At 37.7% G+C, this 72,089-nt stretch overlaps 4 protein-coding genes and 1 non-coding gene across 5 annotated transcripts; all 5 read right to left on the reverse strand.

Moving 5' to 3' along the window:
- Positions 1-12,687: 12,687 nt before the first annotated feature.
- LOC103438618 (thioredoxin-like protein CITRX, chloroplastic) lies at positions 12,688-15,214 on the reverse strand. Its single transcript, XM_008377150.4, has 4 exons — positions 14,887-15,214; positions 14,400-14,522; positions 13,454-13,534; positions 12,688-13,147 (listed from the first exon to the last, which is right to left on the reverse strand). The coding sequence occupies exons 1-4, from the start codon at positions 15,121-15,123 to the stop codon at positions 13,031-13,033; spliced, it is 558 nt and encodes a 185-aa protein (XP_008375372.1). The 5' UTR covers positions 15,124-15,214; the 3' UTR covers positions 12,688-13,030.
- Positions 15,215-17,032: 1,818 nt separating this feature from the next.
- On the reverse strand, positions 17,033-19,279 carry LOC103438619 (trihelix transcription factor ENAP1-like). The gene is made up of 2 exons (XM_008377151.4): positions 18,116-19,279; positions 17,033-17,693 (listed from the first exon to the last, which is right to left on the reverse strand). The coding sequence occupies exons 1-2, from the start codon at positions 18,776-18,778 to the stop codon at positions 17,295-17,297; spliced, it is 1,062 nt and encodes a 353-aa protein (XP_008375373.1). The 5' UTR covers positions 18,779-19,279; the 3' UTR covers positions 17,033-17,294.
- Positions 19,280-25,531: 6,252 nt separating this feature from the next.
- On the reverse strand, positions 25,532-25,605 carry TRNAN-GUU (transfer RNA asparagine (anticodon GUU)). Its single transcript has one exon. It is a non-coding gene; the product is annotated as a tRNA-Asn (tRNA).
- A 20,276-nt stretch (positions 25,606-45,881) lies between these two features.
- LOC103409990 (U-box domain-containing protein 4-like) lies at positions 45,882-47,395 on the reverse strand. Its single transcript, XM_008348765.4, has one exon. The coding sequence runs from the start codon at positions 47,235-47,237 to the stop codon at positions 46,050-46,052; it is 1,188 nt and encodes a 395-aa protein (XP_008346987.3). The 5' UTR covers positions 47,238-47,395; the 3' UTR covers positions 45,882-46,049.
- A 12,352-nt stretch (positions 47,396-59,747) lies between these two features.
- Positions 59,748-62,504, reverse strand: LOC103438621 (aspartyl protease AED3-like). The gene is made up of 3 exons (XM_008377152.4): positions 61,910-62,504; positions 61,046-61,520; positions 59,748-60,497 (listed from the first exon to the last, which is right to left on the reverse strand). The coding sequence occupies exons 1-3, from the start codon at positions 62,378-62,380 to the stop codon at positions 60,139-60,141; spliced, it is 1,305 nt and encodes a 434-aa protein (XP_008375374.1). The 5' UTR covers positions 62,381-62,504; the 3' UTR covers positions 59,748-60,138.
- Between the last annotated feature and the right edge of the window lie 9,585 nt (positions 62,505-72,089).

Here is a 72,089-nt window from a genome sequence, read left to right on the forward strand (position 1 = left end):
ATTTTGGGCCTCATGTCACTTATGTCATCTTATTTCATAAGTTGGGTTCAATGGGTTTGAGCTTAATGGGCCTGAATAGTTTGAGATTTAAGGCCCATTACTGATTATTTATCATTAATTTGATTAATTAAGACTTTCTAATTAATCTTCCCTCTAATTAATTTTTCTCATTACTCCTTTATCTAATATCTCCATGGCCTAATGTATTGGTATATGATTCATTATGTTCCAATTTGTGAGACAGTGAGGTGATTAGTACTACTACAATCACTTAGCGAATTAAAACACTCTTTTAATTCTTCCAATCATCGACGACATGTGTTTAGTCATCGAGATGACATACAATTCATGAGTGACATCTAGCCATGGGTCATTACTACCCAAGACAATAGATAATAATTTGGAGATGATTCAACAATTGGATCGTTGGAGTTATCATATTATTAATCTAGGGTTTATCCTTTTAACTGTAACCTGTTCGGGTGCAATTGCATTGCAATTTGATCTTTCTCTAACTCAATACTCTTAATCACATTATTAGGGTATGGATGGTTTATGTCAAACCTAATGTGATTTCCGTTTATGGATATGATTCAATTGAGATGTATAAGAAATGGCTTTCTTAATCACGCTCGACACTTTCGTCAAAGACTTCCGAATCATATCGTAGGATTATTCTCCTTTTCTTACTGACGGTTAAAGTTCCTTTGTTGTACACTTTCGAGGCATTAGATTCTCATCAATGTTTACGTTACTCAAGCTGACATTCTCGCTTCTGCTTTGTCCACCGCCGCTGACGCGGGTGCTTCCCTCTAGGCGGAACGCTCCCCTACCGATTCATTTTTACATCCCACAGCTTCAGCTGATCGCTTAGCCCCTTTCATCTTCGGCACAAGAGCGCTCGATTAGTGAGCTATTATGCACTCTTTCAAGGGTGGCTACTTCTAAGCAAACCTCCTGGCTATCATTGCACCATATATTTTATGAATAAGTCAAGAACTCTAACGATACATAAAAACATACCCAAGATAAGGTACGACCATGTTGCATTAATAAATGATCAATGGCTTATCCACAAGAAAATCATGATGTCTCGTATCAAAGGATTACTTGTATTATTGCAACTCTTAGAGTTACTTGCTTGACATGTATGTAGAACTCCATGCAATTACTCTCTTTTTGATCGCCTTCAGTACACTCATTCAGTATTAAGCACTTATATACATTTGTCTTAATGTCACCACACAACTAGCTTGAGACTAGTCATCCTCCTAATTAAGCAGACATAGTGTGGTAAAGAGTAATGATAGGGAATGAGTAATTAGTCCTAAACTTTAATTTTTATTGTTCAAGTTAATAAGCTTACAAAGGATACAAAATAACTTTACCTTGATAAAGAAGGTTCTTTTGATTAATAGTATAGATACGTGCTAATCCAAATAGTTTCATATAATGGGCATTTATAATGGTGTAGGCAAACAAAATAGGCAAATTTGTACTACAACAGCTGACGTGGCAAGTTGTCTACTCAATTACCTCACGAAAAAAGTTTGTCACTCCAATAGAATAGACAACTTAAGTAGGCAAAATTTTATTTTATTATTTTATTTCATCTTTAATATCTACTTTTATCTTTTATTTTTATCTTCTTCCTCCACAAACACTTTATTATAAATAGAAACATGGGGCTCGATTTGCTTGTAATGTTGCCTATTATCCTGGTGTAAACAAAATTTGCCTACCCAATTGACTACACCACTGGAGCATGTTTTTGCCAAGCTCATCAAAATAGGTTCAAATTTTCGTTTGTCTACTTCATTGAAGATGCTTAAGCCTATACTAGTCAAAGATCGCCTCACAACCGAAATGTAGGTTCTCTCCCGAAATGCTTAGACTACCAAACCCGAGATCTTGATCTCAATCATTATTGGTTTGCAGCCACAGATACCTTTTTAAGCTTTACAGCGTCACAAACACTAAGGAAGAATCATACAAAGGAAAATTACACCAATAATACCATATGAGTAATAATTTTGTTGCAATTTTTTATGGAAAAAAAGAAGAAGATTTATTGAATCATTTCACCATTTCAATTAAGATGTTATTCTTGTAAGTCACCAACAACAAACACTTAAAAGATCCGCATCACGACGGGTGCGAATCACCCCCATCTTCTTTGAAACAAGAAAACAAATTCAGGTTAAAAGTGACTCATTACAACAAAACTACAAAATTTGGTACACTGAAACGAGGATTATAGTTCAAATGGGAAGAGATCCCCTCCGGATCTCTCCCACCAAATCCTAGGGATCTGGAGATCTAGATTCTTGAAATTTAATCCAACGGCTATAAACAGGGTTCCCTCTAAAAGTTATAATAATTGTAGCCGTTTGATCAAATTTCAAGGGTCTAGATCTCTGGATCCCTAGGACTTAGTGGGAGAGATTCAGAGGAGATCTCTTCCCAGTTCAAATACCATTAAATTTAATTTTCCAAACCAAATTAATACCATATGAGAAATGCTAAGGAGACTCTCTCAAAATAAGGACTCTTCAAAGACTCTCTGTGGAGCCAAAAATAATCACAAGGCGACACGTGGATTTTTGGGTAAAAGAGGACAAAAATACCCTTGAGGCATATCGGGATTCCTACGCGCGAGCAGCGTACAATCATTCGTCAATCAAGTCAAAAGTGTCCAAAATAGGTAACCAATTCAAAGATATTCTCATCCATCCTCATCTTAGGTAATTATTTTATAACCTACATAACATTCCATTTAAGTGGATGTTAATTGGCTAATTAATGGATTAATTAGGAAATTAATTCATTAATCACCAATTAAGCACCCTCAAAATATACCCAAAAATCCCAAAGGGCCGGCCACCCTTGTTGATCTCATCATATTTACCTATTTTATCACATTAATTAGCTAGTTAATTTGGCAATAATTTTATTTGCTAAATTAATTAGTCAATTATTCCCATAACTCCTAAATTCAACCTAAATCAAGAACCTAGCCCACAAAAGGAGATAAGTGGCCGGTCCTCTCTCACCCAAGAGGCCAGCCATTCTCCTATAAAAAGCCTCACATTTTCTCCAAAAGGGAGGTCCACATTCTTGTAAAACTAAAAAAACTCTCCAAACATTTTTTCTCTCTAAATTATAACTTTGGTATCAGAGGTTCTTCGGCCAAAGCCGTCGTGGGCGCGTGAAGCTCTTGGCCTTGACCCTAAGGTGTTAATTGTTTTGTAAGTGCAATTTTGTCCAAAAATAAGAAGGAGGAAATTTGCATCCACACTCTCTGTCACCTCATTTTTTTTACACAATATTTATATATTATGACAGAAATTGTGTCATAAACATGAGATGACGGAAAATCCTACTTCTGAGATAATCTCATTTCCACATCACATACCAAAAACCAAAAAGCTGTGAGAAAGATAGGTAGGATGGAAGAATATTAATTAGATTCAATGATGATTGAGTGCAGGAAAAGGAAGGGTAAGCGCGTGGGAAAGGGTTGTTCAGATACACTGTATAACACCAAAAGTAAGTGGGAATATGTACCAACTTGAACATATTCTTTCATGCATGCACAACATCCCTATCATATCCAATCGTCTGCTTCTGACGCGCCTGTTTGATTCAAAACGTAAATGCTCTCCTAATTTGATAATACCAACTAGAAGATCACATACACTGCATAGTCTATCTGCATGTTTCTGTGCGTATGCTGCACATTCATCATATCTATCTATCGTACCAATCATATTATTTTGAACGCAACGATTGTCTGTCATTTTGAAAGTAAAAAAAGACTTATAAAGGTGTTGATGCACAAAACCGGAGGTCTTGGAACAACGTAAATCCGACCGTGAATCTGCAAGAAATGTAAATAACACATGATGTATCGTGGTTCACCCTAAGGTTTGGGCTACGTCAACACTGATATTGTATTTCTGAGGGGGAGAAATGGAGCCTCTATAATGAATCTGAGAGGCTCTGAGAGTGAGAGCTTGAGGGGGTGAGGAGCCTTAGGAATTGGCCTCCCTAATTGTGAGGGTGAGGGGTCCTTTTATAGAATAAGGGCTCACTCCTCAATACATAAGTGATGGGCTATGAGTGATGCTCACGGCGAGGCGGTTGCTCAGCTGGCGGCGTTGCTCTCTAATAAGATGAGGGAGTCCCTTTTATAAAATAAGGGCTCGCTCTTCAGTACATGAATAATGGGTGCTCTCTAATAAAAGTGAGGGAATCCCTTTTATAGAATAAGGGCTCGCTCCTTAATACATAAATAATGGGCTAAGTCATCCAAGTATTTTTCATGAGGCCCAATATATGGTACATAATGTAGTCCCTCAAGTCTTCGGTCAATAGAGTCTGTTGGCTGGAGACTTCAAATTGAATCCATGTATGGGCCGAAGTGGCGATTGTTCGGAGGCGGTATTTGTATACCCTGCACTGAAGCTTTGTAGGTGAAGCTTTGCAAGTGGAGCTTTGAAGCTAGAGTTCTGTAAATGAAGCTTTCGAAGCTGGAGCTTTTGTAAATGACACTTTTGAATCTAGAGCTCTATAAATGAAGCTTTTGAAGCTAGAGCTTTGTAAATGAAGCTTTTGAAGCTGATTGACATGAGTGATGCTTATGAATGTTTATGTTGATTAACATGAGTGATGTTCATGGATGTTGTCATGAGTGATGCTCATGAATGTTAACATAAGTGATGCTCGTGAATGTTGACATGAATGATGGTCATGAATGTTTATGTATGATTGTCATGAGTGATGCTCATGATTGTTTATGTATGAATGACATGAGTAATGCTCATGTATAATTTGGAGTACTAGGCGTACTTTTGATCAACTGGTTGGTGGCATGAAGGAGAGTACGGGTTGTACATTTCATCACCTGGTTGGTGGCATGAATGGCTAGTTGCCAAATGATATTAGAGTATGGGTTGTACATTTCATCACCTGGTTGGTGGTAATAACGGCAAGTTACCAAATAATTTTGGAGTACTGGGCGTACTTTTGATCACCTAGTTGGCGATAATAGCGGTGGGGTACCGAATAATTTTTTGTGGTACTGGACGTACTTTGGTTCACCTGGTTGGTGCTATTTTGGGCTTATGGGCCTTCACCCTCCACAACATGCCAGCCCATTTATTTTGGGCTTTGCCGTTTTTTTTAATTTATTTATTTATTACCCTCTGATGGGGTTTATACAGATGTCACCGAAAGATAAGAAAAATAATTTACACCATTCAGAAACAAGAAAAGTAAATCACATCATTCTGGTGGGGTGTTTATTCCTTGCTTTTGCTTTTTCTTTTCACTTTTGCTTTTCTTTCTATCTCTCCACTTGGCAAACAAAAGGAATCCCTGCTCTTTGCTTTTGCTTTATGTATTATTTTTCTCTTTTCCCTTTCTCAGATGACAGACAAGGATTGATAATAGAGTTAATAATGAGGAAAGAATCTTATCTTCTTCCTGTTTTCCACTAGTGCTCGTGGTATTCGCAAGAGATGGGATTTGGGTTGGCAACTACCCCAACACTTTGCCCAGATTAGACATTGTTCTCATGTGATTCAACTGCACATGCAAGATCCACAGAACTGACTTCAATGACGAGAAGTCGAAATTCATCCCTGTAAATGAAGGAATCTATATTGGAGCCACCAGAATAATCCATTTTCTGGACTGCTCGTGGAGTGAGCCTGCCTTCCAGTTGATAGAAAACTTGAGCTTCCGGTGATTTAGGATCCAAATGTAGAGATTCGGGACATCTAGAGATATTGGCAGGGGCCTTGCAAACAGGAGGTAGGCCCAAAGCAGACGTCACATCATTCTGCAGATAAGTTCAGGACCATTGCAATTTTTAATAATAACACAAGGGCCTTTCTTCGATCAGGCCAATTACTGGCATGCACGCCGCACAGAGCATCTCGCTGATCTTCAGCGAGCTCGTACTCGTAAAGCTGCAGGCGGAATAATCTATACGAAATAGAAGGTCAAGGATCTGCGATCTGGGTTACTCAGCCATCGGCGTTTGCACAGAGAGAGAGAAGAGAAAAAGTTTGATGCACTGGGAACATAAGCCGATTCCCTGGACCGACTCGAAAGATCCCATAAGGTGCGAGTCACCGCCATTGTCGACTCATTGAGCTCTGTCTTCGCGTCGTTTGATTGACCGGGGCGAGCGGCGCAGCTAGAACCCCAAGATTAAACTTTAGCCTTCGCGGAACTGCCTCGTGGATCATGGAGGATGAGCTTATCCAGGCCATTGACGCCCTTGCTGGATTTAGCGCCGGGATGAAGGCTTGCGTTAGCATTAGCCACAGCGTCAACGCCGCTGCTAGTATCAATTGATGCATTCATGGCCGATGCAGCAGAAGCAGCGGTTGGATTCGGAGCCTTGTCGCTGCTCATTCTTTGTGTAAATCGATCGATCTCGTGAATGGGTTATTTCTTGTTGTCGGTGTTGCTTGAAAATGGTGTCATTGTGGGTCAATTGGAGCAGCGAATCGTCTTCTCCTACGATTTCGATATGTGGGACGTCGGACTCCATCTCTTTCTCTCTCTGTCTCTGGATATCTAGGAAGATCGAATGATCGGAGGAAGTTGTTGCAGATGGAAGAAATGGTCGAATCAAATGGGTGTGCAAAGTAGAGTAATGGAGTATGCAAAGTTTGTGTTTCTGTGTGGGTTTTGCAGATTCACGTGTCGATTCCCACAGACGGCGCCAAATGTTGATGCACAAAACTGGAGGTCTTGGAACAACGTAAATCCGACCTTGAATTTGTAAGAAATGTAAATAACACAAGATGTATCGTGGTTCACCCCAAGGTTTGGGCTACATCCATACTGATTGTATTTCTCTAAGAGTATTTGAGACGGAGAAAGTGTGAGAGCTTTGATCTAGATGGAAGAGGCTTAAGGAATTGGCCTCTTCTAATTGTGAGGGTGAGGGGTCCTTTTATAGAATAAGGGCTCTTCACTTATTACATATTTGCCCCTTCATTTATCACATAATTACATTTAAGTTCCCTGAGTATTTATACGAGATCTAAATACGGAGGCTCTAAGTATGGTATAAACAAAAAGTATTTTATATCAATTGAGAAATAAAAATTTGCTTTGCACAATAAGAGGAAAATTCTCCAAGTTATTCATCACATGCAGAACTCAACAATTGCACATGTTGCTTATTACCTAATGTTCGTTGATGATAGATCGAATAAGAGACAAGGAAAAATATGACGTGTGAGATGAGATTGGATTTAGTGATAAGAGGAAAATGTAGAAGTATGAAATGATGAAAAGAAAATGGGGTTTTATATGGTTTACAAAATATAGGTGCCACCAAATATGCATACCTATAGATGATCATTTATATACTATATTGAACGCAATTTACATGATTAGAAACTTTTTTTTTATCTTTACAAACGGTAGGATCTACATTACGGGAATAAAGGAGATGAATTTGAGACACAATAAGTTGAAGATGCAAGAATATACACTAATACCGTCCACCAGTTACATTAACTTTTTTTCACATTATTATCATGCCATAATATTTGTTTATATTAACTTAACAGTAAACATTGGCTTAATTATTCGACCGGACTTATTTGTGCCAGACAATGTTCATGTTTGGAATGAAAAAAGCCGTAAGTTGACGCTGCATTGGTATTCATCCATTGAACTGAGACGCAACCCAACTCAGCTGTGCCAAAATGGGGACTTGTGATTTCACTTTCCAGGTCATCATCAATCTTCTCGTGCATGCATATGGGATATAGATTTTTATACCAAATACCAAATATATATATATATATATATATGCATGTCTTTCTGTCGTTATTTTTTTTAGGATACTGGTGCACAACAATATGTATATATAACGACGCACGAGCAATATCTTGTGGTCATCAGATATTCACTCTTGCGTTTCGTTAAATCTCGTATGCATCGTTAGTGATTTAAGCACGAGGGAATATGCATAGTGTGAAGCATTAGATAAATGTTTTCTCTTTTATATTACTTCACCAATACTTAAAAAACCAAATAAAGATATCAGTTATCACTCAATTGAAAGAAACTTATATTGCACGAGTGTAAGTTGCATTTCTCTCCATCAAAGAGATAGAGAGAGTACCACTCATGCAAGTGTTTTTTTTTTTTTAGAAATATTTTTGTTCACCAGTCTAAAATGATGGTAATGCTCACCATCTTATTTATCATCATTTAATGAGTTTGAGTTTTGAGATTTGTTTGATAGGTAGACACAAATCTCTAAACATAAACTTATTTAATGATAATAAATATGGTGGTAAGTACTACGACCACTTCAGGTATTGAACAAAAATGTACCCTATATTTTAATTACTAAAAAAGATCATCATATTTATAAATATTCGACATAAGATGCCTAAGGTTCAGATTGAAGTCATGAACATTTTTAGTTACGTTTTGACACGTATTCAAAGTCCAAAATTTTGACCAACTATTGTGTAGTCGAACTTTTTGGGTCCGAAAATTGTCTAAAAGAAAAGATTTTTCACATTTCAGTTGTGGCAATTTGTTATGAGTGAACACTTTCGCAACCATACGCTAAAATGTACTTGCGCCTTAACACGAATTGTGGTAGTCTCATTCATGTTATACATCTATAGGGTTTGGTAATTTTATTGAAAAAGCAAAATATATCTAAATATAAAATTTAGAAGTACTCAGAATGCATTTCGATATGTAACCTTTTTTTTTTATGCAAGCGATATTACAAGATGATGGATTCAAACTTGAAGCCTCAAGTATAAAGGAGAATAGTCTTAACCAACTTAGCTATAAGCGTTACATCCAACTTAATACAATATAAGGATAAAGCTAACCAAAATATAAATCATGTGTTAACGTTTAAGTTTTTACTTTGTTCGAAGAGGTATAAATTTAAGAGTATCAACTTTCACTCTCATTTTCGTGTAAAATGAAATAAATAAAAAAATTAAGAGTAAACGTAGTTACCCTAAATCAAAATAATAAAGTAGAATAATATATTTTTTTATACAACATTATATTTACATTAATGAGATTGATGAATAAATTAGTATTAGAACTTTCATCAACAAAATTCATACCTAAGATTTTTCACTTACAAACGCACCAAAATATTACAAAATCGTAGTACTTAGTGACAAGTAAAATAATGTACTTAAAAAGACAAATAAAACATGAGAATGAACACCTAAGACCTAACCCAACAATTAAGTAATAAAATTTGCTGTAGAAGTTGCTGAACGTATCAGCCGAATATCTTGGTATCTGACGCTCCGATTCTCCCCGATTCGGACCATCACCCCAAACAGGATTTTTCTTACAATCAACCAAACAACAATCCACTACCTGGTTCCTCACATTATTTTTTTAGTTCCCCAAATCAACGGCTCTCATTACATCAGCCTCATCATAACTCCTTTCAAGCTTATCCACCAGATAGCCACTCCTACACGTATACCATCCTATATATAGAAGCCGTCACCGCTGTCAAAGCCTTCATTCCTTCATTGCCTTTCCCTTGAAGTTGGAGTATTTGTGTTCTCGGTATCCATAAAAATTTCTGGTCTACTTGTCGTTTGCTGGAGGCTGCATTCAGGCATTTTCGTTGGTGAGGTGCGGATTGAGGAGAGATATGGTCGTCGGAAGTCTGACGACGTCGTTGATATTATGGTGCAGTGTATGAGCTTGGGGTCCGCTCTGGTGCTGGCGTGCCTGGCGTTGTTCTTGGTGGTTCTTCCGTTGATACTACCGCCGCTGCCTCCTCCTCCATTGATGCTCTTGTTCTTTCCGGTTGGCATAATGGCTGCTCTCTTGTTTCTCGCCTTTTCGCCTGCCGGTCCGGAGGCCGGACACTTCGTCATTTCTAATGCTGTGTAAATATTGTTAGCTAATATATTTAGATTATATCGACTGCATCGACTGCTAGCTATGAGATAGCTGTACGCTTCTTGCCTGTTTGGCACAATTATAATTTAGTGATACATTTTGTTTGGGTGGTGCACTGCTATCCATATAACGTTTCGCTTATCTTCTGCACATTCTTCTCAATTTTCAATATTTTCACTGAATAGAGATTTTATGTAAAATTATATATTATTGATACGCATCAAAAGGCTATAAAGAATCCTACCTCCACCCTCAAGTAGCTACTCTCTCTCCAGGTCAACTTTATCCGACCCACCTCCTCTCATCCCCTCGTCCCTCTTCTCCCATTGTATATTCAATCTTCGCCAGCACCACCTTTTATCACTATTACTTAACCACAATAGACTGGGAAATGCAGTAGTTTCTCTGCTATTTTGGTCGTTAAACTGCTATTTCAACCCCCACTCCCCTTCTTTTTCTCTCTCACTGAGGATATCAATCATTCTCTGCTACAAACGTTCTTGGTTGGTCCTCCCTCTTAAGAGATGATGCGCATCAGCAAAAAGTCTTGTGATAGCACCCTCATTCCTTTGCTCCTCATTTCTTCTGTCCCAACCATCGAGCTTTTTCAAAAGAATTTGTAAGGTCCACGAGAATCAGGAAGATGACCAGATTCGAATTGCTCCGACATCACCTTTTTTTTTTATAATTTTTTTATTTTATTCTTATTTTCTATTTAAAAAAATATTTTTTAAATGACAATAAAGTCTCTCAAAAATTCATAATAATCCTTGAAAATCCATTGGAATGTTGTAAGAATTCTACGATCCTATCAAATCTATCACTTTAAAAAAGTGTTTTAAAATCCTTATTTGACTACATCCTCTTGGAATTCCCAACCCTAGCAACCACCTTATAGCCGACAGATGAAAAGTCGGGATATCTATTCATCAGTTGGGATATATATTTCCAAAGAGGCATTATACAGTCTACACATTAAACATAAAAATGATTTTCACATGCTCATTTTCTCTTTCTGCGTTAGTTAACTGGAGAAATTGAGTGCAGCAACCTGTGACTTTTGGCGACAAGGGAAAAGCAAGACGGACTAGAAAGACAATGGATTTAGATGTCATATATCTTCTTCAAAGGGCGTCTCCAACCACCCCGTGATCGACCTTATTCTTATCATGCCAATCAGAACCTTCAAATATATTAATGACTTATTTTTAGCTATGCGCTCTGTTATTTCATTTTAATTTTATTTTGCTCTCTATAATTCAAAAGTCAAATTTTACTTCTTGAAACTCAAGGTTCGCTTACTTTGCCCCCCTGAAAACTCAATTTTGATTCAATTTTGCCTCTTGAAACTTGAAAGTCGTTTTTTATAAAACTCAAAATTTTCTCCACATTGCTTGATCTATTAATTTCTTATGAATTTTGTAACATCTCACATCGATCAACGAAGAGGGGGTGATATGCCTTATATGTACATGCCCACCTACATATAGCACGAAACCTTTTGGGGACTCATTGGCTTCGGATTCCATTAAAACTCCGAAGTTAAGCGAGTTCGGACAAGAACATTTCCAAGATGGGTGACCCACTGGGAAGTTCTTGTGTGAGTTTTCAGAAACAAAACCGTAAGGGCATGACTGGGGCCCAAAGCGGACAATATCGTCTTACGGCGAAGCCGGTCTAGGATGTGACAAATTTGATTTGGATGCACTAGACTAATCAATTTTTTATTTTTTATTTTTTTATCTCTTTAATTTCTTTTAAATTTAATATCCTTTGATTGTTTTAATATTAACGCGTATGTTTAGTATTCGACCTTTAAGTTTTAGGGAGAAGTGAGAGTCCACAAGTCAAAGTAGAACAAATTTTGAGTTTCAAGGAGCAAGGTGATGAATTTTGAGTTACAATTGGCAAAATGAAATTAAAATGAAGTTCCAAAAAGCGTAGCTAAAAAATTAAGCTTATATTAATTTCAAGATTCTTGTGAAATCTAATAATTTAATTTCAATTAATCTTTCATCTTGTGTAGTTTGAGAAATTTTTCAGTATGTTGGGAATATAACTCAGTATACACTGTGTCAAAATATAAGTGGTTGAAATTTTTTTTTCCAAGTATCTAGTCACTTGTATTATGACGCTTGATATACTAGACTGTGTTTTCGACACAATGAAAAAAAATCTCTTGTACAGTTAGGGCCATCTCCCACTTTCTTCCTTGACCCACATGATCTTTGGGCTTTTTAGCCAAAATGGTCTCTGAGATTTGCATAACTCATCACTTTGGTCCATGAGATTTGAAATTAGTAGAAGTGGTATCTAAGTTTGTCCACCATCAATCATTTTGATCATTTCTTGAAAAATCTCCATTAAATAAGGATAAAATGACAAAAAATACCCTCAATTTTTTTCTAATCATTTTGGCCCATTGTTTATTAAATTGAAGGTATTTTTTTCATTTGATCCTTATTTAATATAATTTCTCAAAGAATGACCAAAATGATTGATGGTGGACAAACTTAAGAACCACTTTTATTGATTTTAAATTTCAAGAACCAAAGTGATGAGTTATGTAAATTTCAGAGACTATTTTGACTAAAAAGCCTAACCTTTGCCTTCTGCCTCCACAAAATCTATTCATTTCTAACAAATTTGCTATATCCAGCAAGGCACTAATTAATCAAACCAAATCCATTTGACTTTAATATCACTTACAGACTGCTGGTTTGATGACTACCATGAACTTGCAGCTTAATAAAAAGAGGTAAAATCTCATTATCTTATAGGGTTTAGGGTTTAGGTACGATCACTAAACAATAGTAAGAATGGTAATTCTCGTACCATCACAAAACATCCCTGCACCTCTAACTGTGCGAGGATGTGTGACGGACGCGCATCCTTACATTTAAACATGCCTACAACGACCACATCTACTCGCTATCTTATGGCTACAAAATTGTTCACTCCAAGGCGATATATCAGTCAGTAAATTTATTATGACATAACAAAACTCAAACAGTGATGGTAATGCTTGTACCATCACAAAACAAGAGCATGCCTCCACATATTATGTAGCAACAAATCACGTACTCCTTCACATTTCGTTATCAATGATATCCCTCATCATCTGTAACGGGATGAGCCCTTCAGTCCGGATGGCATCTTTACTTGAATCTGGACTGATAAATAACAATGTTGGCAATCCTCGTACCTGATTCAAAACGAAGCATTCTTTTGTCAGTTACTTGCCACTAAATTCATTCATTGCTTTCAAACATAGATCTCATTCAAGCATAGATAATAAGAAAATTCCACCCAGTTTATCCACAATACTTATCACTGAGACTGACAGTCTAACATAAAATCTGGTATGATGTAGAAGTATCTTTCTACGAACAAATCTAGCTACAGATGCATAAATTTGTAAGGCTCATAAAGATTATTAGATGCCAAAAATTACCTAAAGAAATTTCAGTGCAACAAGGAGGCCTTCAAAGCACGGAAGAAAAACAATTACCTGCATGTCGCGTGCGAATTCGTACTCATCATCCGTATCAACCTTTATAATTCGTACATTGCTCTCATACTCTACAGCGAGCTGTTATGGAAATTAAAAGTTTTCAACGTTACTTCTGTGTTTGCAAATCTCGGAAATCATCACTTGTCAGGTGCTTATATTATATAGACTTGCTGTATGAAAATTTTACAACCCTCTATAAAACTGCAACTTAAGTGAATATAAGAAATTAGAGACAATTTACAAATTTAGATCCAAAGTGGAGTACTCTACATCAACCAAAAATATTCAAACCGCAAACCAAACCGTCTACAAAATAGAAGAGTCACTTCAGTTGTGAAAGCATTTTGGTTTCCAGTGGTCCGTTAATCAAAACAACAGACAGCAATTAGGTCCACGATAGTCAAATGGCATTGAAACTTTACCATGTTTGTATTCCGAAAGAAACTAAATGTGAGAATCATAGAAAACAGCGATATAACCAATCCCTATAACCATACTGAATAATCACAGAAAATGGCGAATAATCCTCCGGTTCATTTCACGAGGAGAATCCTAGTCTACGAGAAGTAAGAAAAAGGTTGCTAAATCTCTTTCTACAATCAAAACTAAAACATACGAGGGAGTGATTTAATGCTGGATCTAACTGTTCAGTTCTTCCTCCTCTTCTTACCAAATTTTGTGCGTGTTAGATAAAGATACATACATGTTGCACAGTATGCAATCATATTCTGCGCAAAATGGTTCCAATCACCACAACAGACACACAAGATTAGGAAGGAAGTGCTCGAAAGCTTCATATTTCAGTTTAGCATGATAGAAATCCTCCAACAAACAGTATGATATCGATATCAAAGTACAATTTTTTGGAAATTAAGCATGTAAACCATTAAATCTAAAAAAAAAAACAATAACTGAAATCTGAATACAAAGCAGCACAGCATACCATTTCAAGTTCTTGAGCCATCAATATACAGGGTCCACACCATGTTGCAAAGAAATCAACAATAATGGGTACATTTCTGTCTCCTTTTACCAGTTCCTGGACCTCCTCGGCCGACGCCTTCTTCTGCCCTCCCAAACAAGAATTAAATAAGCTCAAATTTAAAATTCAGGACGTATAAAAGATGGAAAATAAATAAAACTGCGAATCCCAAGTTGGTTTTCAAACAAATCCAATGAAATAGAAAATTTCCATACTTTCCCATTTCCCAAACAGAAGTAAAGCCCTGCAAATAAATTCAATTCTCCTAATTCATCATTTAACTGCATTTTTCTCACCAAACAGACAAATGATTTGGAAATACAAACCAACCCATCAAACCAATACCACTTTTAAGTAGGAAAAACTCATGAATTGAAGAAAAAAATAACCAACTTGTAATGGGTAATTAAAATGCTAAGGTAAACAAGCATTTGCAGGAATAACTTACCACAAGATAATCTTCTCTGACATGTTTACCATGAGGGGGGCTGCAAAGCAACTTTCTTTTCACTGTTGAGGGAGAAAAGAGTGAGCTTTGGTCGTGGGTTTTCATGGAGGAGACAGAAAGAGGGAGGGAAGGCGGTGGGAGATGAAATGGTAAGGCCAAGGGAGAGTAGCTGTGGGTTTTGAAGCTAAAGCCATGGCTGTAGATAGGAGGAGGTGTTTGTGTTTGGAAGAGAGCCATTTTTTTCTACAGAGCTCGAAGAGTAATCCGTTCTACACTATTTGACTTGACTGTAATCCTAAATCCGAAACGAAAGCAATAAATCCCAGCAGACAAACACGTTTAGATATGGTTACTGGGCCCATTTGGGTTGAAGTGGTATGAAGTCATTTTCGTTAACAGAGCCCATACAAAAGCCCATTTATACAGTCATAAACAATTTGCAAATTCAACTCCTATGTGATGTTTACTTGAGATTGGAAAGTTATGTGATTGAAGTTTGGAGTGGAGGGTAAAAATCCTACCATTACGTTTAGTTCAACTCTCATTCTCTAAGGGCCAGATTAGGGTTGCTGTGCTTTTTTAATAAATTGTTTATGTTGTGCTTTAAGAATACTAAACTAGGCCTAAGACCCCCTGATCCAGGAAATTGATGGTCACCTATTATTCGATTTAATTTTACGGTAGATAAAATAGTACAGACAAAAACTAAATGACCACCAACTGTTGGATTAAGATCAAACAGTGAGCTACCACTATTTACTTGGACTATGGGATCTAGGAGAATAAGACTGTAATTACTTCTATAAAATGTTTACTTTCCATTAATTTGAATCCTGATTTTTCAAGCTGAATTACCGATTTAATATTTTTTTGTCAATCATAATAAGTTTCATTAATATAAAATGCTAATAGAAAGAAGAATAAGTCCGAAGAGAAAAACAGTCCACAAGAATCAATAAAAGTGCATCCAAAACATAAAAGCAAATACAAAGAGCACATGCCACTACTGTCATAACATTTGGGGAGGGAATAGGCATAAAACCTAGACCTGAGACAAGCTCAAAGGGTGGACGAGAGGTTGCCACCGACTCCAATCATAGACCGAGGATGACGACTAAACCTTGTAGTTTTGTTTGCTATGGGTCACAACTGTTTTAATTTCATGCGTGATAACAAACGACTAAAAAGTCATGAATCAAAATAATATAAAAGGATTTGGAATCACTCTCGTTTTCATTCCAAGTAAGTTAGGAAATGATTTTCACACACCATTTTTAGTTTCTCACACATCACTCTTTATTAAAAGCCATTGAATTGAACAAATAACGCGAAATCAATGGTCAAGATTAAATAAAGGTGTGTTAGAAGCTAAAAATAGTGTGTGAAAATCACTTCCGATAAATAGATATGAATTATTGTCTGTCTATTTATAACCAAAAAAGAGGAATTCAATTGAAGACTCTTTTAACTTCGAGAAGAGACTATCACTATATTAGGATTCCTATAGCTAGGTTGTTATACCAACTTTCCAATTTTTTTTCTTTGTTTAGTTAGTGTTCTTGGGTTGACAATTAATTATCGGGATGGAGTTGTTCCAATTATATCAGAGTAACACTACCAACTTTCATATTTATAATCCCAGCCTACATCACTTCAAAAACAACGACATATCATTGATTCATTTCGTTGATGTATCATGAGGAATATCTTTCTTGTTACGTTTTACTATCTTTTGATGTTTATATCACATTTAGCATACTATCTGTCTACTTATGAAGTTGATCGTGGTCAGTGAACTTTTTCGGCGGATTTTCCACTTCCCAATCTATTGAAGGCATTCGCTTTATTATAAATAATTCACTCAACTTATCAAATATGTCCCGCAATTGTAAAAAATAGATCACAACATTCCGAACCCTTTGCTTGTTAGCTTCTCCTCAAACCTGTGAGATCCCCCATCTTGAACACTCATGCTAGAGATCACGACGACTTATGGAAACAACAATACTTACGAGAGATGAGAGTTTTGAATTCTGGATGCATGGTTGGAAACTAAACAACCTATCCACTAAGATACTAAATCACATGCAACAGAAACAACAATGTTAGATAACGAGCATATGTTCGGCAAACAGCAAGCAACCGATGCAATGTAACCTTCTAGGTCTAAGCACTGATATTGCTGGCTGAAAGAGAGAACATGTAGATTACAATTGAGGTAAGATATGTTATTGTACGACAATAACTACTTAATTCGGATTATATTACAAGTTAATTAGTCGACTCTCCCTCACTTTTGCTTCCAAAAGTTCTCCCTTCTTCTCTCTCAATATCCAATGCTACATAAATTCTGTACATACATACATATATTTATATCATACTCTCAAAGTTTCAACATTTTTCCTCAGTTAACTTCTTCCAATTCTTAATGAAGAATCAACCCCTTTGCCAACACCTGCTGCTGCAAACAGCCTTGCAATCTCCAACTGCGTGTTCGCAATAATTTCGGTGCGCTTGAGATCCATTTCTCCTCGCTTCGCCTCTGCCTCGGCTCTCATCCTCTCTATCTCCCTCATTGTATCCATTCTTGCTTGCTCTGATCTTACCACAACTTCTGCTAACCATCTTATGCTCTCTGCTACCTCTACTTCCTCCCGCCTCCGCCGCTTCTTTTTCTCGATTTTTCTCTTCATTCTCTTGGACCTTAGTTTTTCCTTGTCACTATATAGAGCTGGTGTGCTACTGTCTACCTCCAAAGGGTTCTTGTCTGATGCATGATCTGACAATTTCATCCCCCCTCCATCTTCCTGCAGGTTAAATTAATTCAGTGAGACTTACATTTTACAATCTATCTTTTACATAATTTGAATGCAAATATTGGTTACATCAGTTGGTCAGAACAGTATGCTGCCCCAAACAAAGTTCGATTTCCACCACCCTTTAGAAAATATGCAATTATATGATTGCAATGGGCCTGTGGCATTATTGTGGGACATATTTGCTTCTAATATCTTAATATACGAGTACTAAAAATTGAAAACACAATCCTCTTCAACAAAATTTGAATGCTAAAAAACAATAATCTCAAGAAATAAGGCCTATTTATTTTTCTAATATGAGAAATAAGTGAAAAATCAAATTACCAAAATAAAATTCAAGGGAAATGGCTAAAAACAAGAAAAAAATTATTAAAAAAAAAAACAGGGGAGGGGGTGCCATGTAGACTGACCTTGGCCACCCTATGATCAACACCATTGGATCCAAAGGAATTCTGGGCAGCCCCCATAAGTGGAGGAGGAGCAGGAGGTAGTGGTGGCGGCGGTAGTGGCGCTGGAGCCGATGGCTCCAATAGCATCAGAGGATGATTGTTCTGAGGGATTGGAGGATGCAGTGGTAGTGGTGGCTGCAGCGAGGGAGGTACAGTTGCTGCAGCAGCGGCAGCAGCTGCCGCTGCTGTTGTTGGGGATAGCCCACTGCCACGTAACAAAAGATCAAGCCTAGGATACAGAGGCCAGGATGAACCATCAGCAGTGGCGGATTCAGAACGGTACCGTTTCTTCATGGACTCAATCTTGTTCTTGCACTGAGTCTGGGTCTTGGGAGACTTGGTACAGTTGGCGCGTGATGACACGTGTATCGCCACATCTTCCCAGTCATGGCCTTTGAGTTTGGCTCTGTTTCTGAGAGCCCATTTGGTCTCATAGGCTTCAAGGAGGGTAGAAACTGCCCCTTCACTCCACTCATCTCTTTTGAGCCTGTCACTGCCGCTGCCGCCGAGAGGAGGCTGTTGAGGAGGTTTTGATCTCGGAGGAGACTCTAATTCCTTGGTGTTTGTGGTGGTGTAATTGTTTGGGAGTAGAGATGTGTTTTCTTGGTTTGTTTCGTTGTCCATCTCTCTCTCTCTCTCCCCCTCTCTCTTTCTCTCTCTCCCTCTCTCTCTCTCTCTCTCTCTCCAAATGCTTGTACAAACTTTACCCTTTTGTGTAAGCTGCTAACATCTTCCTCCCATCAAACAAGTTTGAGCTCAAGGAAAGGTAAAAGGAGAGGAGAACCACTAGCATTTTAGAGAGGAAAAGAAATGGCCAATAAAAAGTAAGAGAGAGAAAGGGGTCAGAACGTATAGCACAAGTAAATAATAGCGTTTATTCATGCACATAAAGTTTTCGAACACAAGTGGCTTCTTATAAAGAGTCATTTCTCTTTAGCTGTTAATCACCGTCTGACACATACACAAAAATAACTTTATGTAGTTAAGATCGTTAATTGTATCTAAGATCTTGCGTTCGAATCTTACATGTATAAACAGAGAAAAAAAAGCCACTGCTGACTGACATTATGGGGAGATGAGGAGAAAGGGTAGGGAAAGAAAGGGAAAGGCTGAACGTAAGTGGGCAACCAAGTAAAACGGATCACTTTAGTCAAATTAGTTAATGATGGAACCTGGAAACTTTTCCTTTTCACTTTTGGGGGTGGAGTTATGTGATTGTGGGCATGTTGGTTTTCTTGTTGTGGTTGGATTGTTTTGGCTGTTAGCGTTGATGTGAAGCCAACCAAGACATCCACTTGGCCTTCAGTAATCCTGAGAGAGAGAGAGAGAGAGAGTGAGAGAGAGAGAGAGAGGGAGGGAAGGAGGGAGTGCAGTGGTGGTGATAGTGGTGGTGGTGGGTCAATCACGTGGGTCTGTCACCCACTCCTCCATCCCAATCACCAATTCACCACCCAATATTATCAACCATCGATCTCCTTCTGCTCCTTCCCACCACCATCCAATATGCTACCGCCATTCAAACATAGCTTCCCCTTTTGTGCCCTCCTAATTTTGGCCTTCGCTTTATTTATGCCCTTTTTTTCTCTATAAACTTTTGGTGGATTCATCACCACTTGAGTAAGTAGTTGTGTTGTGATACCTTTTGGAGCAACGGCTTCGTTCTGCATCTATTTCTATTTGGCACCACATACTAAATCTGCCCGACCATTGTTGGTGGACTGGTCACTGGTGTGCCACTGCCACACCAAGCCATGAAATTGAATTTGTTTGATTTGTTTAATTGTAGAATCGTTCCTCTGAGGGCATGTTTACTTTTACAAAAATAATAGAACGAATGAATCGGAACACTTAAATAATAGAACGAATGAATCTGAACCATCAGTTATTTACCGAAATGTGTCGGTAAATAAGTCGGCGGTTCGGTTGGTTTTCGGTTCAAGAAAATTACACCCTAACATCTTCCTGAAAACTTTAAACAATTTTATTGTTAACAAATTATTTTGGTTCAATCCTTTTTTCCTATATGATCAATTTCTCTTTTGCATATGTATACACACATGCAAGAGAGATTCTTCTATTATCACTTATAAGGCACTAATGTCTAGCCTCGTTATATCGGCACTAGTTGTATATCTCTCTCGTCTGGTGATTGAAAAAGCAAATTTTTCGTTCTCGATTGAGGCTAGTTTGGTCTTTCATCTAGCCAATGTGGCTAAAGATATTTCTACTATTCTGTTCTCTCTTACAACTCAAGTTACGGCCAATCTACGTTTACAACCTCCAACTTGAATAAGGATTCTCAAGGCACATTGGGTAGCAACCTAAATACTGACAAGGTTATACTCACTTAACCTTTGAATGGTTCTTGGCCAGCAAGCTATTGATGCTCCCTTAACCCTGGAGGCTGGAACACGATTCATACAAAAATATTCTTCTACCGTTATGAACTTATGATCATTTAAAAGATATTATTGTGATGAAACAAATCAAACAATCCAATCATCAATTGCCACACCAAATTACAAAATATGGTTTAGAAAAATGGTTTTCCTAGCATTTTCTAGTACTAGCCATCATGCCACAATTCAATTACCAATCAAATTCAGTAATAGGCAAAGGTCAATGCCTGTATACAAATTGTGCAATGCTTGAGAAAACTGTTGGTACGTAATAGAATGCTAATTTTGCTACGTAACAAACTATTATGACAAATCACTAGTACATTATACAATTTTAGGGTACGTTATAGATTACTAATTTGGTATGTTACATAATTCCATGGTATGCTATAGAATGCTAATTTTGGTACATAACAAATTATTGGTACACTATATACTTTCAATTTGGGTATGCTACATAACGTTAATTTTGGTACGTTACAAACTACTGGTATGATATATATTTTCAACATGAGTAAAATATAAATAAATAAATAAAATAAAAAAACTTGAGTACGATTTAAAATAGTTATTTTGAGACGTGCCAATATGTTGGTAAGATGAAATGATTATTTTGATACATTATGAATCCCTAAAAGTGATTTTTTTTTTTTTAAAAGAAATGATAGTAAAATTTCATTACTTGATCACAATTTCAAAGAGTCCGCAACAATTACAAGAGTTGCCACATGGGTATAATCTTCAATGACCAAATAAATTGATGTGGAGGTAACTCACAACTAGAGTTAATAATAATCTCCTAATTGGCAACCACAACCGCACACACACCAGCACAAGCATTGACGGTACAAATATGCCACAAAGACAACAAACGAAACATATCTATACCGCAACCCATGTAATGTCACTACCAGTGTGAAATCCCGTTCCTAAATTTCACTGTTATAATCTACGTATTTGTATTATTGAGATTTTGCATTATTTTTTGAGAAATTATATTAATTTATTTGGATTTATATTTTAATTAAATTAGTTACAAAGTTTGAAGTTTGGAAAGTACTTAACTAAAATTCGTTGACCTTTCGAGGTCATAAGTAACGTATTCGAATAGATCTTGAAACTACGAGTGCATAGGCAAAAACCGTTTGCGAATCCAAATTATAACGGTATAGTTACAGATATTTGAAGTTGTGATACTATAGTTTGTAGGAATTATTTAACTTCCACTTGTGAGTAAAAGGCCCAAAAAACATATATTTGGGTTAAGGGACCGACTAAGGAGGGGTGGAAAAAAGGGATTAGACAGCAGCCAATGAAAAAAAGGGGAGGGGGTTTGATTTTTGACCCGTTTTTTGGGAGATTTCAACATGTTAACCCGCCAACTTGACCCGCTCATATCTCCTTCATCCGATCTCCGTTTTAGGTGATCTTGGTGTCCATGGAAAGCTCTTGACGAGCCCTACAACTCTGTATGTTAGATGTTCCATTTTCTTATCCCTTTTTCCAGTTCAAGGCAGCAAAGTCCCGTGGGTTTTCCGGCGGTTTTGTCATTTTTCCGGCGATTCTGGCAACCATTTCCCTCAAGTGAGGTATGAAACTTCATCTACTCTTCATAATCTTCAAGTTGGTATGCTTGGTTCATGCTTTCGTATTCATTTTAGAGTTGGGCGTTTAGAACCCTAGAAACCCGATTTCCCCAAAGAATTTGGATGATTCCGGTTAGAATTTGTCGTTGGTCTAGTCGTGAATAATGTCTCCTTTGTTGAGCTCTAGGTACCACGTGAATTTGAGCCTCTTGGGTTAAGGTTGAAAATTTGAGTTTTCAAACCCTTCACCATGGCTACCATTGCGTGTGGCGGTGCGTGGGACCGTCCATGAGTGTTGTCTAAGTACCAAATACCTTCTAGTGACCCTGTGAACCTATGTCTAGCTTGGTTTCCCGAAATTCAATTGTTGGTGTGATGTGGAAAAATGTGAATGACTAATATGTGATATTGGTGATTATCTTATTTTCATAACTACTATCCTGTATGGATATGAGATGGTTTTATAATTTTTTTTCCTGTAAAATTGTTAATTTTTATATTTAGCCATTGATGTAGTTTTATGGTGTGATTTGACGTGCATATTGGAAATATGGTTTGTATTGTATGATTGGATTGATGTGATGAAATGCGAAGGCTAGTAGTGGACCATTAACCCATTGTTATGGGGTTTGTTACTTTGAAACATGTTTCAACCCTTGTGTCATTATTTCATTCTCGTTTCGTTGAGTCTTTGTACCTTGTAGAACTTGATCCATGTCTTGTTTAATTGATTGGTGTTACACATTCTACTCCGCGATTTTGTTGAGTGATGGTCTGTAATCGTATCCAGATCTAGATTCCATTGAGTGATGGTCCGGAATCCCTTTTACTCCGCGATTCCGTTGAGTGATGATCCGGAATCGTATATACTCGGATTCAGTTGAGAGATGGTCTGGAATCCTTTCTACTCTGCGATTCCGTTAAGTGATGTTTCGAAATCGTATCTAACTTGGGTTTCATTTAATGGTCATTATGCATTGTACTCCGCGATTCTGTTGAGTGATGGTCCAGAATCGTACCCACTTGGATCCCGTTAAGAGGGTCTAGAATCCCTCATACTTCGCGATTCCGTTGAGAGATGGTCCGAGATCGTGTTCACCTTGGGGTTGATTGAATTTGGATTGAGATAGCTTTAAAGATGTAGACTTCGGCCGAACTGTGTCGCTCTAACCCTACTTTTCATTGTGTTGTATGATATTATGATTGTGAGCTGTTGTGATTTGTTTCAGATAAACCGTTGTATGTCTGGGTGACTTCTTCAAAGTTACAAAGGTTTGGTATTGATTCCTTATGAATGATTTATATTCAAGAGATGTAAACTGTGATTAATAGTTGGCTTTATCATTATTATCACATCCTTGTATTATTGTCAGTCACCCAAGCTTTGCAGCTTATCTGAATTCTTGATGTTGATGCACCATTCCCATGGTGTAGGCATTGATTGTACAGATGTCAGGTCTGAAGAGATTACAAAAGGTCGCTTGGTATTTTGGTTGAATTTCTGTTAAGTGGTCTGGAATTCCTACGCTTGCTCATTTCCATAAAGGTAGTCCAACCTTAGAGTCGAGTGAATATGAATTGTTTACAGTAGACATTGTGTATAAATTAGACTTATCATTTTAGTACTTGGAATTCAGGTGGGGAATTATGTAGGGATCCTTTATTAAAATTTGTGAATAATGGGACCTTATTGATTGAATAACATAGTAATTGTAGATCTTTGATTTTTATGATTGATTAAGTAGAATGATTGCGGAATGATGTGGGATATGATTGTTATTATTACGATTAGTCTCGTTGCTCAAAGTGGCTTGAGAATAATATCGTGCCTTGTTGGTTCTTGGATATGTTACATGTGGTGGATTAAGGTTTCCTGTTGAAATCGTAGTGATTTATATGATAGAGGAAGTGGAAATGTTGTTTGTCATATTGGATTGTTATGTAGCCCTGAATCTAGTACTTCCATACTTGTCAAGTTCTAATGATTGATTGATGAATGTTATATCTTTTGGCTTGAACGTATTGTGGTAAATGTAGATGGGTAGTGAATGATGAACTACGAATGACTTGATCCCTGTTTAGGGTACGTAGGCAGTCTAACAAGGAGGTTAGATGCAGCCATAAAGCTTACGAAAAATTATTATGCAATTGGATCTTGAGTTATGCCTTGTACATATCTCGGAGGCGGGATCTGTTAGATATACGAATGCTGGGTGCTGTCACGCGTCGATCCTGGACGTATGTTGAGTTCGGGGCGTGACAGCCAGAACAAGCAAGTCCACATCAAAACCATCACTTGGCAAAGCGAGGCCACAATGAAAAACCAAGTCAAACAATTGGGGTCACATTAAACCACCACTCACAAATTGGCCACATCACTTACAAGGCGAGACATTACCCACTAGAAGCGGTACAAACAAACCTACACTGAAACTACACAAATTCGAGAAAACGGAATCCTCCGGTAGGCTTGATTTCATCTATTGACCCATTCCGCCGCAACCCACAAGCCAAGAGCGCTAGGGGAAGGCTTAGCCGCCATTAAACATTAAGGCTTTGACTAACCAACAACCAAAAACACTAACCCAAACCCGCAAATCTAGCCCCAAAACAGGGAGAAGCCCTGTACGGGAATAAATCTCGAGAAACGAGTCTGAGACCTGCATCAGAGCCAGAAAAGTTGGGTGCCGACAAAATAGTGGGGGAGAACAAGTGTTGGGCAGCACTAAGGACCTGTAAGAAAGTAAGGGGGGTCGCGGAGAGAAAGGGGAAAACGTGAGGGTCTCCACGGTCGCGAAGGAGTGGACGCTGGGGGGAGGGGGCTCGGGGAGGAAGCGAACGATCTTGTACGAGCCTTTGTAAAAATGAAATTCGGTAAAAGAAAATGTACCTCCACAATGGCACGTACCAATAGTTGTAATACAATATCATACTTTTATGAAATCAAATTTAATTATGGGAGTGTTTATGTTCATTTTAAAATGTAGCAACTATGTACGGATAAACTTACCCTTGCAATAGTACGTACAAATTAGTAGTAATACCACAATTTTAAGCGTGTATAGTTTCATATTAAGCGTATATATACCAACAAACATACCCAAATGGTAAAGATAAAATTGAACGAATCAACTATGATATCTACATAATTAATTGTACCAACAAGTATTTTGTTCACAAATCAAATGTACCAAACATTAGCAACAAATCTACCGTGCGATAAACTTTCGGCTCCCCGAACAAACAATATCCATGAACGTACCCACACACACCACAAAAACCTCACAATAAAAAATTATGGAGTGTAAACATAAGGATTTGGATTCTAATATGTTTAGAAAATGAGTTGGCATGCAAGTTAAAAACATAAATTAAAAAGTGTAAACATATTTCGCTAGAAGGAGGGCTCGAACCTCCGACCTTGTGGTTAACAGCCACACGCTCTAGCCAACTGAGCTATTCCAGCTTCTTGATGACATATTCCAGATTTTATTTTCATATAATGTTATATCTTAACCAAGACAGAAATTTAGAACACCACTTATTTACTTTTTTAACCCGCAAGTGAAAAATTCCATAAGACACCTGACGTACACTAATATATTAGTACCCAGATCCTCTCTGGATCTAAAAAGTCTAAGCCTAAGGATCAAATGATCATGACCGTTGAAATTTGATTCAACTATTACAAACAGGGGGCCTCTCTAAAAGTTATAATAATTGTAGTTATTTGATCAAATTTCAACGGTCCGGATCATGTGATCCTCAGGCTCTGATTTTTAAGATTCATAGAGGATCTGGGTTCAATATATTTGAAGGCAAAATTTTGACATTCTTGATCTAATTGTTTAAACACCGATATATCTCATACATCAAAGTGTATCATTAAAAATCACCAAGGTAAGCAGACCTAGCATTGTGTTTGGTATATGGGTTTGTCTTGTCTCAATCATGAATTAAAATTGCAAAGGAGCTACATTAAAATTAGAGAACTTTAACGAAAAATTTCCGGTACTGTTCACTTAACGAAAAGTTTCCGGTACTCTTCACTTTAACGAAAAATTACATTTTTATTCTAAACAATCAATTCTGGTACTATTCACTTTATCCTTTATTTTGTCATTTTCGTTAAAACTCAAAGTTTTAAAGACATTTTTATTAGTTTTCCTTTAAAATTATGTATTTTTTTTTTCAAACATTAAAATTAGAGTAAATTGTAGCAATGGCCTCTCAACTTTAATCAAATTAGAGGAATGGTCTGTCAACTAAAAATTCATTACCATTGATCCTTCAACTCATCAAAACGTGTAGCTATGGTCATTTTCATCAATTTCGTCAGAATTTTGTCAAAATGAGTTATGTTGAAAATACCATTGTTACAATTAGGTTATAGTTGAAGGATAATTTCTCTAATTGGATTAAAGTTGAGGGACCATTGGTAATGAGTTTAGTTGAGGAACCATAGTTGCACGTTTTGATGAGTTGAGGGACCAATAGTAATGGATTTTTAGTTAAAGAACAATTTCTCAAATTGAGTTAAAGTTGAGAGACCGTTGCTACAATTTATTCTTAAAATTATGTTGATGTACAGGTTAGTTGTCATTAATTTATGCACGGCAAAGATAAGCACAATGTTAGGTGTTCGCTAAAGACGATTAGAGCCAAGAATTCGACAATAATTATGTACACACCATTGCTATAAAGCAATCCTATATTCACACATGATCTTAACAAAAACAAAAAACAAAAAAAAACAAAAAAAAACAAAAAAACTCTCTCATACAAACTTAAAACAACTTGTATAGTCACCATAAGAGGTAAGATAACACCCTTATGTACAATTAGTGGCAAAGTCAAAATTTTAGCTTAGAGGAGGCTTAAAAGTCTCAATTTGAAACACTCTCCTAATCTTACAAAAATTACTCTGTCATGTGATGACTAACCGACCACTATCGTTTGGGTCTGGTATGGTATTGTCCTCATCATCCTCTTCCTTAAACTTAAATCACAAGCCTCTTTGAGTTCCATCCTCTCTCCCTCCTCATAGCTCACAAGAAACAAATTGCCTGAACTCAACCTCCAATCAAACCCGGTGAAAAAAATTAAAGTAAAAACGTCGGATTGGAGCTTTGAGTCTATGAAAAAACCTTAAAAATCATAAGCATTGCACTAAACTTTTCTATGTAAAAAAAAAAAAAAAAGTCATGATGGGCCTTGGACAATCCTTGTCTCTTTATGGCTCTGTCTCTGTATTGAATTAATGTGGTATTAACTCTAACTACTTAGTACTAAAGTCTAATAATATTTTTATTCACTTGTAAATAAGAGATCTTATGTCCAAATTTTGTAAATGACAAGTTAGTAATCAATTTCTTCCTCCCTCCCTCCACTCTTTAGCATAAACATATTGTCGTATAGAAAATTATTAATTGTGTACAAGGGTTTCTTTGGTGTGAGCACACAAATTTAATGTCTACTGAAATAAGTACCCGTGTACTAAGAAAGAGCATAAGACGAATTTGCTCTTAAATCGTATCTTGTCAAAAGTAGCACTACGCATCAGTGGGAATTTTTCCAACACTTTCTACCCTTTTTAATTATAATTCTTTTGTTTAGGAGAAAAGTGAAAGAAATAAAATCAAGATAACCGAAAGTGAGAAGCCTATATGATCATGAAGAATTAAAAAAAAAATGTGCATAATACAACAAGAGAAATTGGTGAGCTTTCAGGACATTGAGTGACTGACGTATAGTCTAATTGAATTCGAGTAGACTTAAGAAAGAAATTGGGTCTTGTAAAAAAATCTTGACAAATTAAGTACCCGTTGTTGTAGCCATAATTTATTGAACAATTATGGAGGCTATATAGAGAGAGAAGGTGCAGCATAGAGAGATGAAGAGAGATGTGTAATTGTGAGGTGTGTTCTATTCCACCCCATTGTGCCTTTATTTAAAGTAGTAGGATAGGTAAAAACATTTCCCTTTAAGATTACAACATTTAATAGGTAATCAACTCCTAATAGGAATATAAGATACATTACCATATGTACTAGGATTTACACAATCACATTCCTAATCTAATAGGACTGCAACACTCCCCCTTGAGTGTGTAAATACTCAAGTAAATGGTGCATCAAGTCTTCAACGATGAAGTAAGTATAGTTGATGAAGTCGTCGGCATAATAAGTGAATGCGAGTCTCATATCAACGGAAGAATGCATAAAAAGTAAAACTCACAAAAAAAAAAAAAACCTTGCTATGGTAAAACCCAAGGTAGGAGAAAAACCCATAGACTAAGGAGAAAAGTGAGAAGTTGCATTAAGTCAAAACTATACGTCTTTTGGATGCAAGTAGAACAGCTCACAAGGGTATGATCAGCCTAGGATGAGTGCCTCGTTAAAACCTAGTTAGGTAGCAAAAATCCAGTGGGAAAAATACTCCTAATCGTAGAGGAAAAGAGTACATTAAGATCAAGTGAGTATACTTCTGGATACTCTCTCTAAGTTTGACATAACTTTCAAATGAGAATTACAAACATTGCATATGATAGTTAGGCATACCAATTCCTCGGACAAGCTTCTAGAAGGTTGACTTCGGCAGTGATGTCGTGTAGAGATCAACAAGGTTGTCTGGGATCGGCTCGCATGACTTCAATCTCCTGATGCTTTGCTAATGTAGATGTGGACGTAATATGTCTTGGCGTTGACTTCGTTGATGTATCATAGCTTGGTTGGGTTGATACATGCGGCATTGTCTTCATGGATCGTCATTGGGACTCAACGATGGATGAAAAATACAGCAAGTACTTTGAATATGCTCAACAAGAACTCCTAACCATGTTTCACTTGTGGCATAATTAAGTAAGGTGAGTCTTGGAACGATTCAAAGGTTTCGCAACTAAGGTCACATCTTGAACCTTTAAGATATTGCGATATCCTTAACGGTAAAGACATAACCATTTGGGGGTTTTACTTTGTGTGGGTTTGATAACTAACCAACGTCAGCATAACAAACAAGGCAAACATCATTCTTAGGATTTACCCAAATTCGTAGTACCTTCAGGGTAGTATTTAATACCAATTTAGTGGTTGCGTGTAGGCGCGGTGCTGCATCTTTACCAATAGATCAACAGCGAATGAGATGTCCTGTTTAAATACAATGAGCTAAATACAACGAAGTCAAAGTTGAACTTAGATATGGAATTTTGAATTCCATAACCTCTTTAAAGGTCTCATTTGCATATAATGTATAAACAATCATAGGTATACTCAAATGTAACACAGTCGGGGTGTAGTTTGACTGGTAGACCAAAATACCATCAGAACAATGCTTCAACTTCAGGTCAAGGCATAAACGAGTTTTCCTAAGATCATTCATCCCAAATTCCATCTTCAGGTGCAAGGTAGTTTTCTTAAGCTCTTCCAGAGTCTTAGTGAGATTCGTGTTAACGACATAAACTGTAACTCTAGCAATTCAAAATAAGACTTCATAGTTTAACACGTAAGGGCATAATTCATATCCCTAACTGATCAAATAATCACTTAGACGGATATACCACATCCGTCGGATTGTAAGTGAACGCCTCAAACAAGTTAAAAGGGTGTTCCGTGGTTTTGGAACTATTTGAACCAGTCCATGTAATTCTTCAGGAACTTACATGTAAATCTCCGTATCTATATCCCATGGAGAAACACTAACCAGATTTCATAATGCTGGTATCAATCACATGATGTTTTGAGAGAAACCTTGAGCCATAAGGATTGCATCACATTGTACTATTTCATTCATCTCCTAATGCTTCCTTTCCCACTTGGAACACAATAGGGTTACCTTGGGCAGTGTAGGAACGACTGGTCCAATACACACTTTGGTAAGGAATTTGACTTGGATTGTAATTTCAGTTGTCCAATTAGTTCTACGTTGTCACTTAATCAACGGAACACGGTTCGATATCGTTGCTTTTCATTTATGTCAGTGCTACCATATAAGTGAAAACATCATTGATGGTTATCTCATTTCAATTCCATTTAGCTCATCCAAACTAGTATACTGGACCAAGAACTTCAAGTCTCGAGAGTAATCCGGATTAATCTCATAAGATGAAAATGATTTGAGGTAGCAATCAAGTTTAGATTCATTGTTGTGCTGTGTCTTCCTCTTCTAGGGAAGTGAATCCTACGAACCGAATGATCTGTCGTGCTCCAAGCCAAGACAGATTGATTGGCTATCCGCTGGTGTACTAGACCGTCCAACAGGGGAGTCCAAACCGTCCAATAGGGGCGTCCAAACCGTCCAACAGGGGCGACACACCCTTCAGGGATGTTGACTCGACGTTCATTAAGTACTTCTATCTTTGCAGACATGTTTGCAGCTGGTATATGATCTCGTCACTTTAACTAGATCAAAGGAATGCGTTTGGGGCAACATTCTGAAAGCTAGAATTCATCGCACTTGCTTATCACACTTGTGTGGTATAGGGATCGAGATGAAACATAGTGGGCATCGTCCACGCAGATTTGCATTGTTCTCCAGGAACGTTGACATTCTTATCTCCTCCTAACGGCACGAAGATTGTCTCGTTAAAGTGACAACCCGTAAATGAGCGGTAAAGAGATCGCATGCAAGAGCTCGAAGAGAGCTAGTGTGAAGGAGAATCATAATCGACAAAGATTCCCATCCTTCTTTGAGGACCCATGTTGGTACGTTGCGGCAGTGCAACTTGGCACATGGAATACACACCCAAATGTGTAAATACGAAAATCGTTAAGTTCTTACCTAGTAACCAACTGTGACATCATATAGGTTTCGTGTCAATAAGCCTCAAGGCGAACCAACATAGTTGCGTACAAGATTGCATAGCCATAGTCAAAAACCAAAAACTTAGTACATTTACCAAAATACAGGCGATCATTTAAATTGCGCTTTATGATCGCTAGGCGATGCTATTTGAGGTAAACATGGGAATTTGATGTTCAATTATAAACCCAAAATATATGCAATACTTTATCGAAAACCATCGATATAAACTCTCCGGCATAATCCAGTTTTCCGGACCTTAAGGGATAAGTAGGGTGGTGAACCCTTAATCGGCCATGAGGTTTAGCAGTAATGTGTGTGGATAAACATGTGACCAGTTTTTCGATTCATCAATCAAAACCATAAGTATTTATATGGTCTGCATGTTGGTTGGATTAGTCCATGTATATTCCCTTAAATCCACTGTGAAAAGGGAGTTGTTTCCTATCTTTGCTAGGAATGATATAGAAATCAATTTTCCTAATGAGCAGGCTAGGCAAAGTGTGCTTGTAGGCACAAGATCCTTACTTCGGGTTAGGAGATGCACCATAACATCATGTCCACCTAAGTGTCCCAAATGGTCCTACCAAAGCAGGTAAACTGCTCAATCACCAAGCTTCAGGGTGGCCACATGTGGTGTATTCCCAATTGAGAGACAATTCATTGGCCCCAAATCAAAGCTTCAGGCTAATTTTTGAAGGTGGTGCAAAGATATTCCATTCTATTTTCATCAGTAGTTTCACTTATGATCATTGTTCTCTTGAATATCCTTAAAAACTTAACGACATGGAGAATTTAAAGTCCCTTAAATGGTGATGCAGTACCATTCATACAACGAGGAGCATGCCAATGCTCTTAATCAGGTTGGATAGACCTGAAGGCGTTGTTAGAGATGTGATTTAAGTGTAAAGTTAGTGTGCGTAGTACGCATTCATCCAGACAACTAACTTCCCCACATTTCTACCTAATCACGTGTTTAATTGAATCGGTCACATGTATTAAGAAACATGATTCAATTAACTCATATTCGAGGAAAATATCAATAAGATTACCGATAAGTAAAACATACACCAAACTTGAATCCAAGAACATGAAAAAATGTTCACAAAGTAAATGGTTTACTGAGAGGATTTGGCCAACAAGGTCATCCATGTCAAAATTCTGCTCTTCCAATGATGTTTGGTGGAGCAAAATCAATCTTACATATTAACTACAAGAATGGTACTCCTCAACGACATTGGTAGAGGCACAAACAGGTGCATAACTAATGATCTATTCCATCGAGACTGAAGTAGATTCTACAGGGTTGAGGTTCTAGAATATTTTCCCTTATGCTTAAAGTTTTAGGTCTTAGGTGCCAAGGATCATGCTTCGAGCATAATGCCACACCTTGGCAGGCCCTGATTCTACCATATGTTTGTGGTAGTAATCAGATCCGAGAATTTGGAAAACTTTCGCTTTCTACACGGCTGCTTCAAGGGCGAGTTAGAAACATGGAAGTACGAGAAAAGTATTCTCCAGTCAAAATTCGATCGGATTTATAAACTTCAGAATTGTACTTATTCATGGACGTAATCATGGTGTGCTTCAAGCAATGTCTTGCATGATCAGACAATCTGTAGGAGAGAGCCAAAGAGCCATAGAATCCTCGTTCGGGAGGTATTTCCATTTGTAATTCTTCGGGCATAAGTCTTTGAATGAAGATCATGGCGAAGGCTTATTCAGCTCATCCTTGCAATTGTTGGCTTCAATGGTTTCTCAGCTTCTTAATAGTCACATGGAGATTCACGTCTTGTACCCCACATAAAGTGGTTTATATTAGAAACATCCAAATCAAGAAAATCGAACGGTTCAACAATCCATTAAATTGGAGGGAATAAGAATGTAATTGGTGCTATGGGAAGGAGTCATCCATAAGCATCAAAGTTAGAACATTCAAGTTCTAAGACATGATTTTCATGAAAAACGTCGAGTATTCATGGGTGTATTGTTTTATGAAATCTTCGGGTTTCAAAGGCACTAAATTTGAAACTACAGGTTCAATTTAGTTTATGAAAGTTTAGTTCATAAAAGAGAGATTCTTGCAAGAACACATAATGCAATATGTTGATTAAGTGTAGTGGATTTGAGGTTCTTCGGGAACTCAAGTGTGAGAGTTTCGTTACGACGAAAGTATGTCACGATTCAAAGAAAAGAAATAAATTATTGAATCGTTAATGTCCAAAAGTGATCTTCAGGTTAATAATTTTGGATTCATTATCAGATTAATGGACTGTATGTTACTTTTAATTAATTCAATAAATTGGAACCATTTGGGGTCGATAGTAGAAGCAAAAATAATTATAAAATTCGGGTTAAAATTATTTAGAATGCTAAAATAATAGCATTTGGGTTGAAAAAAATATTGTCCCAAAAAATAATTGGGCTCAGGTTAGGTGCCTTGAGTAAAAGGCAAGGCCCTAAAGGGCCTCGAGAGTGGGTTGCAGGCCACGGGGATGTGGGAGAAACCCCAACCGCAACTAGGTTTCAATGTTGGGCCGAAGGAAGGGCACAGGGTAAGGCCTAGCAAAAACCAGCCTTAGGTGTGTGTGGGAAAGCAAGCCCATCAAAGGCTGGCTTGAGGGTTTGGATCACACGGGGCTTAATCGAGGCTAAAGCTGGGTCCATTGAGCTGTGGCACAAGCCTAGCAACCAAGAAGGTTGTGGTGTGCAACCTGGGAAGGGAGCCAGCCAATAGGGCTGGTTTAATGGCTACAGGCCAAGGTGACCATAAGGCTCAGCAAGTATAAGCTTGTTGGCAGTCAGACCAAGGCAGCGAGATTAGGCTCGGGGCTTCAAGCCCTGTTGAGGTTGATTCCAAGCCAAGACCTGGTTGCTGCATTCACAATGATTGTGTGGTGGGAGTGCCGCACCATGTCCAATTCCTTTTTTTTTTCGACTCTAGGGTTTCAAAAAACCCTAATTGCTTCTAATTTTTTTCAATTCTTTGACTCACAAATTCCACATAGCAAATATAATTGCGTAATGCATGAAACAAATATATATATATATTGACAAATATATGAACATATACAATATATATATCGGAAGGAAAATATAAACATAGGGGGTTCATGCATCATGGGGAATGATTTCATGCTTCAAGGTTGTTTCAAATATCTTACTTTATTTTAAGCGTACTTAATTGGCAGAAAACAACAAAAGCCTTTGAATTTGTAAAAGATCCTTCTAAAAAACACAGCACCAAATTTTTTCTTTTAAACAGCAAATAGATATCTAACCACAGCACGAAATGTTTTCTTTAACTCAATCTATAAATAATCATAAAAATTAAAATGTAAAAGAAAACATATCAACCAAAATTCTATACTTATTAAGGGCATCCCTTGGAGTCTCGCACAGGGCCCCCAAAATCTTAGGGCCGGCCTTGCACACACCTTTTTTTACTTCTCACACATCCCTTGTTAATTTTTGTCCATTGATCTTCTTCAATTCATCTTATCCGACGATCGAAAATTAGAAGAGTGTGTGAGAAGTAAAAAGGAATGTATAGATATCACACCCCTTATTGAAATTAGATATATAGTTCATGTATTCTGACCCACATATGCATCAACGGTTCAAAAATTGTCCAAAATCATTGGCTGCAGCATGCCTGATTTTTACAAGGAGTAGGATCATCTCCCCTCTTTTTTTCCTTTTCTTCTCTCACCTCCTATTTGAACGGTTACGATGAAGTCACATTAACACTCTTTTGTTGACTCCTTTATAGAGAGAAAACGATAGTTTGAAAGATTTTGGAATTCTAGTTATTTTTTTACTGAAGTGCAACCATTAAAGAAGCAAACTTTACAGCTAATGTCCTTAAGCTAATTTTGAGCGTCAAACTTAATTCTTAACGTGTCTGGTTACATGTGGTGCCGACATTTGCAAGGTAGACGATTCAGTTTGACTCTTAAGTATTAGTTGCCCTCAAGGTTTTGTTATTTTTGTTTTCTTTTTTTTTTTCCTCAAAAAAAATTCTGAAAAGGTAAACTAACATTTACTTTTTTCAAAAAAAAAAAATTAAAAAAAAAAAATCAATCTATCATTCACTTTTACCGATTAAGTTGCAACTTCCGGCATTGCAATTTTAGTTATATCTTTTACCATCCAAACATTGCTACCAGACACTTCAGACCCAATTTGTAGATAAAATAAAAAAAATAATAATACAAATTTGATTTGTTTTCTTATGATTAAGAATACGTTTAATTTGCGAAAAATAGATAACGATAGAATCTAGCAGACTTTCGGAAGCAGCACCCGCACATACATTCAAACTAGCACCATTTCTCCATGGTAAATGCTCAAAGCAGGCAGCTTCTCTATATAAGGTTGCAGTCTAGCACCCATAAATCTCTTTAGAGTCAGAAGAAGAAGATTGAAAACATGATTCATTGTCTGCATCAACTTATAAACAAGTTGAAGATGTTTATTTTTGTTTGTTTCAGTTAAATTTTAGTTATGTTGTCATAATTCCGTTTTTATTTGTTGTTATATAGTAGGGCATTTTGTTTTTTATTTATCTTATAATTAATTAATAAGCAACAAAAATGCTACTTTGGTTCGTCAACTATTTGAGAGTTTCTATGTTTGACGCAACCCGTCCTCTTGGAGAAAATTTTAGTTGTGACAGGAACACGGATGGTAGATCACGTGTTTTTATGCAAGTGGTGGAAATTTTTAATTTTTAAGTTATTAATCTTTTAACACACATAACTCACCATTTATATAAGGACACATGGTGTACCACCTTATGTGACGGTCACATTGAAAAATCTCTCGTCCTCTCGGCACCCTAACATTCTTTCTTTTTTTTTTTTTTTTTTTTTTTTTTTTGTAAATGAGAGTTTGCAATATTGAGTTTGGTTTAATGGACTTACAACCACGAGCTCGTGGTCCAATTGTAAATGATGGATTACGAGGCTTCCTTAAAACTAAAAATTAGAGGTCTTAAGTTCGAAACCCGCTGCTAGTGTGAAAGCCAGACATGTGGCCAGGGGAGGCTGAAATGCCTCTGTGAGTCTTCCCGACCCCCGGAAAGGTAGATAACCGTATCTTGCCACCATTTGTCCCATTTTAAACAAAAAAAATGAAATTAACTTGTGCAAACATGTGTCGTCTTTGTTAGGAGATTTAAGACGCATATATGATCTTTAACTCATGCATATTGCATGTAACGTGGTTTTGTTTCCTATATATGGTCCCATATCATTTGGAGTATGTGGGTTAAATTCATAAGAATTGTGTTTGTAAGTTGTCCAAAGAGGTGCACAATCGTATTTAGAACTCTTATATATTTTACCAACTCTATAGTGAAAGACAAATTAAAAGCCTCAGTCTGTTTTTGGGTTTTCTTTTTCACCGTGTCTTTATTGCATGTTTGTAAATAGACACGACATTTTAATAAAAAGGAAAACTATTGAAAAGGGTTTGAAAACTTTGAGTTTTAACGATAAGGACAAAATAAAGGGTAAAGTGAATAGTACCAGGATTGACTTTTTAGTGTAAAAATGTGGTTTTTCGTTAAAGTGAACAGTACCGAGAGCTTTTCGTTAAAGTTTCCTTTATAAAATGTTGGAGTAAACTAAATAATTGGAGAGCTGAATAAGTTAGGATTTCACATATCCAATATAATATTTTATCACATAAAGCTTTTGGACTTTATATTACTTATAAGCCATAAGTGATAATAGATCGGGAGTAAAAAATTGAAATGGAAGTAAAAAACCGCTAGAAGGGATTAAACCTCTGACGTTATGGTTAAGGGCCACACACTCTAGCTAACGGAGCTATTCCACCTTCTTAATGATGTATTCCATATTTTTATTTATATTATTATTTTGTAATAAGAACTAGAAATTTACCACAATACTCATTTACTTTTTAACTAACAATGCAAGTGAAAATTCTTCAATGCACTGACGTATGATATGCACTAATGTATCAGACGATTAAATTTTGACATTCTCAATTTATTAATTTAAATACCGATACATCTCATACACCAATGTATCATTAAAAATCTTCAAGGCAAGCACACCTAGAGACGATTAAAGCCAAACATTTTCAATTTATGTGTTTGCCTAATGACGATTAAAGCAAAAAAGTCGACAATACTTATGTACACCTATTGCTATAAAACAAAAGAAAACTAATAAAAAGGGATTCAAATCTTTGCAATTTAATAAAAAATTATCCACTAACTTTATTTAATGATAAAGACAAAAGAATTATATATAAAAAAACAATATAAAAAACCCAACTTGCACTGGGCTCATTCCCCTTTTCCACTCTACTTTTTTTTTTCCATTGTGAGCTACATTAATAGATTTTTTTTTTCCGCTTAGAATAAGAAAAAAACCTTCAAATTGAATTACATTCCCCAGTTTTATTTTTATGTTGTTTTCCAATAGTAGTCAAGATGATGAGAGATTTTTCAATGTGTTTGGAACACATAGTGGTACACCGCGTGTCTTTATACAAGTTGTCAGATTCTTGTGTTAAAAAATTAATAACATAAAAAATAAAATTTCTCATCACTTACATAATAACATGTGGTGTACTATTTGTGTTACGGGCACAAGTAAGAATTTCTCCAAGAAGACACCCAAGCTTAGGAAATTGAATGGAGACCTACATTTATTATTGTAGGCATGTAAAAAATGTGAGGAAATTTTAATTTGGTAAATGAAAACAACTTTTTAAATATAATTATTGAGAATATAATCTTCTCAAGGTTTTGATCTAAAGGATCACTTCTGGATTCTTCGTTTTTGGCTCAAGTGATGCTTTTACAAGACAAAAAAGAATCTAAATTTCAAACCTTATGAAACTGAACCAATAATTAAACACTATTTATAAAATTTGACCAATAAGTAAACATTATTCATGAAACTAGATCAATAAGTAGACACTATTTATGAAACTGGACCAATAAGTAGACATTATTTATGAAACGAAACCAAGAATTAGACACTTTTTCCAAAACTAAACCAATAGGTGGAAACTATTTATGAAACTGGACTATACACTATTTATGAAACTGGATTAAGAACTAGACAATATTTATGAAACATGACCAAGAACTAGACACTATTTATGAAAGTTGGCTAATAACTAGGTACTATTTATGAAACCGGACCAATTATTATACATTATTTATGAAACTAGACCCAATAACTATGCACTATGTATGAAACATGACCAATAACTAGGCATTATTTATGAAAGTGGACCAAGAACTAGGCAATGTTATGAAATTGGACCAATAAATAGTGTTCAATTTTATAAATAGTGTTCAGTTTCATAAATAGTGTATGTGATGGACGCACAGGGCCCGCGAGTCATTTATTTTTTATATATATTAAAATTGTGTCATTTTCATTAAAATTTTAAGTTCTTTTGTCCTTTTATTAAAATTTAAGGGGTTTTCATTAATTTTTAGTTATTTTTCATTAAATAAAGTTATAGCATAGTTTTTAGTTAAAATAAATTTAGTCCAAACCCTTTCATGAAAATTCCCTTTATATCCTATATATCTTCACACATAATCATAAAAGAAAAAAGCCCTCCCATACAAACTTAAAACTACTTGTCTAGTCTCACTATAAGAGGTAAGATAATACCCTCATGTACAATCAGTGATGGAGCCAGGACATAAGCCTAGAAGGGGTCCAAAATTCTCAATTTGATATACTTTCCTAATCTTACTCTGCCACGTGGTGAGCAACCTACCCCCATTGTTTGGGTCTGGTATGGTGTCATCCACATCATTCTCTTCCATAAACTTAAATTCCATGCCTCCTTAACTTTCTTCCTCTCTCCCTCCTCCTTAAAGCTCACAAGCAATGAATAGCCTAAACTCCATAAGAGCCATCAACCTCAAATCAAACTCAATGAAAGAAAGTAAAATAAAAACGTCAGATTGGTGCCCTGAGTCTATAGAAAAATCTTGAAAATAATTACACGTGTACTAAGTGTTGCTCTTAAATAAGCAGCACTAGGTAGTAGTGGGAATTTTTTTTTTTTTTTTTTTTTAAGGAAGAAGAAGATTAAATTAAGGAGAAACCTCGGTGACATCCAAGGCCTTGATAATCATACAAGATAACATTTTTTGCTTGGGGAGGAACACACCCATCCCAAATATATAAATTAGTACAACTATGCCTGAGGGAAGTGATAGCATCCGTGTTAAGTTTGTTTCTCTGTAGACATGATTCTATTCTACCAGCTTGCACGATGAGGCAAGCCATTTAATGTCCTTAGCAATGGACCTAATTATTTCATTAGCAGTGGGAATTTGTCCAACACTTTTTACCCTTTTTATTTGAAGTCTTTTATAGAAGAAAAGTGAAACAAATAAAACCAAGATAACTTAAAGTGAGAAGCCTATATCATCAAGAAGAATTAAAAAAGGAAAATGTTATTAGCATTCTAAAAAATTCAATTTGCACTCCTCATAATTGTATTTTTATTTCTAAATATAGAAAGTTTAAAGTACAAAATGAGAATTTTAGACTGAGAATAACACTTCCTAAAATCATTGTACATAATACCAAAAGAGAAAATTATGCATACTATCGCCTTGCTTGAACAAGCAAATGCTAATGCTGCTGCATTGGAAAATAAACTCGAACCCAAATCTGAAAGCCAGGATCTAATTAAGGACGAGGATTTCAACCTCTGAAGTGTTAGTCGATGAGCAAAAGGAAGTGGAAGGGATGGTCTACGAGCCAATGAATATTATTTGGTATTCATTAAGAAAATAGTGAAGCCCTTCAAAGCAAGGCATAGAAAAGAATAAAAAATGAGCCAGTACCTCACTTACGGTACAGTCTCTTAATTAGAAGTCGACTTACTTGTGATGCAAACCTTAACATTAACTAACTAACTAACTAAATAACTAACTCTTTCGGTCGGCAGAACCAACAGTAACACGCCTATTACAAATACAACTCATCTAAGGAGCCTTAGGCCTCTCTGTGGCCTCCAGTGGCACTTAGAAAACATTTAACTAGTTTAATTGACTGTTTAATACTAATGATACTGTTACTTCGAACAGATGGAGGATTATAGGGTGAGCTTATCGAAATGGTCCCCAGAGCATGGACGTTCTTGATAAAATGACCATTAAATGACATTCTTTCTTTAACGTTCTTTCTATGGGGTTCAAAGATATAATCACACGACATAGCATCGAGTGGCTTGTGATTCAACATTCAACATTGGCATTCCAAATTAGCTACAGCCTCGCAGCCACAAGTTCGTTTCACCCTTCGTTACTAATAAATTTAGGTATGTATCGAACAGACAGACGCCATGTTACCATTCAATTACAATTGAAGTTGGTTAGTAAAACATGGTGTGTTAACAATATTATACATTTGAAAGACTAGCTCTTGGGATTTTAGGCCGTTTTACTTTTTTTCAAATAATAAACATTTCAACCATTTTTGCTCGTGCTAGCCTCCAAAAATTCTTGGATTTCTTGCCTAAAAACAGACAGCTACATCAAAAGCACGTTTTTATGTAGTTTGACCATTAGTTCCCTCGATAGAGAAATAGGTTTGACAACTCAGCCAAAAAAAAAAAGGCTAAAAAATATTTAAACCCAAATAAATAAATAAAAGAAACAAATTTGACAATTGAAAGCTCGCTTTTGGTTGTCCATGAAATGACGATTTTTTTTTTCATTTTAAAAAACATGAATATCACGATTTAATACCAATAAAAAGGTCCACCGCCTACCCCTCTCACTTTTGAGCTGTTTGACATTCCATACTTCTAGAAAACAAACACTAATCAAATTCAATTTCCTACCAACATCTATCTACTATTATTAACAAAATAAACAAAGTAATTAAATAAGATAAAAAAAAAACATGTACACACGTGACAAAATGTCTTTTCATAATGAGATACATATAACAAGCTTTTACATAAAACAACTAAGTTTCTCAAAAGAAAATAAAACAAACAAAAAGGAAGCCTAGGAAGAAAGAAATTCTAGAAAAAAGAACAGAGTTACTTTTCACACTTTCTTTTTAATCTTCTTATATATATATTTTTAATTGTAATTATCAAAATGAATACATCAATCACCAACAACGAATATCATTTTTAATTATCAGGAAAGAAATGTACGCCTTTATCATTTTCCGAAACAAAATGGCAACTAGGTTAGCAACATGGATTATAAGTCAAAAAGCAACAAGTTTTTTTTTTTGAAAGCTAAAAAAAAAAAAAAAAGCAACAAGTTTTGGTGGCCCAAAAAGCCTCAACCGGTAATTAATTGTGATAAAGATACTCAGTGGCTAATCTTGTAGAGTAATGTTATTCGTACCATGTTTTTATATTATATTAATATACCATCTTAGGTGGCATCTGATGTGTACAGCTACATCATTTAAAAAATTTGCAAAACCCAAGGAAAGGAAGGAGAAAGGCTCCTCATATACCACAATCATCATTTAATTAAGGGAACTTTAATGAAAAGCACCCAGTACTGTTCACTTTAACGAAAAACCACATTTTTACACTAAAAAGTCAATCATGGTACTATTCACTTTACCCTTTATTTTGTCTTTATCATTAAAACTCAAAGTTTTCAAGCCCTTTTCATTAGTTTTCCTTTAATTAATTAGTTTTTCTTAATTATTAGTTATTAAATAATGAACTAAATTTAAAAATCTAATTAATTCAAATGATGTGGCTTTCCACATCAAATGACACCTCAATTGGTATGAAATGTGGTATAAAAATATGGTATGAATATCATTACTCAATCTTGTAAAAGATTTCATTCATATTGGTGGTCAACAAAAGGGGCTTAACTTGTTGATGATAAATTAAAGCAGAAATTAGGTTCACATTCTTCTTTTTACTACTCTATTAATTAAAATCCTATTCATTTTCAATTTTTGATCAAGGTCCTTGGATATTAATAACATCATTAATTATTTGAATAATAAAATATTTTTATTTTTAAATATATTCCTTTAGTGTTAAAAATGTTAAAATTAGTATATTTATATTTATGGCTAAATTTTTTATCATATATTTTTATTTTTAGTTTGTCCCTATTTTTAATTTGTACCAATTTTCTTTTCATTTTTAATTTGTACCCATATATAATATATTAGTTTCTTTTTGTGCCCATATTTTTTAAAGTTTTATTTGTATTTGTACCTATGTGTACACCATCACGTGACATTGCATATTTAATCAATAATATAAAAATTACATATGGTATATTTATGTTTTATGCCTAAACTTTGTATCATATATTTATATTTTTTGTTTGTACCCACTTTTAATTTGCAACATTTTATTAAATTTGTAGTATTTTCTTTTTAGTTTTATTTTGTACCATGTATTAATTTCTTTTAGCGCCTATATTTTTTTATCAATTCATTTGTACTCATAATTTTTTAATCTTTTATATGCACCCTAGTTTACCCTAGTTTATTTATAATGTACCCATTCTTCTTTATTAATGTACCACTTTGTTATATGTGAAATGTACCAATTTTTTTTGTAAAATGTACCCTTTTTTAAACACTATGGATACATTCTTTTGCCATATTATTTCTTATTTTTACATAGTTTTTGACACACCCCAACCTGGAAAGGTCGAAGCATGCTGGCCATCACTGTGAGGTGACGTAACCATAAGGGTAAGTGATGTAAAAAGTGAGTAAATTTAAAACTAATTAGAACTAATCATATTAAACAGTGAAAGAGTGTGCAATCGTGGGAAGAACCCACTACAATTATTCTGAGCGTAATAGACAGTGAGACTATAGAAGAGTAGTCAAGTAATTAAAGTACACTTATTACACAACAGTGATAAGTTCGCACGTCTAAACAAAAGAGAATGTCAGAATTGCTAAGATCTCGAGTGCCACAAAGAGTACATCTATATAGGTCCTGGAGGGGCGAAAAACAAAGTTGAGTAAGTCAGCAAAACAATGCTTATACGAAATCCTTTATTTTCAAATATACTAACCCCTCGCCGTAAAATAAGTATAGTTTCCTTAAAACATACAAAGTACGTATGTACACAATATATCAACATCATGATAATAATATTATAACCAAAAATATGCCAAGTCATGATGTATCAAATGCCACAATAACATAATCATGTGATAATCAAGTATAGCTAAATGCTTATCCATCTAGGCTGACACATGAGTTCGAACAGATAATTTCTGACACGAACATGACTGGGTGTAATCAATTTTCTCTAGTACTACAATCACGTGAAGGCTGGTGCAGAAGCACGATCACATACAAGTCGGATTGCCTAATGCAATCTACCCGATAGGACTGACACCTAACTTGGATCCAAGGAGAACAAATGGTGCGATGTGAATATAAACATGAAGGACTGGCCTTGGCCCTGGGGCGAGTACTAACACTGGTGCAGCAAGATGAGCATGTAAATATATGTATGAATGTCATGACAGTAATATCCCAACCATATAGCAGCATTTATCACATTTAATATCACAATAACAGATACTTGGCAATATAAGAGTAAAGTGAAGTAAATATGCATTTATGGAAACTATAATTATGTATAGGTATAAAAACAAACTACCCACTCACAAGTACGTTGATGGGTCGTAGCCCTCGAGTCTAGCCTGGCCCCGTAATTCCTCGGGATACGTTTCCCCTATATGTGAAATAACTAAAATAGAATTAATTAAAGCACATATACGGAAACTTAAATAAAACCCCCATCGTTTGCTCAAACCTAGGGTTTAAATATACCATCGTGACCTACTCGACGTCACGAACATCCCCAAAAATTTAAATTAATTTTTGGACGGCTCACGCGCCGTCAAGGGCACGACCAGAAGCGTCCCCATGCTCAGGCCAATACCGTTAGTTAGCCTGATGCCGTCAAGAATATTCCGTCTCCTTCTCGGGTTGTCCTCGTCGTGGCCGCCACTAACCTCGTTGCCTTGACGAGATCTATGAGCTTCTCAGCCCAAAAACTAGGACCTTAAGCCAGTGAGCTCCCAAAAGGCCTCGTGCTAGGAAAAGGTGGGTATATACATATAAGGCTTACATGATCCACTCCCTTAGACAATGTGGGATGTTACAATCCACCCCCTTAAGGGCCCGACGTCCTTGTCAGCACACATCCGGCCAGGGATTGGCTTTGATATCAAATCTCGAGTTTCATATGAACTCCGAAGTTAAGCGAGTTCGCGCGAGAGCAATCCCAGGATGGGTGACCCATTGGGAAGTTCTTGTGTGAGTTCCCAGAAACAAAACCGTGAGGGCGTAGTTGGGGCCCAAAGCGAACAATATCGTGCTACGGCGGAGTCGAGTCCGGGATGTGGTGGGGGCCCGGGCCGGGATATGACAGTTTTTATCCATTTATTCAATCAAAATGTTGAATTTTTTTAGAGAAATTTTATTTGAACCCATACAATCTCTTTTTACACCCAACTTACTCTCTACACCTATATTATTTTTAACTAAACTATTAATATCTCTTTAAACCCAAACTTACTACCTAAACTACCCTCACAAACACAATTTGGTATACAAATTTATCTTTACACTCATTTAAAAAATAAAAAATAAAAATCAATGTTTTGAAACTCATTCAAGGCATAAAGACAGCAATATCTCTCACATATTTGTCTCATGCGTAATCCATCTTTTTTGCTGATTTTACTCAATCCCATATATGTTTTAATTAATCCTTCATCTGTTGATTTTGCTTAATCCCATATAGATGATTAAAAAAATAAAATATTTAAATCCCATATGTTTTTAATTTATTTTTTGTTCAATCAGTATGCGTTTGTTTTTGCAAATGATCAAAATTGGATCAGCCAATCCCTCCAATATTTAGTACAAAATCCAAAAGTTTCACATGGTCCGTTGGATCAGCTTTTAATTCATATGATCTGAAGTTTGAAGAATCCTTGGTTGCTTCGAATCCATAAACAATAACATAAGCATGTAGAAACTCAGAAGTAACATCGAGCTAGTTCGATGAAGGCGCGACACATTCCCAGATGGTAGCAAGAAGTAGATTGATTATTGGGTATATATGGGTCTATTGATAAATTTTGGTTTTATTGTTCATTTCATTTTTTACTTGACGGTAATTATGCAATAGGGTAAGAAAGACAATTCATATTTAAAGTTTAAGTTGGGTGTATAAATAATTTATATGGGTCCAAAAAAAATTTCCCATTTTTTTATTGTAACCGTTTCTAATAGTATTATATTGAGAGATTTTAAATTTATAGGATTATAAATCTCATAAAATATCAAATAATTAATGTCAAAACTATACAAATATAAATAGTAATTGTAATATAATGAGGTGTACAAAGTCAATGGACTTTGATCAAACTTTAAATATCATTAAGGTTTTAGTCAAAGAATGTTAAGAATTAGGGACTGCATCCAAAGTATTCCTAAATTAATTAACACTAAGCGAGAAAGATAACCCATGAAACAACCTAATAAACCACCGAGTGCAAATTATCCAAAGGGAAACCTCTTCCCTGAAGCCTTTCAGCTCAAGGCAAACAACAACAACAAAGCCCTATTGTACTAAGTAGGGTTTGCTTTCGTTTAAGATTTATTATGATAAGAATTTGACGTAACAACGAAATGTCGACTACCTGACATCCTCTCCTGTCCCTCCTCTTTTATCTGGACTTAAAATCGACAATGTAAGATAAACTTATCTAGACAAAATTCAATTTTAGCTCAAGACAATAAGAAATATCTTACAAATTAAGTTCATCTTATCTTATCTTAAATTTAACGGCGATAGCAAGTCATAGATCAAAGCAACAATACCAATGCTCTATTTTTCTCGTACAAGAAAAAAAAAAAAAAAGATAATTCAACACTACGACCTGAAGATGTTAATCAATCATTCAATCATTCAATCATTCAATCATTCCTTCTTTTTCTTTTCTTTTTTTTATGAAAAGGTTAATCAATCATTCCTAAGTATCATACATTGAACTCGTAAAATCTACAATATCTACATCACTAAAAAATAAAAACAAATTAACACCAAATTTACGAAGTTTGGTTTAGTAGAGAATGAAACCGCGGATCTCTGAAAACGCTGGCAATGCATCCGCTCCCGCCATCAACCACCTTCAGCAGCGCAACTGCCTTGCTCTTCGCTTTTGCGCTGCCACTCTCCGCCACATCAGCAATCCCATCCACCACTCCCAGCCCCTCCTCCCTCACCTCCCTCAGCGCCCTCTCTCCGCCGCACCTGGACAGATTAAGCAGCGCACCCACCGCGTTCTCCTTGCTCCTCAAGCTGGACCCGGTCGAGAGATCCAGCAAATCCGCCAAAACCCTGACCCCGGAAACCCTCTGAAACGCTTCCTCGCTCTCCTCGCACCCGGCCACCTGCGCGATCACCGCCGTGGCGTCCTCCACGATCCCCACGCGCCCGTCCTTCACCACCAAAGTAAAAAGCGCAGGAACGGCCCCCAGCTCCACCAGCGCGCCGCGGTTGAGCGCGTAGAGAGCGATCCCGAACAGCGCCTTCAGCGCGTCCTTCACCGACCGCGCGGGAGAATTGGGGCTCTTGACGATGTCGATCAGAGAGTAGACGATGTCGCGCTTGGAGCCGATCATGGGGCGGTAGTCGTCGACGACGAGGAGGCTGTGGAGGGTGGCGGCGGAGGACTGGACGGCGAAGGGGGAGGAGGAAGGGGAGGCGTGGTGGCGGAGAACGTGGGAGAGAGCGTCGAGGAGGCCGCGGGTGGAGATGAGGGAGTGGCGGCAGGAGATAGAGACGTTTAGGAGGGCGGCGGCGGCGTCGTCTTGGAGGGAAGGGGAGGAGTCGAAGAGGGTTTCGGACAAGTAAGGTATGGCGCCGGATTCGGCGACGAGGGGGCGGCTGTCTGGGTCGAGCTTGGTGATGAGGCGAAGCTCTTTGAGGGCGTCGGCTCGGGTTTGGGAGGAGACGGAGCTGAGCTTGGAGACCAAGGACCGAACCGTACGGACCTTCACTTCCATTTTTGCGATGTCTCTCTGTCTGATTGTGTTTGGATCTGGAACTCTGGGATCTGGGTCGCGTTTGTTGGGATGATTGCAAGAGGAAGGGGATAAGATTTTGATAGGAGGAATGATATGGGTGCTGGTTGGTGGGTTGTGTTTGAAATGGAAGTGCGTGCGAGTTGAAAAGTTACGAACTCGGAAGTGGTCAACTTTTCGTTTTCTTCCCCCTCCCCGCCAAACTTGCATGTCAATTAACCAGAAATAGTGAAAATGCTGGATTGTTGGATGGTTCGTTTGTGTTTTTAGAAAAAAATTATTTTTTGAATTTCAGTTAGGAAATACTTTTAAGTACCTTTCTAGTATTTACATTTTTAATAAGAATTGATTCTAAAAATATTTTTATTAGAAAAACTTTTAGTCAACAACAACAACAACAAAGCCTTTTCCCACTAAGTGGGGTCGGCTATATGAATCCTAGAACGCCATTGCGCTCGGTTTTGTGTCATGTCCTCCGTTAGATCCAAGTACTCTAAGTCTTTTCTTAGAGTCTCTTCCAAAGTTTTCCTAGGTCTTCCTCTACCCCTTCGGCCCTGAACCTCTGTCCCGTAGTCACATCTTCGAACCGGAGCGTCAGTCGGCCTTCTTTGCACATGTCCAAATCACCGGAGCCGATTTTCTCTCATCTTTCCTACAATTTCGGCTACTCCTACTTTACCTCGGATATCCTCATTCCCAATCTTATCCTTTCTCGTGTGCCCACACATCCCACGAAGCATCCTCATCTCCGCTACACCCATTTTGTGTACGTGTTGATGCTTCACCACCCAACATTCTGTGCCATACAACATCGCTGGCCTTATTGCCGTCCTATAAAATTTTCCCTTGAGCTTCAGTGGCCTTCGACGGTCACACAACACGCCGGATGCACTCTTTCCATCCAGCTCGTATTCTATGGTTGAGATCTCCATCTAATTCTCCGTTCTCTTGCAAGATAGATCCTAGGTAGCGAAAACGGTCGCTTTTTGTGATCTTCGTTAGATTGCTCCGATCATTAGTGTGGATAAGTATATAAATGGATAGAGATAGGAAAGCAAACACAAGATGTACGTGGTTCACCCAGATTGGCTACGTCCACGGAATAGAAGAGTTCTCATTAATTGTGAAGGGTTTACACAAGTACATAGGTTCAAGCTCTCCTTTAGTGAGTACAAGTGAATGATTTAGTACAAATGACATTAGGAAATATTGTGGGAGAATGATCTCGTAATCACGAAACTTCTAAGTATCGGAGTGTGGTGTCGTCTTGACTTGCCTTATCCGTCTCATAGGTAGATGTGGCATCTTCTCTGGAAGTACTCTTCCTCCATCCAGGGGTGGTATCTTTAACTGGTGGAGATGCACAAGGTAATGTATCAATTTCACTTGAAGCTTACTTGTAGTTTCAGGCTTGGTCAAGCGCGATACAAACCATGTAGTAGGAGTCCCCCAAGTCGCCGAGCTAGGGGGTCTGCTGAAAGAGGTGACAGACAAGGTAAGCAATCAGAGCTCCGACTGATTGTTCACCTTCTCCCCATCTTGCAGCAGCATGAAGGATAAAAAGAAGAAAAATGAGAAGAGATGATATGAGATACTTTTGCTTTTGAAGAAGTAACTTTCCACAGGCTTATTCTTGAACTGAGCTGGAGGGTTTTCTGGTTTCCTCCAGAGTATAAGGCCGACTGAAGAATTTGAGGGTCAAAACAAGTCCATCAAATCTAGAGTACGTTCCACCCTGCTGATATGGGATACTTTTGCTTTTGACAGAGTAATGGATGTATCGGCACGTGTGCTGTTACGCTTGTCTCCACATGCTTCCTTGTATCCTTCGCACTTGCCCTATCTGTTCCTCAAGCAGATGCGGAATCTTCCCTGGAAACATAAGATGTTGAAGATGAGTACTCGAGAGCAATGCCAGGTAAGTAATCAGGTAAGGGGTTCCAGGCAGTCAGTTCCTGGCTGGAAGCTTGATTCCAAGTGCTGACTGATTGCTCTCTTTCTCCTTGTCTTGCAGGTAAAAACAAGGCCAAAAGAAAAGACAGGGAAAAAGCATGATATGGGATACTCTTGCTTTTAACCCTGATGATATGAGATATTCTTGCTCTAGTATAGCTTGTTTGCAGAGGTATTATCGGGGGGAAAGAAAGCTGAATATTTCGAAAGGCTTCGTTGGGAGTGCCCTCTCAGATATGATGAAGGGTTGAGCATTTTTACAGGTCTGCCTGTCCGTTGGGGATGGAGGTCGACATATATAGGAGTCTCCCTAACAACAAGTAGTAATGCTATTCCTTTACCCTGCTTGGTCATAGCACGGTAGTGGGAGCTGCCAGTTTCACATGTTTTAACTCTGTCAGAGCACTTTGAAAAAGTGGTCTGTGGTATCTGGCTCTCGAGATTCGGAGAACGATGCCTCTTCGATTTTTGAGAAAGCAATCATGCTGGGGGTCTGACTCTCGAGATTCGGAGAGCAGTGTCTCTTCGATTTTTGAGGAAGTAATCATGTTGGGAGTCTGGCTCTCGAGATTCGGAGGGCGGTGCCTCTTCGATTTTGGAGCAAGCAATCTTGTTGGGAGTGTTGTCTCGAATGTGAGTAAAGGTTGGGCATGTTTGCTAGTCTACCTTGCCACGAAGCACAAAGGTTGACACACAGGGACTTTCCAATTATCCAGCAATGGTACTGTTCCTTTACCCTCTCTTCGATTTTGAGAAAGTAGTCATGTTGGGAGTCTGGCTCTCGAGATTCGGAGGACGGTGCCTCTTCGATTTTGGAGCAAGCAATCTTGTTGGGAGTGTTTTCTCGAATGTGAGTAAAGGTTGGGCATGTTTGCTAGTCTACCTTGCCACGAAGCACAGAGGTTGACACACAGGGACTTTTCAATTATCCAGCAGTGGTACTGTTCCTTTACCCTTGTGGGTAATAATATGGTAGCTAGACCTTCAAAATTTATGTGTCTAAACTTTGTTAGTGCTGTTTCTTTGCTATTCTTTTACCTTTCTTGGTCAGAGCAATGTAGTGGGAGCTGCAAGCTTCACGTGCTCAACTTTGGCAGAGAACTTTGGCAAAGTTATCTGTGGTACCCATGAGCTATTGTTGCGTGTGGGAAGTGGGTGATTGAACAGTAAGATTCATGTGCTTTCTACTTCACCAGAAGTCTTCGACAGAATGCCCATAATTTCTGCAAAGCTGAGTGTGCGTGTGACAGGTGCTGACAAGGCTAGAAAAGTAGGTGCCTCTTCGATTTCTGAGATCGGCCCTCGTGGTCTCTGAGCAGCCCAGCTTTTGAGAAAGCGAGCGCCTCTTCGATTGATTCGGAGAACGATGCCTCATCGATTTTTGAGAAAGTAATCATGCTGGGGGTCTGGCTCTCGAGATTCGAGGAGCAGTGTCTCTTCGATTTTTGAGAAAGTAATCATGTTGGGAGTCTGGCTCTCGAGATTCGGAGGGCGGTGCCTCTTCGATTTTGGAGCAAGCAATCTTGTTGGGAGTGTTAAAATTGCTATTCTTTTACCCTTCTTGGTCAGAGCGATGTAGTGGGAGCTGCAAGCTTCACGTGCTCAACTTTGGCAGAGAACTTTGGCAAAGTTATCTGTGGTACCCATGAGCTATTGTTGCGTGTGGGAAGTGGGTGATTGAACAGTAAGATTCATGTGTTTTCTACTTCACCAGAAGTCTTTGACAGAATGCCTATAATTTCCGCAAAGCTGAGTGTGCGTGTGACAGGTGCTGACAAGGCTGAAAAAGTAGGTGCCTCTTCGATTTCTGAGATCGGCCATCGTGGTCTCTGGGTAGCCCAGCTTTTGAGAAAGCGAGCGCCTCTTCGATTTCTGAGATCGGCCTTCGTGGTCTTTGAGCAGCCCAACTTTTGAGAAAGCAAACGCCTCTTCGATTTCTGAGATCAACCCTCGTGATCTCTAAGCAGCCCAGCTTTTGAGAAAGCAAACGCCTCTTCGATTTCTGAGCAGGCGCCTCTTCGATTTCTGAAGCTCCGTCGAGTGTAGATTTTTATAGGGGCTGGCATTAAGTTCCAAAGCACACTTGAATCTCCACCAGTAGAAGCTTCATTCTTGCACTTCTAAGATCTTGATTTGTCCGACCTCTTCTCTCTTCAACACCTTTGAAAATGTCTGGCCCCTCCGACCGTCGTTTTGACTTGAACCTTGTTGAAGAGGCAGCCCCGCCTTCTCCAGACAACATATGGCGCCCATCCTTCGTCTCCCCTACTGGTCCTCTTACCGTTGGGGATTCCGTGATGAAGAATGATATGACCGCTGCGGTGGTGGCCAGGAACCTTCTCACTCCCAAAGATAACAGACTACTTTCCAAACGGTCTGATGAGTTAGCTGTTAAGGATTCGCTGGCTCTCAGTGTTCAGTGTGTAGGTTCTGTGTCTAATATGGCCCAACGCCTATTTGCTCGAACCCGCCAAGTTGAATCATTGGCGGCTGAAGTGATGAGTCTCAAACAGGAGATTAGGGGGCTCAAGCATGAGAATAAACAGTTGCATCGGCTCGCACATGACTATGCTACAAACATGAAGAGGAAGCTTGACCAGATGAAGGAAACTGATGGTCAGGTTTTACTTGATCATCAGAGATTTGTGGGTTTGTTCCAAAGGCATTTATTGCCTTCGTCTTCTGGGGCTGTACCGCGTAATGAAGCTCCAAATGATCAACCTCTGATGCCTCCTCCTTCTAGGGTTCTGTCCAGTACTGAGGCTCCAAATGATCCCCCTCCGGTGCCTTCTCTTTCTGGGGCTCTACCGACTGCTGAGACTTCTCCTAAGCAACCTTTGTGAAGGCTCCCTCTTGTGTGTTTATTTTGACTCATGTATATGTACATATTTGTAGCTTATCGGGGATATCAATAAATAAGCTTTCCTTCATTTCAACGTATTGTGTTAAATACACCAAAGCCTTCTTCGCTAAGTTCTTTGAATTTTCTTTTGTTGAAGCTTGTAAGTTGAAGCTTTCTGAGTGGAGCATGTAGGTTGGGGTAGTGTTCCCTTAATTTCCCGAGTGAGGAAAACTTCTCGGTTGGAGACTTGGAAAATCCAAGTCACTGAGTGGGATCGGCTATATGAATCTTAGAACGCCATTGTGCTCGATCCTGTGTCATGTCCTTCGTTAGATCCAAGTACTCTAAGTCTTTTCTTAGAGTCTCTTCCAAAGTTTTCCTAGGTCTTCCTCTACCCCTTCGGCCCTGAACCTCTGTCCCATAGTCGCATCTTCTAATCGGAGCGTCAGTAGGCCTTCTTTGCACATGTCCAAACCACCGTAACCGATTTTCTCTCATCTTTCCTTCAATTTCGGCTACTCCTACTTTACCCCGGATATCCTCATTCCTAATCTTATCCTTTCTCGTGTGCCCACACATCCAACGAAGCATCCTCATCTCCGCTACACCCATTTTGTGTACGTGTTGATGTTTCACCGCCCAACATTCTGTGCCATACAGCATCGCCGGCCTTATTGCCGTCCTATAAAATTTTCCCTTGAGTTTCAGTGGCATACGGCGGTCACACAACACGCCGGATGCACTCTTCCACTTCATCCATCCAGCTTGTATTCTATGGTTGAGATCTCCATCTAATTCTCCGTTCTTTTGCAAGATAGATCCTAGGTAACGAAAACGGTCGCTCTTTGGTATTTCTTGATCTCCGATCCTCACCCCTAACTCGTTTTGGCCTCCATTTGCACTGAACTTGCACTCCATATATTCTGTCTTTGATCGGCTTAGGCGAAGACCTTTAGATTCCAACACTTCTCTCCAAAGGTTAAGCTTTGCATTTACCCCTTCCTGAGTTTCATCTATCAACACTATATCGTCTGCGAAAAGCATACACCAAGGAATATCATCTTGAATATGTCCTGTTAACTCATCCATTACCAACGCAAAAAGGTAAGGACTTAAGGATGAGCCTTGATGTAATCCTACAGTTATGGGAAAGCTTTCGGTTTGTCTAAAAGAACTATGGTTAGAGTTTTTTTTCTTTTCCCCTAACTCACTGTATTTTGAATTTAAAACTCTTTCCTTGTTCCTGTTATAATATGTTAGTGTAAACTATCGCTTATAATAAATAAATAAAAACTTTCTAAAAAAAAAGTAAAAAGAGTAAATGTGTATGGATGTCGGGTTATTTCCAAGAGGATCTTTGTCATATTCTCTTTGTAAGGATTCTAAAAATTCTCCAATGACATCCGTTCATCGTATATTATGCGGTCAGAAATTATTGTAAATTTTTTTATTTATAATTGAATATAAGCAGTACCTGACAAAAACTGGTCGCACGATGTACGATGAACTGATGTGATTGGAGGATCCCCGGAATCCTCACAAGGAGGATCCGACGAGGATCCTCACTTGGGTTATTTCCTCTTGGTGAACGAAAATGTTCATTTTTAATAAACTATATTTAAAAGTATTTATTGTACGTCACATAGTACTATGGTATAATACTATTTTTCTTTATTTGCAAGTGAAATGTTTTATATTCGATTCTCGTCAAAGACATATTTGAACTATATTATTGCTGACCCATTATGAGGCTAAACTCACATTCTTTTATTTAGTATAGATAATCAACTAGTTAAAAAAAAAAAAAAATTTACTGTACAACAAGCGGATGATGATGGTGGATGTATACTTATGTTTTGCAATATAAGTCTACAAAAAGTGGGGAATTTGCTTTATTATTTTGTTTTTCAAAAAGGATGATGATTGATGACCTAACTGCACGTTATATATATATGATTCGTGAAATGAAGAAAATAATTTAATTATGATGGGAATGGTTGGTTCTGACTCCACTCTCAACCTTTGTATGACCCCATCATTTACGCGAATGATCGGGCGGTTTGGAATAAAAATATAACATATATTAGCGTTTTGATTAAAAATATAATGAATATTAACAGTTAATTCATTCTATATAGTTGATTTTCAAATTAATTGGAAAGCTGTTGGTTTGGGAGATATCTAGATATCAGCCCTCGGGCGAACTGATGGCTATGTATACAAGATGTTATTATTTCCAGATCTATTTTTATTAAGCGTACACTTTTGTTAATTTTTGGTATTAATTTTTTTTAATTCATTCAGTATAACGATTGAAAATTAAAAAAAATTATGTGAGAAATAAAAATGAATATGTAAATAATACTATCTTATATAAATCAATCTTGAGAATATGTAATTACTAAAAAAGATTAAGAGAGAAAGAAATTATATGTATTAGAAATAATATTGTATATTGATTTTATTGATGATGACAAGGCAACCAACTATTAAAAGTAGGGTGTCGGCCCTAGGGTGTGCAGGTTGGCGGCTCTTGAACGAATGGCATCAAACAGAAAAATAGTTTATAAGATAAAAGGAGGGGGACAAGGATACTTTCAGGATTTTCTTTTAGAATTTTAAAGATTTTCACATTTTAATTGTTCATTGTATATCATAAGGTTAATTTTCGTTAAGTATATTTATGTTTAATTTTAATAAGAAAATTCAAATAATTTATGACTGCATAATATATAATGAATAACAAGAATATAAAAATTTCTAAAATTCTCATAATTTGAATTCGGATGAAATCCAACAGAGGAGAGGAGGCTTGAAGGTGAAGGTGTGGCATCAAGAGTCAATTAGTCTCATGAGAATGTAAGACTTTTTGTCAATGGCGGTGACACAAGTCTTACGTCAGCCTTTGATAATATCTACTTTATCGTATGATTTTATATTCATCAATATTGTAATGCCCAAAAAATATGAAGTGGGCCAACATAGTTACAAGGATTGGACATAGACTAAAGTTGGGCTGAGGGGGTTTCTATCTCTTTGGAGAGAGCCTGCTTTCTCTTGGGGCCTAAAGAAAACGGAACTTTGTGGGTCGAAATATAAAGAGCACATGTACATCGATATTTTTACAATAGGAAAATGCAAAGTTCGGCTAAGTCACACAATAGGCAGTTTAGTTTGGTATCGAATTCGTCATCCATAAAATTCAAACCTAAGACCTCTCACTTTTAAGTGAAACTGAAAAGCCTGGCCCCCCAAGGAAATATTTGTGAGCACCTACATTGAGCTTTATGTAAGGGAGAGAGGAAGACCTAGAGTGGTACATTTCATGCAACCCTAACCCCTAATATTTTCTCTACGTAATTCCTCTCTATCTAAACAACAAAGGCATCAGAGTGGCTAGGCTAGTATTACATCGGCACCCTTTGATTCCTGCTTGTTTCCATGTTTAGAAGGAGTTTTTAAACCCTAGAGATATAAGGTGTGAAATCTCGTCCCTAGATTTCACTATTTAAAATTACGTATTTCATATTCTTAGTTTCGATGCATTTATAATTACGGCGTATAGTTTTTTTTTTTTTTGGATAAGTAGAAGGATGAAAACACCCTTAATGAACTAAATAGACTTTTCGAGGACTTATTTAATTCCTATATGTTTTGTCACTTTTATTTACATATTTGGATAAAGCTCAACCTCACGAGTGCGTAGGCGAAAACCGTTTGTGAAGCGGAGTTTTAACAAAGCAGAAATTAGCAGTTAAATGCAGGGGTAAAATAGTAATTAATCACTAATTTAGAAGGCTCCAGATTTGTTGGAGCAGTAATCTGGGCGCCACGTGTACGGTTGAGATGGGAAGAAAAGAAGAGAAATGAAGGAAATGAGGGGAGAAACTGGCCAATTAGAAAGGAGAGAAATGAGGGAAATGAAGGGAGGGAGGAACCACCCAGCCCGGACCCCCTTTTCGACCCGCCGACCCAACCCAACCGTATCTCCTTATTTCGGCCACCGTTGACAACAGGATCGGTGCCATATTGATCATTACTTCGAACCCAGTCGATCCCTATTCGATATATTTTCACCCAAACTCGACAAGGATTGGCTTCATTTTCTCGAATAATGGCATCGATGGCGCTGAGAGGTCTATGGTTGCGATCCGCCATTCATGAAAGTATTATAGTCAAATACCACTATCAATCAACTCCTTTCAACCCCAGGAACAATGCCCATATGTTGGTTGAGGCGTCGGAGCTTGTTTTCGAGTCGAATCAAGAACACCCATTTCTAGGGGTCCAACGGATCAAGGGCAATTTCAGGTATTTTTCCAGCCGAATTGGACTTCATCCCAGGTATGAAAGTTCTTCCCCTTGTTGTGTTCTACAATTCTATAAAGTTTAGTAATTTTTGGAGTTTGTCGGAAAATTGGGTTTCTGTTCGTCGAAAACTGGCCTGTGCGGCGGCACGTGGCCAGTTGGCCGAAAATGCCTTTTAAAGTTAAATTTGATGCCTTGATTTCAGATTTGATATCCATTTGATGTGATTTGATTGTTTGAACCTAGTTTCATTATGGTATGCTACTTGATCATTATATGAATCGACGATCCGACCGTTGGATCGACACCACACTTTAGTACTTTATAGTACGTAATATTTTAGGACATTTGGAATTGACAAATCGAGAATCTGACATATGAATCTTGATGAATTGAATGATTGGGGTTGACTTTGATCTAAAGTAACCGTCCTTAAGTTCTAAAATTAGTATTACATCCCACATCGCCCAGGGGAGTGATCCTTAAATGTATATTCCCATCCATACCTAGCACGAGGCTTTTTGGGAGCTCACTGGCTTCGGGTTCCATTGGAACTCCGAAGTTAAGCAAGTAGCGCGCGAGAGCAATCCCATGATGGGTGACCCATTGTAAAGTTGCTCGTGAGTTCCCAGAAACAAAACTGTGAGGGCGTGGTCGGGGCCCAAAGCAGACAATATCGTGCTACGGTAGTGGAGCGGGCCCAGGAAGTGATCCCCCCCGGGCCGGGATGTGACAATTGGTATCAGAGCCTAACCCTGGCCGTAGTGTGCCGACGAAGACGTCGGGCCCTTAAGGGGGGGGTGGATTGTAACATCCCACATCGCCCAGGGGAGTGATCCTTAAATGTATATTCCCATCCCTACCTAGCACGAGACCTTTTGGGAGCTCACTGGCTTCGGGTTCTATCGGAACTCCGAAGTTAAGCGAGTAGCGTGCGAGAGCAATGCCATGATGGGTGACCCACTGGGAAGTTGCTCGTGAGTTCCCAAAAACAAAACCGTGAGGGCGTGGTCGGGGCCCAAAACGGACAATATTGTGTTACGGTAGTGGAGCGGGCCCGGGAAATGATCCGCCCCAGGGCGGGATATGACAATTGGTATTAGAGCCTAACCCTGGCCGTGGTGTGCCGACGAGGACGTCGGGCTCCTAAGGGGGGTGGATTGTAACATCCCACATCGCCCAGGGGAGTGATCCTTAAATGTATATTCCCATCCCTACCTAGCACGAGGCCTTTTGAGAGCTCACTGGCTTCAGGTTCCATCGGAACTCCGAAGTTAAGCGAGTAGCGCGCAAGAGCAATCCCATGATGGGTGACCCACTGAGAAGTTGCTCGTGAGTTCCCAGAAACAAAACGTGAGGGCATGGTTGGGGCCCAAAGTGTCGTGCTACGGTAGTGGAGCGGGCCCGGGAAGTGATCCGTCCCGGGCGGGGATGTGACAAGTATTACTGAAGACTTAGTGAGGCTTTGTGGGCCTATCTCGGTGAGTGACTTTAATATATATGATATGGTTATTACTCTAATTTCATATTTTGTATCCTTTATGGATATGACTTGGTTTTATAAATGTGATTTCTATTAAAATGTGATTTTTAATAATTAGCCATCGATATATTATTATGAAATGTGATTTGACTTGTGCATTGGGAATATTTGTGAAATGTGATTTGAAATGCATGTTGGATTGTTTGTTAAATGTAAGGGCTAGCAGTGGACTGTTAACCCATTGTCATGGGGATTCGTTGCTTTGATTTCGTGCATTTCTTGCTTCGTTGATTCGTTCTAAATTTACTATTTGTGCTTGTTTCATTTCGTTAAGCCTTCTTGAATTGAGTAACTTGATTAATGTCTTGTTTCTTCAAGTCGTTATTATGTTTCTTGGACTTCCGCTTGGTTTTGTTGAGTGGTCAAGAACTAGGTTCCGTTGGGGTTCCATTGAGTGGTCCGGTTTCCTGCTCTGTCTAGATTTCGTTGAGTGGTCTGGAATCCCTCGTGCTCCATGATTCTATTGAGTCGTTCGAAATCGTATCATGCTTTGGATTACGTTGAGTGATCCAATATCCATTGTACTCCGTAATTTTGTTGAGTGGTCTGAAATCGTATATACTCGGATTCCGTTGAGAGGTCTGGAATCCTTTCTACTCCACGATTCCGTTGAGTGGTCTGGAATCCTGCTTAGTATTTTGGTTCTGTTAAGTGGTTTGGAACCCGATGTTGTTGGATTTCGTTGAGTGGTTCGAAATCACATCCTTAACTTCGTTGATTCATTGGATTTGGTCTAAATTGAGAAAGTTTCAGAGATGTAGGCCTCGATTGAACTATGTCGTTCTAGCCCTGCATTTTGGTGTATTGTATGAATTATTAATTGACGTGATTGTGGAATGGTGTTGGAAAGTATATGTGTATGTGAATGGCAAAATGACAACTCTTGTTTGGCTTATGGTTGATGTGTTGTGCGGTACTTTATGTTTTCTGCTAGGAAATGTTTTACGAAAAGTTCATAGTTTAACAAATGGTGAACTACGAATGACTTGATCTTATCAGAGGTTACGTAGATAGTCTAACAAAGAGGTTAGATGCAGCTATAGAGTAAAAGAAAAATTATTACGCAATTTGAATCTTGAGTTGTGCTTTGTCCATATCCCGGAGGTGGGGTATGTTAGATATACGGGTACTTGGTGACATTATGTGTCGATCCTGGACGTATGTCGGGATCAGGGCTTGACATAAAGAGGCTAGGTTAAAACCCTAAACCACCTGGTATCCTTACCCTAAAACTGTACCACCTCATAAAAACCATTGTTTGTTAACCACTAACAGTTTTTGTCACTAACAAAATCATCAGCTCGATGATCAAATGGTGATTGTATTAAATACATGCAAGTATTGTAATCAATCTCGGCTTAATTGACTAGCTCATTTGTGGATCCAACTCCATTTTATGCTTGACTCGACTCAAGTCATTTTAGAAACACTTGAACTCAATTTTGGTTTAACTTAATGAAAAAAGAAAATTGGTTGACCAAATACAAGTAATTTTAAAGAATGGAAAACTAATGAATACAAATAAGTAATTTAGAATTTGTTAAACCAATATAATATTTGGATTCAATTTTGTTGACATCTTTATTTTAATTATAATATAAAAACGTCTAACTTTTATTAGAGTCGAGCTTGAAGCCTTGAACCAAATTGGGAGCGAGAGCAACTCACAAGTTTTATGAGTCCAGTATTGAAAAGCTCAAACTCCTTTTTGTTTATTTATTTTTGTATAAAAAAACATTATGGGGTTAGATTGAAATTGTTTTTAAAATGACTAATAACGTTTTTAGAAAAAATATTTTTAAGTTTTAGAAGTACTTGAAGTGTTTTTTCAAAATTCACTTACATTGTTATTAAGGATGATTTCAAAAATATTTTCATCAAAAACACTTTCGATCATTTTAAAAGTATATTTAAATGAACCATAATATTTTGTTTAAGCTCAACTTGTATGTTTTCTGAACCGAACACAAATCAAACTGGAATTGTGACATAAGTAAATCCTCATATATGTAACATATAATAAGTCTTATGTTTTGCATGTGTGTAAAGCAATCAAATCTCACAGAGTACTATATCTTCAAAAGATGACAGGAAATTTTATTGAATTAAAAACCTTGGGAATGGACAGGGTTCTTGCTGCAAGCCTCTTGCAAAAATAACCCGTGACACTGTGCTGATACCTATCTAAACCAATCCAATCAGAGAAAAAGACACAAAGCTAGAGCTTGAGATTGAGATCCCTTTCTCGTGACATTTGTCGGTGTAAACCTACAAAAACACTTAAATTTTGGACCTTTCCTATCAATATCCCACTTTTGTGTCCTTGACTTCCAACAATAACTTTGATACAAAGGCCAAAATAACCCCACAAAGAAGAAAAAAACCAAACTAAAAATAGTACTACGTTTACAGTAGTTGGCCACAGATAGTCGTGGGAGTTGGGGGGAAGGGCAACAAAGGATTGACTAAGTGCAGGCCTCACGGGCCACTCCAAGCCTTGAGTTGGGCACATCAATGAGCACTCTGTGGTTCTGTTGTTGCATATTGGCAATGACATTTAGCACTGAGTTCACGTTGTCTGGTGAGGCTGCCATGGCTAGACATGTGATGCTACCAGCTGTGCTGTGGATTACAATGTTGTCTTGTGGCAGTGTCACGTTCATGCCCGAGAACATGAACGTTATCGTAGGCACGACGAAGGGGACTGAGTAGCATGTGTCAAACCCGCCCAGGGATGTCACCGGTATTTTTGGGCCCACTCGCCTTCGGAACTCGTTTCGAACAGCAAGGTAGGCCGGTTGCACTAGTCGAGTGAACACGGTTCCTAATTAACGCAAAACACGACAATGTTATTTGTAATGATTTTGAGACATATACTTACGAGCATCACCTGAGGTCAAAACTATTTATGAAAATTTTACTATACTCCGTTGTATTCTATACATCAAGATTTTTTTTTTGTCATTAATCTTATCATTAGATCGTAAATCAAGAATAGTGGCCTAAAAACCCCAATGTGAAAAGAACCCTGAAGAAAAATCCCAAACCTAGTTTGAAGTCCAAGAGGGGTCCTCTAGTCAAATTATGACATGTGGGCTAGTCACATGATCGCAGAAAATGTAGCTCTGTGACTAGACCCTAAATCAGCAAGGATCCAAAATACCATTCATTACCAAAATTCTTTTAGTTAAGATAATAATTATTTTTTAGAGAATTTTATTAACACTCCAAAAATCTTATTCTACACTTCTCACAAATGTATTTTTCTTTCTAATTATAGAAAGTTTGGAGTGACAAATAAGATTTTTGGAATGCTAATAACAATTCATTTTTTTTTAATTGAAAAAAAAAATAATTGTTTGGCAATGTTACCTGAATCAAAGATGGTTCCTGAACCAGTGGTGGGATTGAATGCCAACGCAGCAGGAGGGATATCAACAATTCTCCTGCCAACCCTAATCGCATTTAAGTTCACATAATAGAGTGATGATCTTCTAGGGTTCTTGAGCAGTGGGGTGTACTTGATCCTCTTGGGCTGCCCAACAGGGCCAAGTCTCAATGACCCAGAAAAGTTTGGGGACTTGAAACTGGGGAGGCAGTATGAGAATGTGGACTGGTAGAGGTTTTGGGTCTGGGATAGAAGTGACAATGGTCCCCGGCCAAGCCCCAGAAGACCCTGTGGCGGAACGGAGCTGCCGGTGGCCTTCTGGATGCAACCGAATGTGTAGCCGGGGACAGAATCGGTGGCTAGGGTGAAGGTTTCTTGTGAGAGGTTAGCTGCTATGCTGGAGCTACCATAAGTCAAGTTGAAACCGCAGGAGCTGCCTAAGCAAGTGGGGTTGGGGACCTGAAGATTAATCATGCACATTGTTAGTGTATCATTTTGTCCCATTTTAGTAAAGCACAAATTATTAACCTATTAACATAGAAAGTGCATAGAAGAGGATCTACTTTAAGAGATCTCATTCACTATTAAACCATGGTAGGGACCTTTTACCATATTTAAAATGGTTACTGGTTATGCTTATTAGCTGGATAATGACACAAGTATTCGATTTGTTTAAACGGTCACTTACTTTTAAACAAATTTACACCTAATCAATGATCCAGATTTACAATTTGTTAGACAACATAACAGGCAAAATTGGTTTAAATACAGTGAAAAGATGACAAAAGTTAGGAATTTCATCTTTTTTTCTTTCTTTCTGAAGTTTATATGAAATTAATTATGAGTACCTGGTTGCACTGAGCAGCTCGGCAACCAAGGTTCTTGTAGGTTGTGGATATGGCAGAGTTAAACACACTGGAGGAGCAGCCAACGCAGCCATTGCATGGAACCCAAGCAGCATCGCTGCTAGTGTCAACAGCCATGAGCAAAGTCTGAGGTGGTGTGCCGATCTTAGCCTTCACAATGTAAGTGGGGCTCTGAATGATCTGCCGGCCAGAGGCGATCGGAACAACCGATTTTTTGGCGACGAGGCTGGACAGGAACTGAAGCCTGGCCTGGTCCTTGGCCTGCATTTGGAGTACACTCTCCTCCCATGACATTGGTTTGGAGGGTCTGAAGGGAGAGCATGGGCTGTAGACATGGAAGATTTGGAGGGTTGAGCCTTGCTCTTTGGTCTCACTACATTGAGGGTTGTTGAGGCCATGGGCTAAGGAGAGGAAGAGGAGGGATAGTGACAAGACATGAGAGAGGGTGGCCATGGCTCTGAGAGTATAAATGTCTGATGATTAAGTCTGTAGGGGAGTATGTGTTTATATATAGTTTGGCAGTCAAATTTGTGTGGTCTTTTGTTTTTCCCCTTTTAAAATTTATTTTATTTTAGCGTTAACTAAATTTTACACCCTACAAGTTTAAGATGATATTCAAAATATCACTTAATAATATTGGTAGTATTTATCTTATTGGTAAGTTAAATATCTTGAGTTTGAATCTCGAAAATGGTAAGTTTACAACCAATTTATTCTTTCATTCCTTAGTGTAAATATACCATTTTAGATTAAAAAAAAGGTAAATTACACAAAACTATTTCAACTATGGGTCGAACCATAATCTCATACCTCAAGTTTTAAAAATTACAATATCATACCTCATCTTATGAATTTGTTGCAATGTCAAACCCCAGTCAATTTGTCCATTAATTTTTCTATTAAATGCTGACGTAACTGGGAGGGAACCACTCTCTTGTTCAAATGGATAAAAATAATAATGAATTAAAGATAAATTATTTTAATATTATTATAAAAATTATGGGACACATCCTATTATTCTCTCTCTTTCTCCCCCTTTCTTCTGGTCCGTTCCAATGTCCTTTTCCATATGCACCTCCCTATCATGGAGCTCCTCCCCCTCCTCTTCCACCAAATCCCTGCTCCTGAACCCACCCCCTATAAACCCATCACTCTCATCCATCTTCCCCAATTCAAAACCTCAAATACCTCCCTGTTGGCAACAAGATCCTGACTTTACTCTCCGAACACTCCCTCTACTTCGACAACTGCATCACGGCCTTCTACCTCATTTCTTCCAGATCCCCAAATTCGACCCCATCCCTAGGCCCAATAGACCCGCATGAAAAAAAAATCAGGGTATTTTTTGGTCCAAAATTTATTATTATTTTTCTCTAGGGAGAGAGAAGGAGAATGGCGAAATTTGGAGGATGAAGGTGAAATTTTTCTGGGGAGGAAAGTGGTGAATTTGTTTTTATCTCAGCCGATTTAAATTTCTGGGAAAGATGAAGGTGAAAGAATGGAGGAAGCAAGAAGAGGGAGAGGAGAGAAAGAAGGGATGTGAGAGAGAGGAGAGAGAGATCGGATGTGAGAGACGGGACATATATAAAAGGTGGGTTCCACCTGTTTTTACAAAAATATTTAAATAATTTTATCTTTAATTTATTATATTTAATTAATATTTTTATCCAATTGGACAAGGGAGTGTGTTCCACTCCAAGCCATATTAACATTTAATAGAAAAATTAACAGACAAACCGACAGAGGTCTGACATTGCAACAAATTCATAAAATGATGTATGACATTGTAATTTTTAAAAACATAAGGTATGAGATTGTGGTTCGACCTATAATTAATGTAGTTTTGTACAATTTACCTTAAAAAATAAGGTTTTAAAATGGGCTATGAGGTTCTAATTTTCTCGATTACATTCTAAGGTTTTGAAGTTGTATGGTTTCTTTTGAATGTCCAATCCATTATTATTGATGAGTTTTATTGTTGATGTAGTGCGAATGTGACTTACACATTAGACCATATAAGGATCTCACACTCATTACTCCATCGTTTAAATGAATGATTAAACAATTAATCCAACCAAATACATAAATTGATACAACTTCAATACCTTGTGGTGTTAATAAAAAGAAATATAGTTAATCTTTTACGGTATTTTTATTGGTAAGATATTTAGAGAGAGAGAGAGAGGTAGGATGAGGGAAATGGGAGATCCGTCATGGTATGTCTAGTGGATGGCATACAATATATTGTAGACTTGTGTTAGTGGAGTAGTTCTGGTATAACAGACTGTACTCCATTTTGTTTTGTAGGCCGACCCCCCCTTTATGCCTTTGGCGATGTTCAATCTTTTACTCTGCTGATTCGCACTACTTTTATGACCACTTGCTTAATTAGAGATCTAGAGTATGGAAGATTAAAATTTTATGAGTAATGACATGCCTTTATTACGCTTGAAAATATGTTAAGCTTCGAGCATCTGATGGAGAAATTTTCTATTTTTGCCCAGAATATAGGTAATACATTACGTGTCATTATATAAGTGGATAAAAATTTTATTTTTTCAATTGTTAATTTCTTAACATAAGTATCTCACAAATTATATGATGACATGTGATGCACCCAAGGCCGGCCCTGAGGATAGCCGAAGTAGGAGCCCGCCTTGGTCAAATAACTCTAGGGCCCCACTTCAAATGCTCGCCTAGAGCCCCCAAATTCTCAAGGCTGACACTGGATATACAACCCCATATTCCAATCATACTAAAAATGTCTCCATCTGATGGGCTTGACAATGCTTTGAGGTTCTTAAAGGAGGTGACTCTTTATCTCAGTTAATTCATAAATTTGAGGGATATATCCCTCACAGACATACCAACCACACAGACATACGAATATGTAAGTGTATAGCTACTAGTGTTACCCGAAGCAATTGATAATACATATGCATATTGTAAAGGTAGGGGGAAGACGAAACTCGTGGACCTGAGCTCCATGCATTGCAAGATGATAAACACGAAGACTTGTTAGAAGTTAATAATTTGAAATCAAAGAACATAAGCATCAAAATGTATTTGTTTATAAACGGTCTCCAATGTATTAGTGCCTAATTAAGTTAACAATAAAAAAGAGAATACACACTTTGTGTTCACTTTCAAGGAACAGCACCGTTGATTGTCTTTTGATGCTTTCGTTTTCAATAAATTGGACCATACTGCTTGCATGTATTTTACTTTTCTGGCATGCCAACAATCTTGTTTTGGTTCGAAATGATCCCAGCCACGTTACATTTTGGTGCACGCCACAAAGCGACGCTCTCATTAGGTTTTAGTGTGGTTTCACTGTAACTCCCCATGTGGTATGGAGCCTGGAATTTATATATCCATTTATAGTAAGCAATATAAGAATAGATGAAGAAAGTTGGGGTTTCACAATAAATCAATTGGCAATATGACGAGTAATCCAACTTACTTATAAGCTCATGCAAGGTTCTTCCTCCTATCAATGTAGGATTCATTATCAACACGCTCCACATGTATGATGAATTTTCAAGCTTAACATATGGACAACACAAACGGGGAGTGACGTGGAGGATGTGTGGTCATTGAACTTCATACGTATGACAACTTGCTCTAATACCAAGAAAAATCTTGGGGTTCCATCATAAAACCAATTGACAATATGGGGAGTAGCCCAACTTACTGATAAGCTCATGTAGTGGTCCCCCTATCAATGTGAAATTCATTCTCAACAATAGAAAGAAGTCTACAAACCCTAAACACTGGATTACTGTTTGAGAGAGCCCACACTATGTTTACAGGTGGTATTTTCCACTTCATGAGTGCTAAAGCAATGTATCGTGATTTGGTTGTAGCATACGGAAGTGAGAATAGAAATATGATATATAGTTTGAGTTTCTATGATAATTCGAGTTACATGTGATATTTTCACTCTCGAGTACTAAAGCCAAATATTGTTATTTGGTTTTGGCACTTAAAAGTGGAAAATGTGACATGCAAGTTTGATTTACAACCTTGACATGGCAGTTTCTGAGTTTTTAGTGACTCAGGGCGAAAACTTAAAATACAGTCTTTTTTTTACTCATTATTTTCACATGAAAATAAAAATAAAAATAAAAGTATACTTTTTTTTTATCAAACGATATATTTTATTAGATTATATGTTAGATTAGTCTGTGACAGGGTTCGAACCCATGTCGTCATGTAAGAGCTCAACTTCTTTTCACCACTGTGGTAAAGGGCCACTTGCATTAATAAAAAAAATATTTTTTCGATACATCTATGAAAAACAAACATAATAGTTTGACTGAAATTAATATATAAAAATACATTCATTGAAAATTTCTTCTTCATACAATTTTAGAGTTAAAATAATCAATCATATTTTGAAAATTGTTGTAGGTCTATTTGACTGAATTGTATAGAGGACAGAGTGGGAGAGAGGCCAGTGGGAACAGAGAGAGAAGAGAGATATGTAATTCTGAGGTGTGTATTGTATCACCCCCTTATGCCTTTATTTATAGTAGTAGGATAGGTAGAATTCTTACCCTAATAGAATTACATCTCTAATATGAATTAAACTACTAAAGGAAATATACAAGATACTCCTAGATACACTAGGATTTACACAATCACATTCCTAATCCAATAGGAATGCAACACTTCCCCTTAAGTGTGTAAATACTTAAACAAAAAGTCACATTAGATCTTCAGCAGATTAGGTAGAACAATTGATGAAGTCATCGGCACAACGGGTGAATGTGAGCCTCAAATATAAGAAAGTAAGTATGGATAGGTAGTAAAACTCATAAAACCTCGTTATGGTAAAATCTAAAGCATGGGGGAAAACCATAGATTAAGGAGAAAAATGAGAAGTATGCATAATGTCTAAAACAAACATTAAATAAGATGAAAGTAGTGAACTCAACGGAGTATGATCATCCCATGATGGGTGCCTCATCAAAACCTCGTTAGGTAGCAAAAACCCAGTGGGAAAAATGCTTCTAATCATAGGAAAAAGAGTACATTAAGATCAAGTGAGTATGCTTCAGGATACTCCCCCTGAGTTAGACATAATTTCCAAATAAGAGAACTGCAAGTGATTCAACTCAGATAATTTACGTATATCGATTACTTGGACAAGCTTCTGAAAAGCAGACTTGGGCAATGACTTGGTGAAGAGATTGGCTAGGTTTTCCTGGGAACAAATTTGCTAGACTTCAATGTTCTGATGTTGTTGTTGCTAGTGAGAATAAAAGAACTTCGGTGCTATGTGCTTGGTGTTTCTCCCTTGATGTATCCCTTCTTTAATAGCTCGATACATACTGCATTGTCTTTAAAGATCGTTGTAGGAAGGTAAACGACAGAAGTAAGACCACTAGTGCTTTAAATATGTTCCATAACTGCTCTCAACCAAAAGCACTATCGCGAGGCTTCGTGCAGGGCATGAATCTCAGCATGGTTCGAAGAAGTCGCAACTAGCATTTGCTTGGTAGACCTCCAAGATATAGCGGTGTCTCCAACAGTAAAGACATAACCCATTTGAGAACATGCCCTATGTGGGTTAGACAGATAACCAGCCCTTGCGTAACCAACAAGGTGAGAATCAACCCAATGACTGAAGGGGACGATGGCTCTTCTTGAGGATTCATGGTTGTAAAACAAGCCCAAATCTGTTGTACCCTTGAGGTAAGGGAAAATGTCGTTAACACCATTCCAGTGTCTGCGTGTAGGCATATTGTTGTATCTAGCCAAAAGATTAATAGTGAAGGAGATGTCAGGTATAGTGCATTGAGCCAAGTACAATAAAGCACCAATTGCACTTAGGTATGGAACTTCAAGCTCCAAAATCTATTCCTCATCTTCCTTAGGACAGAAGGGATCTTGTTTAGCGTCTAGAGTTCGAACGACCATAGAAGTACTTCGAAGGCTTCACTTTATTCTCATGAAAATGTCGTAACACCTTTTATGTGTAGTTCGATTGACGTACTAGGCTTCCATCCGATATACGATAGTTGTAGTATATATCGATGACATGAATTTCATTGATACTCCTGAATAGCTTGCGAGAACTGCCGGGCACCTGAAGTCAGAATTTGAGATGAAAGATCTAGGAAACAGTCGATATTGTCTTAGTTTCGAGATAAAGCACCATTCGGATGAAATCTTAGTACATTAATCGAACTACACCCAGAAGGTGTTGCGTCCCTTTAACGAGGATAAAGCGAAGCCTTCAAGTACTTCTATGGTCGTTCGATCGCTAGATGCAAAACGAGATCCCTTCCGTCGGAATGAGGATGATAAAGAGATTTAGGAGCCTCAAGCTCCTTATCTAAGTATGATAGGCGCTTTATTGTACTTAGCTTAATGCACTAAACCCGACATCTCCTCCGCTGTTAATTTTTTGGCAAGATACAGTAATGCACCAACACACAAACAATGGACTAATGTTAAAGACATCTTATATTACCTTAAGGGTGTGTTTGTTACACCTTCTTAGAAGGGACTAGCAGGGATTGGCTTAACTAAGACTATAGTCCTACGTTTGGCATGATCTTGGATTAGAATTAATGGGACTCGCCCCGACTAAGTTGGACTAAACACTTCGCTAAAGGGGCTTAACGAGACCCCCCGAAATCGGGCAGACTGCTAAGACCTTGGCTTCCCCCTCCCGCTTCGCACATCCATCTACTTCGTCATCACTTCGCAGAACCATCTTCAAGACCAAATCCGGCAAAACCAAAACAAAATAGAAGAAAAACCTGCAAACGTTCTATTTTCAAAACCACATCCAACACCCAAAATCTCATAAAACAAAAAAAAATCTAAAAGTGTGATGAGCTTGAAATTTTCAATCACACAACATCGAGAAAACCAGAAACCCAAAAAATCTGAAGTGAGGTGAGCTTGAAATTTTCAATCACAACACCCAGAAAACCAAAAGCTCAGAAAACGCAAACCAGATCCAACTCCCATCTTCTACCTTCAGGCCAATCGCACATGCAACCCGCTTCCAACTCCTAAATTTTCAATCTCTTTCTTGCTTTGTGGTTTGATTGTGAAGATTTGCAGTCGATTATGAAGTTGGGAGATGAACAACTTCTGGGTTTAATTTTGATGTTAATTTCTTTCATCAAAAGAGGGAGATGAACATAGAACAAAATGAAGAAAATAGGGAGATGAACGGAGAACAAAAGAAGAAGATGGAGATGAAGAAGGAGAGAGATGACGAAAAAAAGGGAGAGGGACGAAGAAAAATTAGGAAGAAAACAGAGGAGAGGGGCGGAGAAAACTAAGGAAGAAAGAGGGATGAACGGAACAGAATTGGGAGTGGAATGAGGCTTCTACAATGAGAAAATAGACAAAAGTAATAATAAAATATTACTAAATATTTATTAAATAATGTAAAATATAAATTAAATAATATAATATTGGAATTTGTTATTAGTCTGTTCTTTAGTCCTGACACTGCACCAAACGCTTCACTAAGCTAGTCCAGCTTAGTCTAGTCTAAGCCAGTCCAGCTTAGTCCCTGCAGCTAATCTAGTCTGAGACAGTCCGGTGCAACAAACGCACCCTAAAGGTACTACCGAGTTAGGCTTGTTCTATCCCTACGGATCCTCGAGTGATGTCGCACCCCCTTATCTCGAGTCGATTCTCACCTTATTGGTTCAACGTAGGATACTTATCTAATCCGCATAAGGCGCACTTTCAAATGGGTTATGTCTTTACCATTAGAGGCACGGCAATCTCTTAGAGGTTAACTAAACAAACCTTAGTTGCCACTTCGTCTAACCATGCAGAAATTCTAGCCTTACACGAAGATACTCAGGAATGCTTTTTGAGTTGTAACATTGCTAGTTCTCTTTGGAATTGTGTCAAACTCAGGGGGAGTATCTTGAAGTATACTTGCTTGATCTTAATGTACTCTTTTTCCCAACGATTAGGAGCATTTTTCCCATCTGATTTTTGCTATTTAACAAGGTTTTGACGAGGCACCCATCTTCGGCTGATTATATCCCTGATGACGTCCCGTAGATGTTTCATTTGACTTTGCATTTCTCACGCATTTTTCCTTAGACTATGGATTTTGTAACAATTCATCCCTAATTATTACGATTTTATAATTTTAATACGTGACTTTACGAAAATGCCCTTCGAGGCAAAAACATTGACTTTTGTGGACCACTTTGTTGTATCATGTAAGATTTATTTTCTTGGTGTATATTTGTATTACTCATCGTTACAAACGTATAGGCACACGTGGAATCAAAATTGGAGCTACGATAAGAATTTTACAGAACTACAAAGTCGAGGGGCAAAATAGTCATTTTACTATTCTAGATATTAGGATTAGATATTTTTATTATTTTAACAATTTCTGGCATGTGGGGCCCATACCTCACTTCTCCTTTTGCCACGTGTCCCCTTCCACCAATCTTCTAGAACTCTTTTCCCCTCCTTGCTTTCCTATGACTTTTCTCTTCTCCCTCAGCTCTCATCCCTTCTTTCTCAGATATCTCTCCCTCTCATTCTCTGTAAAAAGACACACCACCTCCACTTGGCTCATTTCACTACCTAATTGTACGACAAAATCAAAAGATAGAGCTTTAAGCTCATTTGTCTCTTTTGTCCCTTTCCTCTACAAATTAAACCGAACTACCAAGGGAGCCATGTTTTCTGGCGAGTCTCTTGCATTTCCGACTAGAGGTAAGCCTTCGGAAATCGTAAAAACCTTATGTTGATCCTGTGTACATGTTTTGAACGAATAAAATAGCACATAAATACCTCGGGGGAACTTTCCCAATTTTACGGCTAGTCTGATGGCTTTTGAGCTATTTTTCGGCCAACTTCGGCCATGACCGAGGAAACCGAAGATACATTTCTATTCCTTGTTCCTTGGGCTTCATTTTGGTATATTACATGATTAGCTTTAGTTAGGTTTTGGGGATGATCAGAGCTTGAGAAGTTCATGCTTTCTTCCTCGTGGAGTTCAGCCGATCCACGATCTTAAATGGGGTCAAACTCGACCCGCAACCCAAAACCAGACCAGCCTAGCGCATTAACCCAGGCCCAACCAATTAGCCCTAACCCAGATCTAATATAGCAACCCAAGCCTAGATCCGACCCGACCCGAACCCCATCCCAACACCATGGTCTGCGCGTGGGTTGGTGCGTGCGCTCACGTCATGACAGGCGACTTTTTTAGTGACCCATCTCGGTGCATACAGCAGCGTGTAGAGGAACCTGAGATCCCTCCTTAGGTTTTTTTATGGGCCGAATCCGAATTCATTGTCTATTTTCTAAAATTCGATTGTTTTAGTAGATTTTTATTAAAAGTCTCTAATTGTGTTTAGGTGCGTCGATGGAAGATGACACCATCCTTCCTTGTTCGAGCGGCTCTCCAATAGCTGAACATGTGAGTGGACCCCTTCTTAACTTGCATGTTTTTATAAAATATTAGGCTTGCATTCATGAAAAGAATAATTTCATGATTTAACGTTTTATGCATTATTTATGATTTATCGAATTTACGTTTCTCCAAAGGTTATGAATTATTGAATTTTCGTATATGAAGTTTTATGTATTTATGAATATGATTTATTATGGTTTATGAAATGAGGTATTTAGCTTTTCGTATATGAGTTTTGAGATATGCAGTCTATGGCCATATAGGACATGCAACACCCCGCCCCAAAATATTTATTTTCGGGAAATAATTTCGATGATAGGCCCAAATTAAGCCCAAATTAAACTCTTGTTTATTTAATTACCATTTAATATAATTCTCTATTCAATTTTTTCATAAAGCCTCACAAATTCTATAACCATAATTTTCACACCAAACATACTATTAAATTCTCAATTTACCACCATTTCCTTCTCTTAAATCAAATTCTCAACTAAAGGGTAATTCTCAATTATTTAAGGCTGCATCTAACCATGTTAGACTGCCTACGTACTCTTGAGTAGGATCAAGCCCTTCATGGTTCACAACTTCTTTTTAAGCCACTTTCCAATAATAACCATTTAATGAAAATATCCAAAATTAGCGTCAATAATCGAAACACATCAATAAACATCAAATACATATTTAGAATATCTAATTTCGCATAAAAATGCGATGTCGGCTCACTAGCCATGCGAAACC

Source organism: Malus domestica, chromosome 07 (assembly GCF_042453785.1).
Source record: "Malus domestica chromosome 07, GDT2T_hap1".
Lineage (NCBI taxonomy): Eukaryota > Viridiplantae > Streptophyta > Magnoliopsida > Rosales > Rosaceae > Malus > Malus domestica.

Coding starts and splice junctions, on each gene's coding strand:
- LOC103438618 (XM_008377150.4), bottom strand. CDS start 15,123: ATGGCTCTCTTCCAAACACAAACACCTCCTCCTATCTACAGCCATGGC. Junction 14,523..14,886: donor TCAGAGAAGATTATCTTGTG/GTAAGTTATTCC, acceptor TTGGGAGGGCAG/AAGAAGGCGTCGGCCGAGGA. Junction 13,535..14,399: donor TGGCTCAAGAACTTGAAATG/GTATGCTGTGCT, acceptor TTTCCATAACAG/CTCGCTGTAGAGTATGAGAG.
- LOC103438619 (XM_008377151.4), bottom strand. CDS start 18,778: ATGGACAACGAAACAAACCAAGAAAACACATCTCTACTCCCAAACAAT. Junction 17,694..18,115: donor TTGATCATAGGGTGGCCAAG/GTCAGTCTACAT, acceptor TTTAACCTGCAG/GAAGATGGAGGGGGGATGAA.
- LOC103409990 (XM_008348765.4), bottom strand. CDS start 47,237: ATGCAAGTTTGGCGGGGAGGGGGAAGAAAACGAAAAGTTGACCACTTC.
- LOC103438621 (XM_008377152.4), bottom strand. CDS start 62,380: ATGGCCACCCTCTCTCATGTCTTGTCACTATCCCTCCTCTTCCTCTCC. Junction 61,521..61,909: donor GAGCTGCTCAGTGCAACCAG/GTACTCATAATT, acceptor ATTAATCTTCAG/GTCCCCAACCCCACTTGCTT. Junction 60,498..61,045: donor AGGAACCATCTTTGATTCAG/GTAACATTGCCA, acceptor TGCGTTAATTAG/GAACCGTGTTCACTCGACTA.